This window comes from Meriones unguiculatus, chromosome 10 (genome assembly GCF_030254825.1).
Source record: "Meriones unguiculatus strain TT.TT164.6M chromosome 10, Bangor_MerUng_6.1, whole genome shotgun sequence".
Taxonomy (NCBI): Eukaryota; Metazoa; Chordata; class Mammalia; order Rodentia; family Muridae; genus Meriones; species Meriones unguiculatus.
The window spans coordinates 98,181,136-98,251,461 of NC_083358.1; the positions used below are offsets into that span (position 1 = coordinate 98,181,136).

The window sequence follows — 70,326 nt, forward strand, 5'->3', positions numbered from 1 at the left end:
GATAGAGATGGCTCAGCCACCAAGACCACTTGCAGCTCTGGCAGAGGACCTGAGTTTGATTCTCAGCATCTACATTACAGTAAACAATGGCCTGTAACTCCAGGTGGACAGGATCTAGGGGATCTCTGTGAGTTTAAGGACAGACTGATCTATATAGTAAGTTCCAGAACAGCCAGGGCTACACAGAGAGACGAATTAAGTTAATTAAAAAATATTCACAGTTCAGAATGGGATAAAGACATTTAAAACACACAGGCGTGCACACACACACACACACACACACACACACACACACACAACTATTCGCAGTCACACAGGGTCCAAACACTTTGGGGAGTGATGACTAACGTTTAGAGAGAAAAGCTGGCCTGTATACATTCACACCACCAGTAAATGGCTGGACCAAGACAAAAACTTAGTGTTTGGACCCTGGCCAGGATAGGGGTGAGGAACGGCATTCAGAAATATTATGGATGTTAGGAACAGTCCAGTGAGCAGCTGGAGCAGTTTCATCTTGTTGAAAGGTGAATATTATGGTGAAAAGAGATAAAGCTGAAAAGAAAGTCCAGTCAGGTAGTACAAAATCTGGGTCTGGGTTTTGGGACAAAATCCCCTCTGGATCTGGGCTTGATATTGTGGTCAGCAGGGAGCCCTTGAGATGGTTGCTCTTGGGGAGGTAAGTGCAGATCTGGGTTTCCAGGAGGATGGGTGGTAGAGGGGTTAGACCAAAGGGGTGGTCCTGTTGGGGAAATTGAAGAGACAGCACCAGTGAAGTTGGAAAGTGAAGAGGCTGTGGAGTTCACTTGATGGGATCAGTGACTAAAGAATGCAGGGAAATTCAGAAATCTAGGAAATCCACAGGTTCAGCTACCAGTGTCTGCCTCTAATTGTGAAGAGCAGACTTGGCACTGGGCAAACATAGTTTGCACTTACCTGAGAGCTTTGAACACTCTCTGGGCAGCTGGGAATCAGGATGCAAGGCTGAGAACTAAGAGCCACAGTTACAGGTATACTTGAGAGCCTTCCACAGGAATGGAGCAACGTGCAGGGAGAGGCTCCGGGCCTGGATGTCCGCAGAGATCTGTCTTCAGAAGGTGTGGTTCTCATTGGGCAACTCTGGCTCTGGGCTTTGTTCTTGGACACAGAGCTCCATCCTGTTTCTCAAGACTCCCAGCAATTCAATGAGCTTCTTTATGGCCTCATTAATTTTTTTTTCCACTTAAACCAGCCAGGCTGTATTCTGTTCTTTACAATTATGAGCCATGAGAATGAGCTTCGGAGGGTAGATGAAAAAAGGTGCCAGGGGGACAGGGGTTTCTTAGAGGTGCTAGAAAGGTACCAACATAGGCTGATGTCCAAGGGGCTGCTGGCCAAGTGTCTGGGAACACAGGCTTGAGATATTAGCACTTCGTCGGCTGTGAGGTGCATTGGGATGAGTTTGCAACCTCAGGGAAGTCATTTCAGGGGTGAGAAGAAGCAGAGATGTCAGGGGAAAACGAGAGAACCGACAGGAAACATGGGAGGTGAGAGGCGGTGCCTGTGCTGACAGACACAAACCCACACAGTAAGGGAGGGGTCATTAAAGAAAGATGGCACCTTAGGCATTACCAAGGTGAAGGGTGATAGAGGCAGCCTCCCCCAGTGATGGGAACAAGAGAGGGACTGGCCTAGGTCTGGGAGAGAAGGGGAGGGGAAGCCTGTTCTTTCTAGAAGCCCACTGAGCAGAGATAACAGGAAGAGGTGCCGGGGGCAGGGGAGAAGCCTGGCTGCACCCATGGCCTCAGAGCAGGAGCGATATGGTCTGGTTGTGAGGTGTGGGTTGGGGATGGATAACCAGGAGGCAGTCCAGGTTGCCATTTGTAGGTAAATGATGTACTCTGATAATATTGTGATTCTGTCTCCTCGTTACATATTTCCAGTTGTAGAACAGAAAAGCCTTGAGGTTATTTGAAACTCAGGTGGGTTATGGGCTGAAAGTTACGTGGGTGACACAGGATTCAAGCTCTAAACACTAAACACCACTTAGTCCTCAGTTTTTAAAATCTAAAGAATTCTAAAGACAAGGTGGTATGGGATCATGGGTTGTACAAAGACTGGGGAGCTCTGGGACTAGGGGTGGAAACTACCTAACCCAGATCAGAAGCCATATTTCCATGACCTCTCCCTGTGGATAGAGCACCTACCATAGTCTGAATGTTTGTATTTCCTCAAAATCTTACATAGAAACCAAATCCTCAATGGGCTAGGGTAGAGACGTGGATCCTTCAGGTAGTGGTTTAGTTAGGAGGATGGAGCCTTCAGAAACGGGCTTAGCGTCCTTACAGAGATGCTAGAGAACTTACAGCAAGTAAGGAGGGGCTATCTGTGATGAAACTTGGGCCTTCAACTAGACGCTGAATTAGCCAAGTGTCCTGATTTTGAACTCCCTAGGCTCCATGTCTGCAAACAGTATGCTTTTGTGGTCTATAAATTAGCCAGTCTGAGGTGTTTTGTTATAGCTGTCGAACATATTAAGACCCCTACCAACTCTCAGTCCCTATTCTGTCTGGTCCCTTCTAGACAGCTTTTCTTCTTGTTCTAACTGCTTTCTCCTACTCTTCTGTCACTTCTTTCCTTCTTGACAGTTTCTTCCTGACTGTAGTTCCAGGTTCCCTCTGATGGCTAGCCTGAGTTCATGACCCCACATACAGCAAGCCAAATCCCTTTTCCTTCTCTTCAAGTTCACACTGTTTACCTCAGAAGCTCTTGCTATTTTGTATCATGCATCAACACTTATGGCCTGCTCTGGTTTAACAGTTTTAGGCACATAAAGTAATATTAGAAAGGAACGCAATATGTTGAAATTCAGCTATCAGAAATATCTGTTAAAACATTTATAACATGGCAGTGCATAAACTTTATTAATATGTCAAGAGCCCAACTTAGAAATGATCTGACAGGCACCAAAATTTCCATGTACTGATGAACAGAAGGGATATTTTGAGCTGTTTGTAGCAATAATAATGAAATTAAAATAACTGATTTTCTTGGTGATGGAGTAATGAGTTCTATGAATGATTTTGTAATTTTTAGCCTGCAGTTAAAGTAAAAAAAAAAAAAAAAAAAAAACAAAAAAAACAGAATTCAGTTAGAAGTTAGTGAAAATAAAGACAATTTTTTGCTCTCTTTGCCCAAGTTCACAGATGGTTCTGCATTTCTTAGGGGACAGCAGCCCCAGGTTAGAAACTCCTGAATTGGAAGTACAAGTTCCCTTTTTTCTATTGTTAATTTCTTAATCTTTTTTTTTTCTAAAAATATATCACTGTCATCTCACTATAAGGAACCAGTAACAGGCAATACATTGTAAGATGTGTTATGTAAGACAGGGCACAGTTTAGTCTGAAGAAGCAAGGTCCCTAAATGGGGATTCCTTGTGTTTGTGAACCAGTGACCATGACCTCAAGACCATCTCAGGAGCATGAACCGGATCAGCATTTACGCTTGCCAGTCCTGCCTCGAGACACACACCAGATGCACCACACACACACACATTCTTCATCCTTCCCTCTTCCTCCTTGTCCCCCTTCTTCACTTCCTTCCTTCCTCCCCCTCTCTCTGTGATCTGCACATGTACATAGGACTTTTTGATGCAAATCCTCCACTCCATTTCGTCTGCTGCCCACAAGCCCCTACCACGTCTGCAGATGTGTAGAAATTTGTTGATCGTTTGTCCAACACACCTTTTCTACCAGCTTTCTTCTCTCATAAGGGAACCCCTAATTTTAGCACTTTCCATCATCCCCCCTCCAACTTGCCTCTCAATTCGCTTCACCTTCATCACCATCCTCTTGCCTTTGAACCCTAGAGGTGCCGAAGTTCCTTCTCTCAACTTTTCACTTTGCGTATGTCAGTCACAAGGCAGCCCTAGCTGTGCCAAGAGGGTTACTTTTGGTGCATCTGATCCCATGCCCAGAAGTGCCGGGTCCTGACACAGGGGCTGGTCACAGTGAGTGCTTGTTTAATTGAGTTTCTGAAGAAAGAAGCAATGTCACGCCTTCCTAAAGCTCCCAGGGTCTCTTCTGCAAGCCCCACCAAGCCACCAGCTGTCTCTCACGCCCCACTCATTAAGCTGGTTCTTCTTTAAGGACTAACGTCTAAGAAGAAAGCGCTTCCAGTCAATGGCACTGCTTTATAAGATTTCCTTGTTACAGTTTCCTCATGGTCATTGTGTGTTCTGGGAAGAAACTAGGGGAGGTGGTGAGAACAGGAGGCCCTCAGAAAACTGGGCCTCTGAGGCTTAGCAAGATTCCCGAGGTCATGACGTCAGCGAGCAATCCAGTTTAAGAGTCAGCATGTCTGCCTGTGGGCTTCCAGCCATGGTGTCCAGTCCGCTGGGATCTTTCTCTCACTATTCATGGATGCCTGCCGACATTTATGTGTGAGAAGCCTATTTCTACAAGATGCTTTGAGAAAATGTCATCGTGGGTGAATCTGAGAGACACCATTGTGTTTTCCACTTGACTTTTCCTATGCCAACGTGAAAGATCCTGGAAAATTGTGAAGAAAAAAAAAACAAACAAAAAACCATGAGGTAGGTATCCTCAGTGTTCGCAAAATCTCTGAGCATAGAAGACAATTGTCCATGTAATACCCACAGATTGAGCACTTCTCTGAAATTCTTGAGACCTGAAGTGTCCCAGCTTTGACGGTTTTCTCCACACATCTGAATATTTGCATATACACGATGAACAGGGCATATGTCTGAACTTGAACTCTGTCTGTTTAATGAACACCTTACCCACAGCCTAAAGACAATTTTATAGTATTTTAAGCAATTTTGTGCCTGCAGCAAGGCACCACTGTATAGAATTTTGCACACGTCACAGTCACATCCTGTCAGAAAGTTTTCCATTTTCGAGATCTAGATGTTAGAGGTTTGGGTTAGAGGTGTTCATTCTGTGTTAACATACTAGAAAGCACACCTTGGAAAAACACTAGCTTAGATTGTTGTGGAGAGACGATGGGTGGTCCAACGGGGACCCATCAGTATGTCTCTCTGGAATGGAGAAGGCAGGGGCTTCCCTCCAGCAAGAAGGGCCACACTCAGAGTCACTCTTTCATAAGGCTCCATTTGAGCCCACTGTGTGTGTTGGCCTACAAATAAAGCCACTCTCGTACTCACCCTCCCCCGCCCCCCACTGCAGGAAGTCCACCAGCTTTTTTCAGCAGCAGCCCACCCAAGGTCACTTCTCTATGGGTTCTGCCAGGGTGGAACCTGAGTGCTTTCTTTTCTTCTGGTCCTGGTCCTGGTAAATGGTCCAGGGGCATTAACTGCTTGTATTAATTATAGTTTCTGTTGCCGACAAAGGCTTTAGTTTGCCTCACAGTTTGGGTGTACAGCCCGCCATGAGAGGAAGATCAAGGCAGTAGGAACTCAGTGGCCGGTAGCCTCGCACCTGTAGTCAGGAAGTATAGGGAGGCGAACGCCGGTGCTCAGCTCACTTTCTCATTAGTCTGTAGCTCGTGGAAAGGTGCTCACAGCTGTGGTGGATCTTTCCTCTTCAATTGCCTTTTTCTGGAAATACCCTGATAGACATACCTAGAGGTGTGTTTCCGTAGAGATTCTGAAGCCAATTCATCAGACCTCGGAGACTAACCAGCACACAGGGGTTTATCCAGGGCCTGTTAGAGAGCAGTCCCGCCTGTGTGTCTGTGAGACGCATCAACACCGCAGATGCACATCTCACTGTCTCCACCTTGGGAATTGTAACCTTTCAGAGTTCAGCAACAGACACCGCCTCGCCCTCTGCCTTCTCAACCTTCTCAACCACCTCTGTGCTCAATCTGGCGTACATGCCCACATAATACTTGATGGCTTGAGAGTGAGAGAGCAAACGTTCCTGTACACTGCAAAGTTTAGCGTGGGCGAGCAAAGAAAAATCAATGTTGTAAATCTCTTGATTCGTTACTGAAGCCACCCCCAAGCGTGGAAGGGTGATGCAGAGACAGCAATGGATATCAAGTGAATTGCTCGCAACTGTTTGAAGTGTGGTGCTCTTGGAAGACTTAGAGCGACTGTCAAAGTCCCGGATGTGTCCATTTGTATCAGTTCTGACTGCGGGTGTGATGCTGTTAGAAATTCAGGTCTCATCTTCGCCTCTGAGCTCATCTGAATAATGCTGGTGATGGGAGGGGAGAGAGAGAGAGAGACAGAGAGAGAGAGAGAGAGGTGAGGCATCCAGAGGCTGCCCTGGATCCGACTGTATAAATGTGAGGGAGGCAGGGGCAGGAAAGCCTGGCTGTCCCCGCTTGTCCCGTGCAAGGCAGTACGGAAGGAGGTGCGGGGCACCTGAGTGAACAGGGTCTGTCTTCACCCCAAGTGGTCATGAGAGGCGCCGTGCAAGTCTTGCTCATGCTCCTCCTCGCAACTGTGTCTGACTGTGCGGTGATCACAGGGGTAAGTTTCTAGCATTCTCCGTAGGCTTGGGTTGGGGGGCCAAGATCAAGATCAGGGGTCTGCACCGGGTGTGAAGTGAGAACCATGAAGGCTCTGTTGATCCAATTCACCTAAACCAAAGGGATTTGGGAGGCAGCCATTGCCTGGCAATGGAGCTGCATGTGATCTTCATGTGGATTAGACCCCACTCTGATAGACATGGGAGATAGTCACGGCCTCAAAGTGGGCTTGCCTGCGACCTTCAGATGGGTCAACCATCACTTTGATAGACAGAGTTGTCTTTTAAGAAGTTATGTGTAAATATAGCATTGTTTTGAATACGTTAGGAGGACACTGGGATTTTGACATTGAGTCTTTAGTAAAACAGAGATTCTTTGGTGTGTGCCGCAGGAAGTTCATTTGCAGGGCAGATTAGCGCCCGCCTCCAGCCCTCATTTGTCCTGGGTACACCTCTGGTCCTACTTGTTTGTGTTAACTCACAGAGCATGCTGGTGCGGCTCAGGGCAGCGAGCACACAGAGATCCACCTCAGCACAACTCTTGTCTTTAGGAAGAATGCCCCCTTTCACTCTTCAGTGGGTTTCCAGGGGGAGATGGGTGGCACCAACATTGGCACAATGCACCCCAAACACGATAGCCTTGAAGCAGAGGCTCAGCCCAGGGGCACTGAGCACGCCACTCAGAGCAGGGTGTCCTTACAGACGTCCCACGATACCTTGTGCCCTGTCATGCAGGCATATGCTGCATCATGTACAGGACCATCCTTATCACAAACCAAGACACAGTGCTTCTCCTGAGGGCTGATGTCAGGAGGAAAAAGAATTAACATTGATTTCGGCATCCTCCGAGCTTTTATGTGGGAGGTAGGTGTGGATGATGCCGGTTAGTTCCTGGAACCGGATACACTGCAATGTTCGCAGAGAGGGCAACCTCACTGTCATTTTCAAAGGAAAGAGACTCCACTCAAAATCACACCCAGGGCAAGCGAATGCTTTGAGGAAAGAGTGGCAGCTAGCCAGTGTGACTGCTGAGAGCCGTTTGTCCTGAAGACCGGGGTGTCAGGAGACAAGATAGGATTGCCCCACACAGCGAGAGATGGGGGTACGGGGAGGACCCAATGAGCTGCTTGGTGACACAGCTCCAACATCTATCTCAGAGTGGCAACAGGGGGATAGGACATCCCTTAACGAAGAGCACAGTGACAGAAGAAAGTCGGGTCGGAGGAAGTGGCTGAATGGCAAGGTGATCAGTCAGAACGCAGTGTTGAGGGAGAGGAAGCCAGTCACGCCCAGCTGCCCTCCATTGCCCATGGCCCCTGTGAAGCCCCTCTTCTGACTCTCAGAATGACACCAGGTCCTGACTTCTCCACATTCTTTGGCTCCTTAGAGAGTGACAGCCCATGTTGTAGGGCCCAGTGCCCCAGAGTGCCATACCTGCCACTGTCAGGGGAGGAGAGTCCAAGTGGTGCCTGCTTCCCTCACCTCAGTTCTCAGGGGCCTGGCTTGGGCTAGAGAGTAGCTGCTGGTGACTGCCTCCTGTACCTTCTCTGGTTGGACGAGAGGATTTGGTATCTGTTTCCCTCCCCATCTGGAAAAGTTTGGAGCTTCCAGGTCCTGCCACATTCCACGCTGGCAGCCTGGAGGTATTCCATGGCCTGCTACTAGAGAAAAAGAAATCAAAAGTCAGCTTCAAACTTGAGGTCTGAAGCCACTTGTCCTCTGTGCGGTGGCCAGGTTGACTGTTTCTCATTAGGGCCTACCTGCTTTCTTGACCCTGGCTTTGGTGTAAAGAGGGCTTAGTTTGACCTTTCTGTCATTATTTGGTAACTCAGGTCCAATCAGCCAAACCTAGAAGGTTTCATCCATGCCAGGGATCCAGGGCAGCCATCAGAGAAGCACTGGGGGAGATAACTGTCCACCAGGCCCCTGTGGGTTACAGGTGGTGGTGGGGGGACATGCTTAAAGGGAGCTGTCAAAGGACAAAGAAAGCTCAGCAGTGAACATCCAGGGCCTTAGACCACCAAGGACCTTCCCTCCCTCACCAGAGAGCTCTAATGTGTTCAACTATATCAGTGTGGACTGGTATTAGAAATGCTATGCCTTCTAACATAGGGCTCTTAGGGAACAGGGTCTGCTTTCCACTTGAGCTAGGTTGGCTCCCCAGACTGAGGTCTGGTACTCTGCTGGGCCCCAAGCATCCTGCCGAAGAGACAGATAGTGATATTAGAACCAGGCCTAGGCATCCCGTTACTCCAAGGCGCTTAGTCACTTAGAGCTTCCTTTCCTTTGTTCTTTTGGGTGGCACTAACGGGCTGGCCCCTCTCCCTGCTGTAGGCCTGTGAGCGAGATGTTCAGTGTGGAGCTGGTACCTGCTGTGCCATCAGCCTGTGGCTGCGGGGGCTGCGGTTGTGCACCCCGCTGGGACGGGAAGGAGAAGAGTGCCACCCAGGAAGCCACAAGGTACTGTGTCGGCATTGGATGGGCACATGTGTGAATGGGCATGGGCTCAGCAGACAGGGTCCAGCTTTTGAGGATGGTATGGGGGAGGTTAATTCTGCTTCCTCTACACTGGAGCCAGCCTCTGACTGAAGGAAGGCTGGCAGGCAGCCATGGAGGTGCTGCTCCAGGCAGCAGCCTTACGGAGGTCTGCAGATACTGTTTGGACACTGGTTCGGCTGCTTACATTGTCCACCTGCACTCTTTCAGGCAGGCTGGAGGAACGCAGTCATAATTCTATCTTTAAAGCATCCCTGGGTTTTTGCTAGCAAACCGAGGAGCAACAGGTCACATGACTCGCTCAAGGCCCAGTCCACAAGACAGCTGGGACTAAAAGTGAGCTTTCTGAGGTCAATCGTAGTTCTGGCTCACTGGTGTGGGGCACAGTGTCCTTGGTTTGGGTGGAATGGTGATGCCCATCACATAAGATGCTAGTCCTTCAGGCTGGCCACTCTCAGCTCTTTATCTGCTGTGTTTGATGGGACTGCACGGACACACTGAAGGGAGTTAGTTATCCTTGAAGCAACAGATTCAGCTTTCGAAAGGTTCCCAAACAGTCTTTGCTCTTAGGAACGGACTCTCATGAAGCACCCTAATTGGCTTCCCACACAGGGCTGTGGCTAGAGCAAAGTACACTCTCTAAGAGGGACTTCCTCTTCTGTGTCATAAGCAGCTAGCTCTGGGCCTCTTTCTAGCCCCTGAGGGTACAGAGCAGCCGAGAGGGCCTTGGCTTTGGTAGGGTCAGGTGATGCAACCTGTAGCCTTTGAAGGATGGGGCCACTAAGGGGCTGGGACCTTATTGAACAGGGCCTACAGCCATATCCACTTCCTCCTTAGCTGTCTTTCAAGCTCTTGGTGGCTTGTCTGTACAAGTGCAACTGGGGTCAGAGAATCTTCCAGCAGCCTCTCTCCCAATACCCCTCAAGGCCATTGATTTGTTCTTAACCATCTCGGGCTCAGGAAACGGAAAGCTGAAATACTCTCCGTCCTCATTGCCTTGGGATGAGAAATGGATCAGAATGATTCACTCTCCCAAAAGGGACATCAGCATTAATAAAAAACAAATTCTGAGCGATTCTTCCACGCCCTTTGTCCACAATAAGTTTTCAATAGCTGTATAGTCCCAGTCTCTTTTACAGCCATATGGTAGGTGCTATTGACCCATTTTACAGGTGAGAGAGTCAAAGCACAGAAAAGGTAAATATGGTGATCAGTTCTGTCACAGATCTGGCAAACAGCAGATTCTAGTCTGGGATTTGAACCCAGGTGGTCTGGGGCTGGACCTGTTCAATTCCTAGCTCCTCCGCGCATTAGCTGTTCGGTGTGGGCGTTGCCATGCAGTCACTCTATGGCTTGGAGTGGTTGCCTGTGGTCACCATTTTTGTTGGTTGGGGGGGACATTTGCAGGTCTTCCCTGTGGCTGATGAACTACCCTCCTGTCTCTCTCTCTAGATCCCCTTCTCTAAGAAACGCCAGTACCACACCTGTCCCTGCTCAGCCAGCCTGCTGTGCTCCAGGTTCCCGGACGGCAGGTACCGCTGCTCTCGGGACCTGAAGAACGTCAACCTTTAGTTTGTCTGGACACAGGAGCCCGCCTGGGCGACTGCTCCTGCACCGCATCTGTGTGATTTAGTTTCCTGCAACCTCTCCATGCCCCATGCTGCCCAGGCATGCGCAGATGGGCACGCCTTCCACTGCAGAACAGCCCACCACCCCACCACGGTGCACAGACGAGGCTGCGGCTTTGAGAAGCAGGCCAGCCTGGCCTTCTCTGCTCGGACTGCCTGAGTTGGTGTCCCCAGTGGTCTGCCCCTTCCCGCATGTGCCCTTTCTGAGCACTGGCCCTGTGTGCATCACTGCGTCACAGGTCCTGTCAGGCAGAGGATCAACTTTCCTTTCATCATTCTCTTATTGACTGGCTCCTTATTTTAGAGCCATAGGTCCAAAGTCAGCTCTCGTCAGGGCACCATTCTAAAGCAAGGGGGGGGTTCAGGGTCTCTTTTGAGTTGGGGGTGAGAGGCAGCTCAGAGGGCGTGTGTGTGTGTGTGTGTGTGTGTGTGTGTGTACGTGTGCCTGTGGTCTGCTGGAAAGGGCTGGAAATGGGCAGAAACTCTATGGAGGAGATTTAGCATGGGCCCACTGCAACTCTCAAAGTTGAAATTTCAGTCCCTTTGGGTTTATGTCAGATCTTTGACCCAGCAGGCGGTGTGTACCGAATGATGGGTAACTTGCATCAGTGAGGGAGCTGGCGAGGCCCAGAGCCTGACCCCAGGCCCAGGAACTTTGTCTACACACAGGTTGCTGGTTCAGCTGACTCTTCCCACCTCAGTTCTTATTCCAGAGACAGGGTGTCCAACAACTCTGTGACAAATGTTGCCGTCTAAAAAATTCAGAGCAGTCAAGCTGCAACAATGTCTCCTTTGAACTACAGTTTTGTCTTGGGCCACATTTGTAAAGCAAACAATGAAAAGCCTGCAAAATGTGAAGGGTTGGTGTGTCCCGCCACTCTAGTTCTCAGGAGCCTCAAGGACAGTTCACTGAGGTTTCCAAGTCCCCGGGTTCCTGTCCTCTACCGCTCCGGAGCCCTCTTCTCAGTCCTTAATCCAGGACCTGCCAGCTTGGGCCTTGGCCAGCACAGGGACCTTTCTGTGCTTTCGTCCCTTTAGACAGACACTGTCACCTGCTCTGCTGGCATGCACAGCCCTTCCCAGCATGCAGACCACAAGCTTTTCCTCTCAGGCTCCAGGTCCAGGTCCTGGATGTAAAGCCATGGGTCCATGTCCACGGGCCCATGAGCCTCCTTTTCTCACCCATCTCCAGGTTCCACCGACTGCCCTTGGGTCCTGACCTCCTGACTGTGTCCCTCTCAGTTCACAAAGCAACACTGAGTACCGTGGACTCGATGCCCCAGAGACAAGACACTAGGGTGCCCAGTGGTGCCCTCCAGCACACTGTCATGTTACCTGTCCACCCCAGCCTCAAGACAGGCCACCTGCAGACCCATAGGGTGAGCCAACAATTTAAAGTGCCTGCACGCATTTTTATTTTTAATGTCATAATTTTGAGGAATGTGAAACGAGTCTTTGCCTCAGACTCTGCTGCTGCAGAAGATGGAAAGACAAACGGTGGAGAGGTCAGGAGGCTTAAAAAAATGAATTCATGAGTAATCTTTATTTTCAGGAATATACTCTTCAGAAAAATGATTAAAAAAACTACCTATACAAGAATATATTCTGTAAGAATATGTTCTGGAAGACTAAGTTCAGGTGAAACGGACACATACCCTTTCAAGAACCATCCACATCTTTAGTGAAGGTTCTTAGGCAACCCCCAAAATTATTTTGTCCTCAACTGTTGGTGTCGGGCGCCCTCTCGTGGCAAAAGTGGAAGTAGCAAGGAATATGAAGGCACAAAGAGGACTGTGTGCTTCTAGAAGGTAGAAGTGGGAGTTCTTTGGACAAATACTGGTTTATACTCCATTGGAGATCCAGAACAGTGCTTGTAAAGAAGCCTGCCTCAGGAAGGACCACAAGAACAATGCTTTATTAACACTCGGACCCTGCCCCACCTTAGAAGTGGCCTTGGGAGCCGCTGTCCCCTTCCTGTTGAGTTTAGGCTAGGTGCTGCAATTTCCCTGCTCACAGATTCTCTAGAATGAGATGCCGGTAAGTTCTCCCTCCCCCTGACTGTGAAGGCCCAGGATGTAGCAGGCCCTGCAGAGCCGCTTTTGATGCTTCATCACTTGTACTCCTCGTCTCTGTTGCTTACTTGAGCTACTGTCTCCATCATCTCCACAAGTCTCTAGGTAGCCAGGGCCTAGAGATCCCCTCACGCTCCCAGACACAGAATGGCAAAAGCCAGATCAGAGACTGTGCTGCCAGAGCCTCCTCTGTCTGTTGTTCAGTTTTGAATTCCCCTCAGTGGGGCATCCTGAGAAAGGTCCAGGCAAACACGGGTTCGCTACTGTTCTATCCTATTATTACCCGGTGATAAAAGGGGTTCCTGAAGGCAATGACTGGAGGTGAGACCTAAGGAGGAGCAAGAGAAACTAAAACTGAAGAGAAAGACCACAGAGGAAGAAAGGCTGCAGGGCAGGACACAGATTCAGAGCCAAGCTTGTAGAGTGAACCATATCATTGACCCAAGTCAGCTCTCAGACCAGTGGAACCTTCAACATCGAGGCTTTGTTTGGAGTCTATATCTATATGTATATAATCAGCTGGGTGGTGATGACACACGCCATTAATCCCAGCACTGAGGAGGCAGAGGCAGAGGAATCCTGTCTCAACACCCCCCCATTACTCCCACTACCTCCCCAAAAAATCAGCCCCTGCCATGTAGGTAGACACTCACACTTTGAGTATCTTCGGGGATGGTTTCCCTGACCAGGGATTGGCAATGAAAGCAAAGAACTGCCTGGTACAAATAGCTCTTTTCCATTCCAGATGGGTACAATATGCTACCCAAACATGGGATATTACTCATCCGTAAAAAGAAATAAGGTACAGATATGCTTCATAGCATGAGTGGCCCTCGAAATCATTAGACAATGGAAGCTAGTCATAAAAGTCCACATTTTTGCAATTCATTTTATGTGTCCACAACAGGAAAACCCACTGAAACAGAAAGCAGGTCACAGTTGGCTAGGATTGGAGTGCGGTGAAGGCAGAAAAAAATGGGGAGTCATTGTTAAGGGATTCAGGTTTCTTTAGGGGCAACAAGAATTCTAAAATTAAATCGTGGAGATTGCTGTATAATATATCAGTATCTTCAACATTATGGAAGTGTACAGTTTATGAGGGTAAAGGATGTGCTTTACCACAATAAAGCTATCTTTACAAACTTTAAAATACACAAAGTCGAAAAGAGAAAGGAGGTTAGGAAAAGCATCCTCTGGCTTTAGAATCCGGAAGAAAGGACCAGGTGTGGTGTGATGAGAAGACCCTCTGGGTCTCGGGTGGGGAAGGTGGGCATTGTATATTGCAGAATGGCTTGACTTCCCTGCAAACGGGAACAGTCATTTTCTAACGGCTGTTTGACACTCATTCTGTGGTGGAGAGGAGAGTGAGTACCTCATTAACTAGAACTGCATGGAACCCAAACTACATGTAGTTACCCCTCCCAACCCTGGGGCTTCTTCACGGGAATCCCTCCACCTGCGGATCAAATGTATTAAAAAGTCATCTGCACTGAACACACACTGAACTTTTTCTTGCTATTCTCTGAACAATACATACAACCGTGTGGCATTGTGTGGTGTTGGTAACTGGGGGAGGGGGTAAGCGTGTGGGAGCGTGTGCAGAGGTACATGGTAATCCCATGCCATTTTCTATAAGGATATTGGGCGTCCTCAGATTTTGGTATCCATTGGGGTCCAAGGGATGTTGTTAACTTTTCTCCTACATATTTGGAATACGTTGTTTTCTGCCTCAGACAAGCACTTCTTGAATGAATGTTTTGATGATGCCATAGGCTATGTGGGGTCCGTAGTTCCTGCATGGCAGGCCAGGGTAGTGTGCCAGTCTGTTGTGACTGTGGTGTCTTTAAATGAACACAGGAACTGTTTTTCCCTACCCTGGAGGGCACTGTCCTGCTCACCTTGGTGGGAGCAGAAAGTCTGATATACAGTTAACGAGCACCAAGTCCTCACTGTATTTCTGGGATGTTTGTACCCCGGCTAGAATGACATCATGCATGGTGAGTCCTGGGCAGGATCAAGGCTGTGATAGACGAAGCTCTCACACTGCTCCCCAGCTGGGGCTCTTTAGCCCCTGAGCCCGAAGCCACCAGACCATGGAAGCAAACACATTTCAGATGGATAAGAGTGAGGTGAGCGCCTCTGTATGACTTTCCATTTAACATCTGTAAAGAAAGGGCCACGTGTCCCCATTCCACACAGGGAGCACTGCTCTGACCTTCCTTATCTCTCCTCCATGTCTGGGGAGAGTAGCATTGTGCTTAGGTCTTGGGAAGATCATGTGGCCCAGGTCACACGAGGCATGTGACTCAATATCCATCTCCCTGAAAGTTCTTTCTCTCTCCCTCTCCTCAGCTCATCTGGTAGCCCCAGCTATCCTGGAACTCATTACGTAGTCCAGACGGGCCTCATTCCTCCTGCCTCTACCTTCCAAATGCTGGAATTATGGCTGTGACCATTCTAGCTGGCTGCCTGTGCAGAAAGAGACACTGATGGGTACGGAGCTGTGAGCATGCTTGCAGAACCCCTGACATTCTGTCACAGAAGCAAAGTCCAGAGGCTAAACAGACACACTCCTGCAGCTGCCATCTCCCTCCCTCATTGGGCCGATTGGTGTCGTTCGGCAGGCCGCTGCAGTCTGCGTGTCCGATTCCTGAAAAGGGGCAGGCAGCCCAGGGCTTAGCTCAACAGCCGGCACAAGCTACTTCCCAGCTTGAGACCTTGGTCAGTTTACTGAACCTTTTGTGCCTCAGTTTCCCACTTTATTAATGGGAGCAGCAGCAGCAACAGCGGCAGCCCCTGCCTCTTGGGTTGCAGTGTAAATTAGGTGTGAGTGTACGGGAAATGCTCAGGCTATCACCCGCCATGTGGAGGCAACATGGGGGTGGTCAGATCCTTATTTTTCTTCTTTATGAAGACAACATGAAGAGTCAGTCTTAAGTGGCTTTTGGGCCACGCCCCTCACTACACCACCAGAGCTTGGAGGTCCCTCCTTAGTGGGGGAAACCAAACATCTGGGAAGGACAGAAAGCTTTTTGGATGCATTTCAAAGGCTCCACGTCTAAACATAGCAGCAAGAAGCCTCTGCGCGTCCGGACGGTGTTCATTCCTTGCCAAGCTCAAGTTCGTGCACAGGATCCTAGGGGCAGAGCCTGCTAACAGCTGCGGTTAGAAAGAGAGATACACTCGCCGTATCTTCCGGTGCCGCGAGCTCCCAATAAACTGAGAGGCAGTGCTTGTAAGCAAAGCCCAATGTTTGCTGTCTGGGACCTTAGCACAGAGCTGTCCACGGAGTGGCTCCGATCCCGCCCTTACTTTTTCCAGACTGTGGGCTGAGCCACTCTATCATGAGTACACATTCCTTGGAGCAGCAGTTTTCAGCTAGGGCACGTTTCCAGCTAGGGCAAGTGGTACAGGGTGGATTCTGGGGTTTCCAGCAGGGTTTAATTGCATTAACTAGGCCCCTGATAAGCTCTCTAGCTGTGATTCCCATATGGTAGCTTTGTACCTTTTACCTTCTTAGATGCCATACCTCAGCGTGTCAGTCAACCCAAGCAGCGGAGGAAATTAATTCAACAAATACCAAAAGACCCGGCACTGCTTTGCAGAGAGGCAAGGCAGCTACCATTAGCTAAAGCTTCAGCCCATGAACAGTGTGGACTTTGTATTAGAACGAGGATCAGCATAGCTGGCAGCCTAGCTCAGTTAGTAATGCCTGCGCCGTGCAAGCAGGAGGACATGGTTTTGGTTCCCACGTTAAAACAACAACAACAACACAATAACTGGCTGTGATAGTGACTGCTTATGGCCTCGGTGCTGGGGAAGCCGAGGTAGGCTGACCATTGGGGCCAGCTAGCTGGTCAGCCAGCCTAGCTGAATCAGCGAGCTCCAGGGAATAGTGAGAGACCCTGTTTCAAAACACAAGTGGAAGGCTGGCAAGATGGGTCAGTGAGTAGGGGTGTTTGTGTATATGTCCGACAGCTTGAGTTTACACCTCGGATACCACAAGGTGTAGAAGAGAATCAAATCCTAAGAGTTATCCTTGGACTTCTATAAGCACCATAGTACACACACACACACACACACACACACAGAGAGAGAGAGAGAGAGAGAGAGAGAGAGAGAGAGAGAGAGAGAGAGAGAAATTTGAAAATAAACAAGGCAGAAAGGAACTGAGAAACATACCAAAAGTTTGACCCCATCTCTACATGTATACACACCGGCACATACGTGCATGCACACATGTGCACCCCTGTATGAGCACACACATGCTCATATGCATACACAACAAAAAGTACCAGGAAAGAAAAGGAGGCAGAAAGAACAGAGCATGTGCCTTCGTCCTCCTTGATGTTTGAGACAGAAAGCTTGAACTCACGTAGCCCAGGCTGGCCTCAAAGTCACCACGTGCCCCAGACTGTCCTTAAGCTCACTGTGTAGCCAAGGATGACCTTGAACTTTGGACTCTTCTGCCTCCTCATCCTAGTGCTGGAGTTACAGGTGTGCAACATCAGATCTGAATTTCTTTTTTTTTTTTTCCTTACTGTTTTTGACTTTGCCCCCAATGTACCCATGTGGTACTCTGCTTCTCGCTGCATCCTGCTCCAGGCTGTGCACTGCTCCATGGAGTCAGTCGGCTCAGGGTGAAGACTCTAAGAGAGGCTGTTTCTAATTCCCCCAGCGCAGCAAGTATCAGCTTCAAAGCGCTTACGCCAGTGGTCAGCTAGGACACCGAGAGGGAACCAAGCATTGCTGGAACGCCGCTGGTGATTAACACTTGATATTTTTAAACACATACGCATCCCAGGAAAAACTCCTTAATTAGTGCAGCTGGATGGTGAGCAGTGTTTTCACTGACACAGGGCCACTGAACATCCTTACGTAAGAGTCTAACAGAAGACAATAGATGTAGTCTGATGTCAGATTCTCTGGTGTTTGATGGCCCAGCCATCTCTGCAGAGCTGCATTTCAGGCTGGGCCTGTCTTCCACAGCCTCCCCTTCCCCCATCCTTTCTTCTACCCGAGAAACCTTTCTGCTGTAGAGGTCCAAAAGCACTTCTTCAGTCTAGGTTTTTCTAAGGCAAGGGGCCCATTGCTAGGTGGTTACTAGGACGAGGGCTTGCCCTACCTATCTTTCTTTTGTCTGCATACTGCAAAAGTTAATACCCACCCTTATTTCAAAGATAGATGCTTACTCCCCAAATCCACATTTCTGATGTTTGCTGGGAAATGGCAAGCCATGGGTAACTGTTTTGAGGTGCCCTCATGGAGCTAACTGATGACCCATCTCTATGCCTCCATGTAGCTGAATCCGCCATTACCTGGTGTCTGCCATACAATGGCCGTGCCAGTGTTAGGATCTCGCCTGCAGATATTTTTGTCTGCATGATGTCTGCTTGTGCTGCACTTTAAAAATTAATCTACTTTTAAAAAGAAGGAGATTGAACTCATTAGATTTTTTTTGATATTTATTTTTAACTTGGAATACAAAATCTTATGGGTTAACACGACGTTATCTACAGTAAAAACAAAAGGAAGAAATCTGGCAGATTTTTCTCATATCAGTCACCACTCTCGTTCACATCACCCACCTGGTCCCAGTGAGCATCTGAGCTACGTCCTCATGCCACCTAGTGTCCCAAGGCCAGACTTTCTCACGTGCTGTACTTCATTCATTACATATGTTGAACCAATCTTGCATCCCTGGAATGAAACCAGCTTGATCAGAGTGAATGTTCTTCTGTATGTGCTCTTGAGTACAGATTGCAAGTGTTTTGTTGAGGACTTTTGTTTGTTAGCACTTATGATATTTTTGTCTTTGAATCTCACGTGACCCTGTCTACAGGGTCTACAGAAGAAGAAAGAGAGGCATGGAGGAGTAAGGAAATTTGCCCCAAATCATACCACCTGTAGCTGACCCTGGATTCAAGGCCATAATGGCCCCACATGCTTTTTTTCCAGAAGCCACACGTTCCCTGCCACCTTGCAATGTGGAGAGAGGGATTCCTTTGAGTTTCCTTCATTAGACCCACTGTGCTCACCAGACTGTGGGCTCCTGTGGGTTGAGGTGACAGCAGCTCTGTCTGGTTGTGTCTAGTGAGGACACACAGGAGATGTTCAAGAAATTGAGCTCAGTTGGCCTCGTCAGTGCCTGGATCTGAGGGGAGAACAAGACCTGCACTGAGGAAGAGGTGCCTTTGGGTCCCGAGGAGTTTCAGCCACTTTTGTGAGTCTCCAGACACGAGCTGTCTAGACCAAGGTCATTTGTCCTTGTGCGGTGCCAGGTAGCGAGTGTTCTACTCTTATCATGGTCTCTCTTAAGAGCATTTTGTAGATTGTGGCTTGCACCTGCAGATAACCTCTCTTAGCACCGCGTCCTGTGGGGCAGTGTTCCAGCATGCACTTGAGTGCTCTCAGATGGTTGCCAACTGTGTGAACAAGTGAAAAGCAAATAGCACTAAGGGATCTTTGCTTCTTGGCTTTGTGGTCACCTTACAGTGGGAGAGGCGGTTGCACCTAACACTTGTGGTCATTGTCCTTGAGAGGTTGCCACTGGGGACGTGGAGTCGTAATCAACTCTCCCTCCATCCTTTCTGAAGGTGCTAAACTCATAGGGCCTTAGTGCTGGATGTTGCAGATGGAGCCCACTGTACAACTGCCTCATGGGGGTGGCTGGAGGTTAAGAAGGAAGAGCTAGAAGCAGAGTTGGTCTTGCAGCGGAGAGTGGAGGTGTATGTCCAGGACGCCTGAGACCATGCTAGGCTCTTCTTACAGGCCTCTCTCTGAGCTTCCGTCTCCTCATCTGTGGCACGTCATGCAGGCATCACTAGCTACTTTCTGAAGCTCATCAGAGGGCAGTGGCAAGGCCACTCATTCACTTGCCTGCTTACTCAAACATTCCACGAGCACCTCTCGTCATCCGTGCTGGAGTATGGGGGGAATACAGCTCGGATGCAGGGCCTTCAGCTGGTATTGAGTCTCCAGGCCCTGGCCCATCAGAGCAATACCCTCAGAGAAGAAAACAAGAAAGAAAATTCACTGTTCAGTATTGACTTCACCCCTTGCTTCTCTGGCTTTGGACATAGAAGGTGCCAAACGCCAGCTGCATGTCCTTGTAGCTACCTCCCAGGAGCATGAGAAGCAGCAGCATCCTGGCCTTCTGGGGACGTATCTATTGGCTTTGTGACGGGATGTGAATGAAGGAGGACATTGCTACAGCAGGGGTCAGGCCTGACTCCTGTCTGCACTTCTGTTCAAATACTCAGGCCTCCTTTGCTTGATCTCTTAGGGACTTCCAACAGCCCCCACAAGCCAACCGTGTGACATTTCTGCTGACACCTCTTTCAGAAAGGCTGATGCATCCAGATCTACCACCCTGGCCTTTCAGCTGCTGTGTCCTGCCTTCTCCCCACTTTCCACCCTCTCCAGGCCTTTCTCTCCATGTGGATGTTTGTCCTGTTAATAGCAGGCAACGGTCACCATGTTCTCTTGTAAGTCACGGTCCTGAACCTCTTGCCTTCCAACTTTCCTGACTTATCCTAGCTTCATCTTGACTTCCCAGTCCATAGGCCTGGGATATAATTGTCTCTACCAATATTATGGGTACAGGCTTTAGCCTCTTTTCTGTCTTAAGTCTCTCTCAGGCCTGAAGGCATGAATACCTGGCTTCAGGGGTCTGGGTTCCAATACGACACTCAGCATAACTGCGTGTGTTTCTCATTCTACCCCTGAGTAGGCCTCCCACATGGAGTCTCAGCCTACCCTGCTCCTTAAACTGTCACTTCTACATTTCCTGTATCTCTTCATGTAGGGCGTGCCTCTGCCTTCCCTCTCTGTCTCCCCTCCCCAGTTCTTCCAACTGTCCTGGTGAGCAGGTATTTGCCACTCCCTTTCTCAGCATCCTTTTCACATGAACCCAGTGTCTTTAGGCACTCTTTCAGACATTGCTGTCTATGGGAACTTGGAGTATGGTTGCTTTGGGCTTTAACATTGAGGTTTTTTTCTACATTATACAAACATTCTTGGTCTCAGAATCCACTTTGAGATTAGACCAAGCCATTTCTGGGAAGTTGGCCTGGGAGATGAAAATCAGGAACGCCTTGGACATCCAGTGAAGTCTGGCCTAGGGAGGGAGTGGAAGGAGGGGAGGTCTGTGGCCTGGTGGGAACGTGCTGCTCATAGAGCAGAAGGCGGAAACATGAATCAGGTTCCTGGTAGCAGCCCCACCTGTGTTAGCTCAGAGGCCCCCTTCTAGAGGGGAATTTGGTGTAAGGGGGCCTATGTTGACTTTTCCCAGCTTAAAGGGCTGCAATACCCTTCAACTTTGAAGCCTTTGTGGTGATAGACTTTGTAGCTCTTATCAGTGTGGGTCTTAGGTAGTGTGGGTGCTATCTCACTATGTTTGTGAAGTAGCCTGAAGTTGGGGGGTGCCTCTGAAACCTGGGCATCCAGCCAGAAGGAGCCCCACTCTATAAAATCTGCAAGGATGGACACTGGTTAGAGCAACCATTGCCTGTGTTCCAAAATGAGGCGCTTCGTGCTGTTGCTTGCTGTCTTTGCCATCTCTCAGAGCCACATGACCACCAGGTGAATGCTGGGCCCTGGGGAGGGCAGCTCATGGGGCTTCCGTGGGCTGGTGGGCTGCTGCTCTTTCAGACCTCGGCTTCCTTGGGTAGACTCTAGAAGCACTGCTCTCACTCTGTGTGATCCCGAGGAGAGGGAGCCCGACAGGAAGCCTGGGGAGAGGAAAGCATGGTGTCTGGAAAAAAACAAAAACAAAAACAAACTATCCAGCATTTGGCTCCCAGCTCTATCACCCTTTGGTCAGTGCCTTATTTTCTTTATCTGCTATGAAGTTAGAGTTATCCTAGTGTGTCCATCTTTTAGGGCTGTTATGAAACCGCATGGGTTAATATTTGTAAAATGCTTCAAATAGTGCTGACATACCTCAGGAGCTATATATGCACTCATTAAAATAGATATCTTGGTGTAAGAGCTACTTTAAGGAGGTCTGTAGATTCTCCTCCAAAAATAACTAGGATATCACCTAAGCTGCCATGGATTTAGGTGATTTGCATTCTACAGGTGAGACCGTTGTTCAGGGAAAGTCCCTGTGCTACGCAGCACCACGTGGCTGGTAATGGAGGGGCCGGGGCTCAGCCTGGATGCTTGCTGCCTGCACCCTCACACCAGGTGCTCATACATGTGTTCTGTTAAGGCTTGAACACAGAAAACACTGAATATCTTCCTGGATTGGATCCTCGAAAAGAGGTTGAGTGTCTTTGTCCAGTGAGGTCTCTCTGGGGGGATGCGTACCCTGACAATGAATTCTTCCCAAGTCCAAGCTATGCTGGCAGCTCTATAGAGCTCTACAAGAGACAGAGCTGGAGCTTAGGACCCTGGGATGAAATCCACACAGGGCGCCCTCCTGGCTCTGTGTGAGGCAGTGGCTGCCTTCTGGTTGTAGCTGGCTTCTGTCTGGAAGAAATGGCTCCTGAAGCAGCTACATGGCACCTACACTTCTGCAATGTCAAGATGTCTTTCAACCAGCTGTTAGAGTGAACAACATGGTTGTTAGCCATTTTAGGGGCTGCAGGATGCAAAAAGTTCTACTTGAATCTACAGGGGGAGAAAATGGTCAAAAACAGAATTTAAAAAAGTGTTGCAAAAGAATGATTAACCGTACTGCGTAAGAAAAAAAAACTGAAAATAAAGGCACTTGGACCCCCCAAAAGGAAGATTAGAGAGCTCTGGAAGCCTCTCTGTGGGAATGAAGAGGACTTGGGGAGCCTCCTGGTGGAAGCTCAGGGGGCTGTGGTGGTTTTTGGGTTGCCAAGGAGCATGGCAGAGTCAGGTCTAGAACCCTTTCTTTTGCAGTTTCCTCTTGATCATTTTCTTCCAGTTGACTTGCTTTCAGTATCCCCAAACCCAACTGGGCAAAGAGGATCAATTTGGTGTCCTGCTCATGCTCAGGAAGTCATTGAAGAATTTCCAGCCACTTTCGTGAAAACACTGTTCAGAGAGAAGAGAAAGGGGGTTGGCAAAGGGTGGCATCACTGCTGGACGCAGGTGCCACTGTGTGGGAGACACCATTATCTCTGCACAGAGAGGTCCTTCTGTGTCCTCTTCACTGTGTGTCCTCTGTGCTCTGGACAGTGTTTGGCACATAGCAAGGCCAGGGAGAGAATTTGGTGACTGAGTAAGCAACGGTGTGCCTAGTATCTCTCAAACCACAAGTAACAAAACATATTACTTAATAAGTCAAAAACAAACGTAGAGAGTCTCTACCGCACTGAAGGAGAACAGTAACAAGAAGTCTTAGGGCATTGTATTGAATGAAGCTAGACAGTTACCTGTAAGTCAACATAGAATCTATTTCACTTTGGGTTCTAATTGTTAAAATTGGAAGATCACTGGCGTTACCTGCAAAATGTTGGCCAGAGGCTGGGCTGGGCGCAACAGCATGGGGATCGTTCATGGACCCAGTGTCCTTGACTGTGACTTCCCTCCACCTCCGCAGGATCCCTCTGCACAAGGGGAAGTCTCTGAGGAACAACCTGAAGGAGCGTGGACTGCTGGAGGACTTTCTGAGGAGATACCAGTATGAGTTCACCTCGAAGGACTCCAATTTTGGAGTTGTGGCCAGTGAGCCCCTGACCAACTACCTAGATGTGAGTCTCTGCAGGCCTTCTCAGGGCGAAATCTCATGTCCCCAGGCTCCAGCCTTGCCAGAGACTTCTCTCTTTCAAGAACTGTGGGGCTGTGGGGCAAGGAGGCCACCTCCCTGCCATTTGTAGCTCTATTATGGGCCAACAAAGCCAGCAAAGGCAGCCTTTGGTCTTCAGGGTTCCAAAAGCCTTGCTGCATAGATCTGAGTTGAGCTGACCTTTGTCACAGCCTGCTTTCTGGGATCAGGGGAAGCATGTCTTAGAGTTGGAGACAGCAGGTACCCAGTCTTTAGCTGCTGAGGCATGGATTCTATTTTTCTCCTCTTCCCATGCAGGCAAGAATACCGTTGTGCCCTTTTCCTTTCTGGAGCCCCTCATCCCCATCACTCTTGGCAGTAACCACCAGTGGTTCTGTGCCTATGCTTTTATTTCTATATCTAGGTCACAGTCCTACCCCAGACTTGGGGCAGGTGGGGCAGAAGCTTGCATGGGCTTCTGGGACTCTGCCCTCAGCAGATGGCCCTGCTCCGAGGCTAGCTTCTCCCTGCCTTGGCAAGGTCAGCTGGGCTCTGTCTCTGGGCAGGACTTTAGTCCTGGCTCATGATGTGCTTCTGAGCTGATTCCAGTACTGTTGCAGGGTTTGGGGCGGAGGCGCAGAAGGAGCTGAAGATAAGAGTCCTCTCCCGTATCGTGGGCACCGCCTTCTCTTTTCTCCATCTTGGTACTCCCCTTCCCTGGTCTCTGAGTAGAAAACACAGGACGGACAGGCATCTGTGCCTGGCATCACCTCCTTCCCAGTGTTCCCCACTCCTGACCACAACTCTCACCCAGAGCTGTCTGCCCTTAGAGTGAATACTTTGGAACGATCTACGTTGGGACGCCACCCCAGGAGTTCACGGTGGTGTTTGACACAGGCTCCTCGGAACTCTGGGTGCCCTCTGTCTACTGCAGCAGCACAGTCTGCCGTGAGTGACTGTCCACCCTGCCCACCCTTCTTGTCTCTTCCTTTCCTGTCCTCCAGATGAGGAAATGAAGGTCCAGAGAAGAGAAGGTTCTTGGCTAAATTGACTCAGATAACAGAAAATTGGGTTTGGAAATCACACACCTGGGATTTCTTCTGTTTCATGTTTGGAATTGCAGACAGGGCCTCGAGGGCGGGGGAGGGCTTTGTTGAGGGCAAGAAGACACCAAGGATCCACTAACCCTGGTCTTTGTTGCAGAAGCCCACCACCGCTTTGACCCATCCAAGTCCTTCACCTTCCAGAACCTGAGTCAGCCCTTGTTTGTCCAGTATGGCACCGGCAGAGTGGAGGGCTTCCTGGGCTATGACACTGTCACAGTAAGTGAGGTGGCGATGGCCTGGACTCTCCCCTAAGATACCCCAGTTCCAGTGAGTTGTATTTGGTGGGAATGAGTCTTTCAGAGGATGCCCACTGAAAGACTCAGTAGGTGAGGATTCTGAGAGGGGGTTCCCATCGATAACCATCTCTGTGGTGTTTCCTTCCTTCCTCCATTGCTTGCTGTGTCTGTCTCAGAGCCCGGCTTGAGTGCTTCCCCAAGCTCCTGCTGTTCATTTCCCCATCTTGGCCAGACTTCTGGCTTGTGTCACTCACAGCTTACTCCGCTCTACGCACCCTCTGTGTGTGGTCAGGTCACCGCCAGCAACCTGCCCCTTGGCATGTTCGCTTCTCTGTAGAGTGTTACTCTATTAATGAGGTTTCTCCTCCAGCCTAGAAAAATCACACACTGCCTATGGCCTAACCCTGATTTATTTTTCTTCTGAGGGCTCATTGTCACCCTATATGTCCTATATCAGCTTTAAAAATGTCACTGTTGTTCTCTGCTGCTGGATAAAAGTTTCCCCAGGGCAGGCACTTTCTTTTATCCATTGCTACATCCTCAAAGCCTTCCACACGGCACATCAGAGATCCTCAATAATAGTTTTTTGTTTTTTTTTTTATCTGAAAGAAAGAGAACCGAGTTATTTCTTAGTACTTAGCCATTGTTCATTTACTCACACTGTGAATGCTCACTCTAAGAAAGTTCCAGTGGGGGGCAAGAAGAGAGTGGACCTGCTTGCCTCATGCTGCCTCATGCTTTCTAGCAAAAGGCGCTCAGGTGGGCCTGTGAGAACATGGCCTGCACACAAAAGACGAGTCGGATGGCTCTGAACAGCGCTGAGTAGGGGTATGAAGAAAGTAGTACTGGAATGTAAGGAAGAGGATGACTGGGAACCAGAGGACGGAGATTTGGAGGACATGGTGGCCTGTGGCAAGCTGGAACCCAGCGATATACTTCCGGAAGCCAGGATCTGGGGTCAGCACTGCAGGGGAGCGAGTGTAAAAAGCTTGGGATGGGGAGGAACTGGAGACCAGCATGGGTGGGCTAGGGTTATGAGGTAAAGGTGAGCTAATGGGTTAGGGGTATGAGGCAAAATGTGAGCGGCAGGACTAGAAGGGATGATTCCCTTTTGCCTCTACTGAGATGCATGAAGCCATTGTAGCTGGTTGTGGCAGGCTTGATTTTAAAGCTCACACTGGCTGCAGTGTGTAGAGGTTGATTAAGTTTATGGGACTTGATTTTAAAGCTCACACTGGCTGCAGTGTGTGGAGGTTGATTAAGTTTATGGGACAAAGCAGAGGCAGGAGACCCGCTTTTGCCCTCTGTGTGGCCCAGAGCAGACTGGTGGACACATCTACCCTGTGGGGAAATGGGCAGATGAAGAGCAGCCTTCTTTGGCATAGTACCAATAACGGTTCCATAAACAGACATCTAGTGTACGCTCAGTGGGTGCTCAGTTACTTAGCTTAGGCACTGACTTGAGATTCAGGCATTACTATCCTCTCTATCAGATAAGGGACTGAGGCCTGGAGAGGAACTTGTTTAAGCTCAGGTGACAGAATGGGGACCCACAGAGCACCTGCTTTGTGCATGGCGAGTCCTTCCATGGGAGGACCAAAGGGAGAGGACCACGGAGGGGAAGGTGCAGCTGTTTCTGCAGGCAGCATGGAGACAATTATTATCCCACTTCCTTTGGGCTTGTCCTCCACATGAGACCCGTGCACCCATGAGACCACATGAGACCACATGCACCCAACACTGTTTCTTCTTCCCGTTCTCATTCTCATCGGAGCTGCTCTTCAAAACCATGCAGAAAATATGGAGGGACCAGCCCACTCCAATCTCTCTCTCTCTCTCTCTCTCTCTCTCTCTCTCTCTCTCTCTCTCTGGTTTTTCATGACAGGGTTTCTCTGTGTGGTCTTGGCTGTCCTAGACTCCCTTTTTAGACCAGGCCATCCTTGAACTCACAGAGATCTGCTTGACTCTGCCTCCCTGAGTGCTGGGATTACAGGCATGTGCTACCTGCCTGGCCCATTCCAATCTCTTAAGCTAAACAATAATTCTGCATTATCTATAAAAGGGAAGACAGGCCAGTGACATTGACCTGTGATCCCAGACTGTCTGCCCCTGTCCCTGGGCTTTTCTGTCTTTGGCTGCAGAAGCTCCCTGGTGGAAATCATTATGACTTTTTTTTTTTTTTGTTTTAAATTTCATCTTTGCAGGTCTCCAATATTGTAGTTTCCCACCAGACCGTGGGCCTGAGTACCCAGGAGCCAGGTGACATCTTTACCTACTCTCCATTCGATGGCATCCTGGGTCTGGCCTACCCTTCTCTTGCCTCCAAGTACTCAGTACCCATATTTGACAACATGATGAATAGGCACCTCGTTGCCCAAGACCTGTTCTCTGTTTACATGAGCAGGTAGGAGATGTACCCACCAATGGTCTGACTTTGATATCTGGTAAGGATGGCTGGCTCAGGTAAATGTCTGCCCCTTGGAGACATTACCTGTCAAGATAGCCACCAACATCTAAACCATCTCCATCCTGTTCCTAGGTACCTCCGACCTTCTGGCCCAAGACCCTACTGGTCATTTATGTAGCTAAACTTAACTGGGCCAAAGATGAGAAGACTTCCATTCTGCCCCTGCCTCCCCCAAAGCAAAGCCTTGCGGGGATGTGTTAGAGGGCTTGCTAAGCATATGCTAGGCCCCAGGTTCAATCCCTGGTGCTGCAAATAATAACAATAAAAGCAAAGCTTGTCCCATCTCGAGATGAGGGCCTTTAACTTGTTTTTGCAAAGAGATAGGATCTCAGGAATCGTTAATCAATGTCTTTGAGATCCTCAACCCGGTAGAGTCCAGGCTTCTCCTTCTACTAGGAAGAGAAAGAGAGGGGATGCTTATTCAGGAATTAGTGTCTGAGCCAGGCCTGGAGTCCAGGGAACCTGCTGCAGTGTACTGTTTTACCTTCCTGCTCCTTGTGATGACTGATCTTCTCTCAGTCCAGGGTATAGGGGGTATGAGGAGAGGAGGCTGGACAGCTGAGGAGAGGGAACCCCAGGCAAAGAGTAAGCTGCTACATTTCATTCATGCATGCATTTAGTTATTCATTCATTGATTTACTCCACGCATATCTGCTGCCACAGTGAGGCCTTTCTTGGTTTCAGGGATGACCAGGGGAGCATGCTCACACTCGGGGCCATTGATCAATCCTACTTCGTAGGCTCCCTGCACTGGGTGCCTGTGACCGTGCAAGGATACTGGCAGTTCACAGTGGACAGGTAGGTGAGAGGAAGCTTGCATGGACCACTGCTGGAGGCTCACTCTTGCTGTGTGGATGTAGGGGCTCGGGTGTCAGACCACAGGGCCTAGGAGAACTGCACCCAGACCTGAGGTTGCTGGTTGGTCCTGCTAGCTCGCTGCGAGGCCAGCATCCTCTGCAAATGGTTATACTGCACATCCACCCTGCTCTGACTGCCTCCTGCTCAGAGGCACTGGGCTGAGTGGCTCTATGGCTACCTCATTAGTTCCCATTAAACCTGGAGGAGGTGGGTGCCAGTATGGTCCTCGGTGTGTTGGTTATAGACTTTTGATTGGAGCCTCCTGTCCAGCCCTTGAGGAAGTTAATTCAGGGATGTACCCTTTTTTTTTCTTTTTTTTTTAATGAGAAGCCCAAGTATACAAATGTTGGGAGACTTACCTGGGACACGTATCGAATAAAGGGCAGAGAAAACTTGAAGGTGGATGTTTAGGCAACTGGTTAGTCCTCAGTGCCCCCGTGGAGTGGCATCCAAATGGATTGATTGTTTTGTTGCTATCTGGACCCTTGCAATTGGAGCTGTTCTCAATTTAGTCATTAACTGAAGGGAAATAGTTTAGTCTTTTCTCTGTTCTTGGGAAGTCTTGGGGGTCCCAAGAAGAGGCTCAAAAGAAGCGTCTGGACCTCTCTCCTTCCCTGAGGATCCTGACAGGGGTTGGGAAAACCCAGGGAAATGGGAGTGGATACAGGTTGGTACCCTGAAGCCCTCTGTTTAATATTCTGTTTAATATTCCAGGATCACAATCAATGGTGAAGTGGTGGCTTGTCAAGGCGGCTGCCCTGCCGTTCTGGACACAGGCACTGCCCTGCTGGCAGGGCCTGCTAGAGACATCCTCAATATCCAGCAGGTCATTGGAGCTGTGCAGGGCCAGTATGACCAGGTAAGGTCAGGCCCTCCCCTTACTTCCAGAAATTCTCTGAATCAAGAGTGCCTTTCTACACAGAAGAAATGTCAAAGGAGAATGTTGGGTGAGCCCATCTTTTAAAAGTGGCCAGTGTGTCCCTTCCGGCTTTGGTCCGTCCTCGCTGTGGGAGCTTCATACTTTGCACAGTGGCTATCATCGGGTTCCTCGACCTCGGAGGGGCTCACTAACCTTCACTTCACCTTCTCATTCTACTCTGCCCACCTCAGCCACTAGCCTAACCCCTCTCCCTTTTTCCTGAGATACTTACGTGCTCTGACTAGTCCTGTAAGGAAGACAGGGAGGCAAGCCTCTTTTTGTTCCATGCGGGCGTCTGTCCCTGTGTTGCTGAAAGCTGATACCTCCAGTGGGACTGTGTTTTAAGACCCAGCCTCATCTGGAGAGCTTCCTGTTTCCCTTTGATAAGAGTCACACACTATGGAGGAAGAAGTTCTACACCATCACCATATCTCTTCATAAATGACATCTCTTTCCCTTCTCATAGTTTGAAATTGACTGCTGGAGGCTGGGCATCATGCCCACAATTGTCTTTGAGATCCATGGCAGGGAGTTCCCACTGTCACCCTCGGCCTATACCAACCAGGTATGAGCTTCCAGAGAGCGATGCTCTGAGTCCACCAATCACCCTTTCCCCTGCGGCTTTGGCAAGTCAGTGAAGTTGGTGAAGATGAATGGCATGGGCCAGACAGGCTACAAGGCCTTTTGAATGGGTCATGGTATTTATCACTGAGCCTATTTCTGTGGCCACTATAGCTTATTGATGTACAAAATGGATACAGGAAGGACAGCACACCAAGGGTTTGGAGAAGGGATATAGATTGGACCCCAAACTACCCACAGGGACCTGTCTACTGTTCAAGCTTCCAAGCCCTGGTGGCTTAGAATTCTGTCTAGGGTTTCCTCAGCTCATTTTGGCTGTTGTGGGACTGCTGGTCTCAACGCGGCCTGATCTTGAGTAACCCAAACTAATGATGATTAGGGTATTGGATGTTGAGAGTGTGACAGTAATTGGTTGGAAATGTGTCCCCAGTACATGGGGACAAGACTCAGAGCCATGGGGCCTTACCAAATCACCTCAGATTAAGTCAATTTAATTTTCTTTTGATTGATTGATTTATTTTATTTTTTTAAATTTGTGTTTAATCCCAGCACTTGAGAGGATTTCTGTGAGTTTGAGGCCATCCTGGTCTACATAGTGAGCTCCAGGACATCCAGGACTACATAGAGAGACAGTGTCTTGAAACACAAAACAAATTTTTTATTTCTCTTTTCTTTTATGTGTCTGAGTATTTTGCCAGCATGTGTGCATATGTGGTATGTTTGAGCCTTGTGCTCTTGGAGGTCAAAGTAGGACATCAGATCCCTTGGAACTGAAGTGACTAGGGTTGTGAGCTGCCATGTAGGTGCTGGACACTGAAACCAGGTCCTCTGAAAAAAGAAACAACTTCCTTTTAACTTTTGAGCCCTCTCTCCAGTTTATTATTTTTAAATTTAATTATGGTGTGTGTGTGTGTGTGTGTGTGTGTGTGTGTGTGTGTGTGTGTGTAGGGAGCGGAGTAAATGCAGTTGCTCGTAGAGGCCGGAAGGCAGAAGAGCCCTTGGAGCTGAACTAATAGGCGGTTTTGAGCCGCCCAATGTAGGTGCTGGGAACTCAGGTCCTCTGCAAGAAGCAAGTTCTGGTAATTGCTGAGCCATCTCTTCAGTCCCTACTTTCTTCATCTGTTGAGCATGATGAATCTTAGTCTCTCTGCTTCTCTAGGAAGGTGATTTCAAGGGTGAAGTGATCCAATAAAGAGTAAGTGAGTGATGAGGTAGGAAAGTCTTGCCATTGAGTCCAACTTCATCTCAGTCTTGCCTTTTCTAGGTCGTGGGCTCCTGTTCCAGCGGCTTCAAGCCTGGCTCCCAGCAGATGTGGATCTTGGGGGATGTTTTCATTCGGGAATTCTACAGTGTTTTTGACAGGGCCAACAATCGTATTGGGCTGGCCAAGGCTATTTGATTATGTAACTACACCAGACCATGTCCCCTCCCCCCCTACTCTATCAAGGGGAACATTCCCAATAAACACTGCATTTCATCAAAGACTCTTTTCTCTCTTCTTCTTTTTTTTTTTTTTTTCAATAGCATTGGAGCTCAGCAATATGGGGTTGGGCTGTGCCTTCCAAGTGGGCAGAGCTGTGGCCACATGAGTTGGGGGGGGTTTGAGGACATGGTTGGTAGGTAAAAACTTTCATGAAGGGGATGGCTATTTTGAGCCGAGAAAGAGGAGACTATGTATGTGTTACCCACCTGTCTTTTCACTCTAGTGATATCTAAAAAGGGGTATCTGAGGGCTGAGTAGAGGACACTCAGCCCATGGAGAGGATGTCTCCAGGTTGACAAAGAGTAAGGGGGCTTCACTGTGATGCAGACATGGATGGGAGATGCAAAATGTCTTGGAAGTGTCCAGGGTCATAAGTTTCTGTTTATCTTGGTTGGTTGGACAGTGTCCTTTCTTAGGACCACAACAGACCGTCAGTGCTCAGGGCATATTCATGTTGGTCTCAGGCTCGTTGTTGAGGCCAGAAACCAGCAGTCAAGTTCCCAATGAGGACTGGGGTGTTAAGGGGAATGCCTCCACCCTCAGCTTTGCACATTCTCCCTGAAAAGGCCACTCCTGAAAACCAAACATCACAGAGGAGAATAAGGGATTGGAGATAGAGTTGCTGTTTTTTTTTTTTTTTTTTTTTCCTTTTCTTCCTTCAGTCACCTTGGGGAACAGGCAGACAAGCTTCAGGGGAGATGTCCAGAGCCTGGAGTCAGTGTGGACTTCTTAGAAAGCATTCTTCTGGGGCCTGCACACATGTGCTTCTTTCTAGCCCCTTTTCTCTTTTCCCGCGCATATGTGTGCACGTATGTGTGTAGGAGCGCATATGGAAGTCAGAGCACAACCTCCAGCATCATCCACAGGAACACTGTCCACTTCTTTTGAGACAGGATTTCTCATTGGCCTGGAGCTCACCGACTAGGCTAGCCTGGCTGACCAAGGAGCCCCAGGGATTCTCCCGTCTTTGCCTCCAGTGCTGAGGTTACAAGTGTGCACCATTATGCCTAACATCTTTACATGGGTTCTGGGGTCTAGATTCAGGTCCTGATGTTTGCAAAGCAAGTGTTTTATTGACTGAGCCATCTCCTCAGCCCTGGTACTGCCTTCATTTCACTGGCTTTTCTCTAGGACAATGTGAGTGTTTAGACTCCTGTTATCTCAACTAGAGTCAGCCTTTTATGCTCATAGTGATGTCATGTAGCGATAGTGAAGGATTAGACTTGGTCTTGCTTGTGGACTCAATTCCTTCCCTCCATCCTGGAAGACCAGGAAGGGGGGAGCCATCCCACCTTGTCTTGACCCCTAGACTGTCTTGCAAATGGGGAGGTGCTCTAAGGTAGGCAGTGTCTCAGGGCTGGAGGCTCCTGGCTTGGCAGTGATACTTCAGAGGAGATTAAACAGGGAGTGGGGATGTTCTTGACTGTCCCAATGGGAGTGATGGTGGGATATTATTACTGACCGGCCCATCTGGAGGCATCTCTCGGGATCTTTCTCAGAAGTGACCAAATATGAAAAGGTGAGGAACCATGGCAGTGGAGACTCAACTCATTCTCCCTTGATACCCAAGAGGGTCTGTAGAGGGGCAAGACTGGCCTATAACAGGAAAGGTACATAACTGGCCTATGGGGATGAGGTGGAGGAATGACGCCAGCTATATCGCTGGGGAGCTGAGGGTCTGGGATGGCATGCACCAGAGGCCATAAGAGACTATAAAGGGTTTCAGGACGGGGGGGTGGTGCTTGCAGTGGCCAGGCCCCGGTCTCTGGGCCTCAGGAGGCCAGGAAAGCAAGATCATTTCTAAGAAGAAGGAAGATCTGGCTTCTGTAATCCTCAGTTTTCATAGTCCAATACCATCTATTTGTGAAGAGTAAGACAGAATTGGGTCACTTTCATTATTTTCAGTCTTTATATAGAATTTTTTTTTTAAAGCAAAAGTGTTATTGGATAAGCTTACCAAAATCCTGTTATGTGTTTTAAAGGTTTACATTTAACAATTGCATTTTAAACACTCAAGCCTCATTTGGGGACCATGAAGAAAGTCTAAATGTGGTTGACTGTCATAAATCAAGGCTTAGATCAAGCAGCCTCACCCACAGTGCTGGCCCTGGCGGCGTTTCCTGTTATGAACTGTTGGAGAGCACACAGTAAGCCTGGCGTTGCATCGCCATACTGGGTTCTCCGGTTATGGCCTGTACAGCAAGCTATGGCCTTGCTTCTGCCGCTGACTCAGGTCAGGGCTCTACCTTGTAATGCTCTCCACACTAGCACCCTTGTGGATGCATTTCAATCATCTGCCAGATCTCACATCAAACTGCCTGTCCTCAGCCTGTTCCTGACAGGCTGGTGCTTAGTCTTGATCATGTTGTGAGGACAGTGGGTGAGGGGAGGCCTAGCTGCCTTTAGAGAATTACTGTTTACAAAGGGGTCTCCTGGGTGCTGGGCTTGGGCCCAACTTTTCAGGGGCTCTGCCAGGGATGAATGAAGGAACCACCAGCACATCTATCTGTGGTGTTACTGGGGCCTGCTGGGGAAGATGCTCTACAGAGCTGGACCGGCACACAAATACTTCCCATCATCTGTGTCTGGGGGTGAACCAGGTAGAGGGGAGAGCAGCAGAGGCCCCTGGCTGGCTACTGTGATAGCCTCACCCAGCACCCAGTGGCAGGGCTTTGGGCCACCTTCTGTGCTTCTCCTTTTCTTTCACCTTCAGATCAACTTAAATTATTATCTTCTCTAGAAGGATACCCCACTTCTCTACTTCCCAATCTGTCACTTAGCAGTGCTGCTTAAAACAGCACACGTGGGTCACTTATACACCTGGAGAGGCTTCAGGGCAGTGGGGAGTCTGTCTGTCCTCTGAATCCTCAGCTATATGGTGGGGCAGAGTTCCTGGCTCAGCCTGTCCCAGTGGGCAGCTGTGCCTTTGTGATATGAATGAGCACACCTCTGACAGGATGGCATAAATACTGAGTGTGAGAAACATGAGTGTACTCACAGATACATAGACACACATGCACACACACACACAAACACAGACACACACACAGACACACTCACACATGCACATATACACCGCACACATACAGACATACAAAGACACATATACATACAAACACACACAGATACGCATAGACGCAGACACACAGGCACGTACACAGACACGTACACATACAGACAGACAGTAACACACACACACACACACACACACACACCCTGTCCTGAGTTGATAAGCAAAAACCTGAGACCTATACCCAATTCCAGCCCCTCTACCTTCCCATCACTCACCTCCTTGCCAGTTCTCATGCTGATAAGAGGAGGGGGGAGCTGCTTGAAAAGGAAGTCTTTGATATGGAAATGTTGTGACAGAATGATGGATCGTTTTCCTGGAGCTCTGTGGTTTGTTTCTTCCTAGAGGCAGAAGGGAGAATAGAACAAACAGGAATGGCAGAGGCTGCCCCATGGCAGAATCCAGAATGGTACAACGCAAAAAGTAAGGACTCAGGAAAGGTGAGGGCAGTTGAGGGACGAAGCCAGGCTGCTGTCAGGTGGCTCTGGTCATCCCAGAGGGCCACAGCATGCATCAATTGTAGGGAGGGCAGTACTGATGCCAAGAGGCCATCTGGGCTGTCCATCTGCCTGTGCCATTATACCGCTCGCCTCTGCCTTCTCTGCTGTCCCCTAGACATGCTGTGTTCTTTGCTTTCTCTACGTCAGATGCTCCTCATCCCTCACATCAGCTTAAGTGTCACCTCCTCTGTGAAGGTTCCTATTATACCTAAACCGTCTTTTCCTAAGCCTCAGGAATAATCGCTGGCTGAGTCCTACCCTTAAGTTGTTGCTTGTAGTTTTAGAATTCGACACACTGCTCTAGGCGCTGTGTCCATCAGCGAGCACACAGAAAGACCCTCCCACGGGCTGGAGAGATGGCTCTGCTCTTCCAGAGGCCCTGAGTTCAATTCCCAGCAGCCACATGGAGGCTCACAGCCATCTATACTGGGATCTGATGCCCTCTTCTGGCGTGCAGGTGTACATGCAGGTAGAGCACTCATCTACATAAAATAAATAGATCTTAAAAAAAAAAAAAAAAGAAAGACCCTTTCATATTGTGAAGTTTGTGTTGTGTAGATGCATCCGTGAGGGTCTGGGAGCAAAGCTCCCTGTCTAGCACTTGCCTGGAACGCACAAGGACCTGGGTTCAATTCTCAGTGCTGCAAATGAGACAAAACAAAACACCCCCAAACAAAAAGTGCATGTGATTAGCACTGCTGCGGGGTTGAGTGGAGGCTTTGAATAAGACTGAGAATACTGAGCTTTAAAGTGAGGCCAGAAGGGTAGATCCAATGAGAATGCAACTGTTGGACAAAATTGTGAAAGGAGAGCAAGGCACTAAAAAGGGAGAGAAGTTACCAGCGAGTTGATAGCACTCAAACCAGGAACAAAAGGCTAAGCAAGCGAGGTGTCCATTAGCATAGCAAAGCACCCCCCCTTGTTCCAGCATCTCTCAGTCCCTACTTGTTACAGGGTGTGGCTGGTATACCCTGCCCCCAACGGCTGGGCTGCCCTTCACCCAGCTGCCCTTCTCCATATAAGCCAACCATTTTCCCTCCTCATCTCTTGGTTTGGCTCTCCCTTTTCCTCACACGGCTCAGGGTCATGTCCACTCAGGACTCTCAGATATCCCTGCCTCTGGCTATGCTGTCCCCTAGACATCTTATGTTCTTTGCATGCTGAGCTGAGCTATGCATGTGATAATGTGTGTCCTGTGTGCATCTAAGGGAGTCAGGGGCAGCAATGGCCTCCCTTTTATCTACAGTAAACTTTCTCCTTCACCACACCTAGGAATAGTCATCTCTTTTCCTTTTTTTTGTTTCTTTTTTTCATTCATGGGTAACCATGAACACGCTATTTTTTTGTTTGTTTGTTTATGTTGTTTAGCTTTCTAATGAAAGGTGAGTCATTTTTAACTCTTTATAGCAGTTAATGTTGTCAAAGAGTAATTGTTTGGTGGATGAATGCTGAGTGAATACACAGTCCTTAACTTTCCAGCCCAAGAGTAAGCGCTGGTCCTGGAGCGCCCTCTAGTGACCATATCTCAAATGCCAGCCTAGAGCATCTACCTGCCCACCTCAGGTAACTTCCGGAACAGTGGCCAAAAAGACAATAGACATTTTGGTTCTGTTGCTCTCCTTGTGGAGCTCCTGTCTCCTCCAGGTCTTACTATCTCCCCCTTCTTTCATAAGATTTCCTGCACTCTGCCCAAAGTTTGGTTATGAGTCTCAGCATCTGCTTTGATACACTGCTGGGTAGGGTCTTTCAGAGGCCCTTTGTGGTAGGCTCCTGTCCTGTTTCCTTTTTGATCCTTCTTCCAGTGTCCATCCTGTTTGTCTTTCTGAGTGAGGATTGATCATCTTACCCAGGGTCCTCCTTCTTGCTTAGCTTCTTTAGGTGTACAGATTTTTGTAGGTTTATCTTATATGTCTAGTATCCACTTATAAGTGAGTATATACCGTGTGTCTTTCTGCTTCTGAGATACCTCACTCAGGATGATCTTTTCTATATACCACCAACAGTACAAAAATATCTGGGCACAGGGGTCCTTTTTGAGACTGATACTCCAACCAAGAACCCCTGCTCTGATGTAGCCCATGGCAGCTCAGTATCCAAGTGAGTTCTCTAGTAATGGGAACAGGGACTGTCTGTGACATGAACTCAGTGGCTGGCTTTCTGATCACCTCCACCTGAGGTAGGAGCAGTCTTACCAGGCCACAGAGGAGGACAATGCAGCCAGTCCTGATGAGACCTGATAAGGTAGGGTCAGATGGAAGAGGAGGAGAACCTCCACTATCAGTGGACTTGGAGAGGGGCAGGGAGGAGATGAGGGAGGGAGGGTGGGATTGGCAGGGAATGAAAGGGGGCTTCATCTGGGATACAAAGTGAATAAACTGTAATTAATATAAAAAAGAAAAGAAAAAGAAAAAGACAATAGACTTGATTGCTTCCCTCCTACCAGCGGTTTCTTCAGGAGAAGCATAGGGAAGGAGGTCCTTGTCTTCCACCCCTAACTCGGGTATCTCTGGCTAGCCTTTCTTTCTGCTTTTGTTTTCTAAAATTCTGCCTCTCTGGTCTTTCTGGATTGCTGTAATTCTGGGATTGAGTGCAGAGCTGAGCTTATCCAGCTGAGAATGTGTCTACCGTGGGTGTCTTAAGGGGTTCAGGGAGCAGCACTGGTATTCCAGGTCAGCAGAGAAGCCTGCCCTGCCCCTCCATAGCAGTTACAGTGCTAGTATCCCACCCACTAGACCCTGTGGGAATTTGGGGCTGGTGCCAGGGCTGGGCCTGAGTGAGATGGGCAAACCTGTCTTCCTCTTTTTTATTTACTTATTTTTTGGTAGAGCTGTATTTTCCTTTTAAAGATTATGGTGGCCTTGGCTGTCTCCTCTGCTACAGTAGATGTAGTTTTCAATAGCCAAGGCTGAAGCTTCACTCCTGGAGTCCAAGCTCAGGCCCCTGAGAACCTCCTGGAATCCAAGCTCAGACCCCCAAGAACCTCCTTCTCTCCAAGGGCTCTGTTTAGCATGGAGACTAGAACAACTGTGACGCTGGAGCTTTATTCTTAAGTCCCATGATGGGCAACAAGGGGTCTCTTCAGATAATCCTGTATGTGCCTGACAGTATTCTGGGTCAGCTGAACATCCTGAAGCTTTGAACTAGTGCTTAGGAAGCTCTGAAGGTAGGGTCTCCCCTGGAGCCACCAACCCCAGCCGTAGTCTCCATACCAGATCACCGGGGCACAAGTCTGGGTATATGTGTCCTATGTATGAGGGAAATAAGCAAAGAACAGAGGATCCCTAAGGGCTTTCTTTAGTCCACAGGACTCCTGGGATGTCCTGGGCACAGTCAGCCAAGAAGGGGTGGGATGGGAATCTGGACTCTTCAGGAACTGCTTTTAGCTGAGGAGTCAGGGGAACTGGAGACAAGATTCCATATGGACATGCCCACCACTGCACGGCAGCCTGGCTGTAGATCTGGACAAGCCTTGGAAGATTCCCTTGGCTCCAGGAAGGACAATAAGAGCTTCTGCAGCCTGTGAGGCAATCCCTGCTGAGTCTAGTGGGTGTTTGCACATATGTCTCCTGGGCCTCTTTTTTTTGTCAACTCCTGCATCCTAGAAGAGATGATTGCCTGGAGTGGCATCCTACAAAAGATGTTCTTCCTCCTCCTCGTGTTTATCAGCCTGCACCAGCAGCCACCCACTAGGTCTAACCCATGAGAGCTTCTAAGAGCAGTCACTCGATGGATGGGATCCCAGCCTCCCTGGGCTCATGGGCAGAGGTTCTCAGGGAGGACATCTTCCAGCCAGAGGTCCCTGACCTAGGACGGTGAAAACAAGGGCTAGAGAAGACTGTCATCTTCCTCACACAGCTGGGTTGGCCTGAGGTCTGGGGGATTGTATATCCTGTTGTTTAAATACCATTCTGCTTCATATTTTCCTTCCCGGGTGTGCCTAGCACCAGGTGTTACAGCTCACAGTGGCAAACGAAATGCCATTCTTCATCCACACAGAGATTTGTAGAGTGTGTCAGTCAATGTTCTGTTACTAGGACAAAGTAGAAAACCGATTTACAAAGGGAAAGACTTATTTGGGGGAAGGGCATCAGCGGCTTCTGGCTCTGGTTGGAGAATGTGTTGTTCTGCAGGGAGAGAATGTATTATACACAGTAGGGAGTTTGAGGCAGAGCAAAGCCTTTCATGTCATAGAAGTCAGGAAACCAAGACAGAATGACGGGAAGGAGTTAGTGTCCTAACATCCCCTTCGTGGACACCCCCCCAAGACATAATCCCTCTCACTAGGCACCTTCTAAACACCCCACCAGCTCCTATTAGCCCCATAGGTATAGGAGAAGTCCTTAAACACATGTCCTTTGGGGGATGTGCCAGACCTCAACTCTAGCACTGGAAGTTGGAAGTTTTCTCCTGATGACGTTTATTGGGAGGATCATATTTTGGGTTTACATTTTTAATATTCTGTCCCATTGTCCCCTCTGTTGGTTGCAGTGTCCTAGAAAAAGCTGGCAATTCTGAAATCAGATTCCATCTGCCAGACTGTTATTTATGCCAACAAGCAGCATAGAAATCTCTGTCAGGCCCCATGTCCTAGTTGTTAGTCCAGAAGCTGTGTTTCCATCCATGTGTGTGCTTCAGAGCCTGGCTGTGGAACAGGACTTTGAATGTCAAGAAGAGGAGCAGCTGTGGCCTGGGCTTTGAGAACTCCAAATGTGTGTGCTCTCTTCTCCTGGAATCCAGTTCATGCCCTGGTTAGGGTGGGGCCTGTCTGGCTTCCCTGTCTGCCATTCCAAATGCCACACCTGGACTTCTCAAGCCTCTGCACAGCATGTAAAGGACCCCAGGTGATATGATGTGACCTCTGTCACCCGAACAGGGATAGCGGGAGGACCTAAGAGCTGTGATGTGATGGGGGCAGGTAGAAAGGGGGCGGCTATGGGCTGCTTTCTATTCCTTAAACCCATATACTATACTGTAGCCTCCAGTAACTGGATTTGAAGGTGATGCCCTTAAAGCTAAATGGGGTTATTTGGGAAGCAAAGGAAGAGACATTAGACATATGTGTGCACAGGAGAAAGAGGACACAGCTGAAAGCTAGGAGGAGAGGCCCCATAGGGAATCAGCCATGCGCTTTGGTCTCAGACTTGTAGCCTCCAGAAGTGTTATCCGAGCTTCCCAGTCAGTGATATTCTGTTATGGTGGCCAGAGCAGACCCAGTCATGGCCTGCTGCAGGTGACTCCCTTCAAGGGGTTATCAGACTGCCGTTCAACCCTGTCCAGAGGGCAAGGAGGAAATGCTCCTAGGACATGTCCTTGAAGATTTCAGCAGCTGGGATTGTCACTATAGGGTGACTTATGGTTAACCCCCCCAATGTGGGGCTGAGGCTTTGCTAGTCCTCTAGGCCATAGCCCAGAATGGCAGGTGTGTGTGTGTGTGTGTGTGTATGTGTGTGTGTGTGTAGACAGGCCACGGTTGCTTTTCTGGATGAATAAGACCTGACCTTCCAGGTACAAAACTTTCAGGGGTTCACCCCTTGGACATCAGAGGCTGGACCTCATAGGAAGGTCACCTTCTTGTGGGGAGTTTCTGTCTAGTGACTGTTGTTAACACACATGGTCCCTTGAACATTTCTGCTCCATCATGAATGCATGGACTCATACCCCTTGGACCCTGCTTCTGTACTCACATATCCTGGCTGTGACTTCCTGCATCTTGTAAGCACCATTGTGATAACGTGGAACCCATCGAGATGCTCCAGGCAGACCTCCGCATCTCCAGATCCTCTGCATTAATCACATCTGCCAAATATCTTTTGTTATGTAAGATTACACATGTAGGGGTTTGGAGAAAATGGAATGTGGACATTTGTTAGGACCAATAAAATGATGATGTGCATAGATTTTATATGAAAGAGGTTTATTGGATACAGATGAGGAGAGAGAGAGAAGGAGAGAGCAAGACATGATAGGAGGAAGGGAGGGGTGCCCTGACAGAGAAAGGGGAGAGGGCAAGAGAGTAACAGAGCCAGAGGGCAGGAGAGAGACAGAGTGGCAGGTTGTTTCTTTTATGGAGCAACTTAACCACGCCTGCCAGGTGTGGCTGCCTGGTAGGTGACACATGATGACAACATAGATTGCTAGGCAACCCAGAAGCAGGCTGCCTAAATACTAACAGACCTCTTTGGGGTGGTCTTTCTTAGTCTTGCTGCCTTTTGCCATGAAGCTCCCTTCTTGGGATCCAAACTGTGCCAGGGGGAGGTTCTGGTAGAGACAGAGGCTCCCCGTCTATCTGTCTGTGACCTCCTCCTTAGATGCAGTGACAGAACCACTTCCTTCAGATCATTCTCTGGGCACAAGGACATTCATACCTTCTCTATGGTTGCTAAAGACTAAATTCATTGGAATTCTACCTGGACTCTCCAACATCAATCTCTCCCAAACTAGGAAATTCCAGAGGGTGGGGCCTGAGACCAAACCACTGAACCCTGCTCCTCATAAATCACACCTTGCCCACCCTGTTTCTCTATTCTCAGTAAGAGCTACATCTACAAGGAAAAGGAGGAGAGTTGGATTTTAGAGCTAAAGATGTGGACCAGACACCATCATAAATAGGCAGGGGAAGGAAGGAACCACATCAAAATTCTGGAAGCCACAGCATTCCCTTCATGTTGCAGGACTGTCACCCGAGCCCGATGTGAGGCTGGTTTCTATGTGGGAAAAGATCTGGTCACCAAAGACAAAAGTCTCAGTGGGTGCACTACATTGACATTAAGCTTTAGACAACAAACAAACAAACAAACAAATTCTGGGCTCACTCTAGGTAGGCATAGTGTGGGATTTCTTTCGCTTAGAGGTGGTTCTGTTTAGTTGCAGACATAAACAGCATGACCATTAAAGTTCATAAATTTGAGAATGTTAGACTGGGTTCAACTCATTAGGCTATTTGACCTTGACCTTTCTGGGCCTCCATTTCCTTGATTATAAAATTGAATCACACAAGAACTGTGGCGATGGGAGTCATAATGATTCAGCCAGGCAGTGAACGTGAAAGTGTTTTGTATAAAGGAGTATAAAGTATAAAGGAGTATAAAGTGTTTTGCATAGGAGCCTGGTTATTAATGTAGGAATATGAATAGGCCAGAAGCTCTCAACCCCTAGGAGGCTGGGGACCAGCAGGACAGCCTGCACTTCCTTATAGCCTGCACCTTGATGGTAGAAACCTGGGCTGGGTACCTAGAGGTTATTTCAGTGTGGTAGATTGAGTATTTTCACACGATGGGAATCCCAGCTCTTTGTTTTAGTCTCTCTCAGACTCAGCACCACTTGGGCAAATGAAAATAGTCTGTAGAATGCCAAACTCTGAGGAGGATGCTTAATTTTTATTCAAAAGGGCAAATAGAATAGACACCAGAAGAGGCTGAAGAGAAGGAACAGGATGGGAGCCTTCCATAGATGTCCTCTGAAAGACTCCACCCAGCAGCGGATTGAAGCAGATACTGAGCCTCATAACCAAACTTTGGGCAGAGTGCAGGGAGTCTTATGGAAGAGTGGGAGGATAGAAGGACCTGAAGGGGACAGGAGCTCCACAAGAAGATCAAAAGAGTCAACATATCTGGGCCCAGAGGGGCCTGCAGAGACTGGTACACCAACCAAAGACCATGCATGGAGAGGACCTAGATGTCTGCTTAGATGGAGCCAATAGACAGCTCAGTCTCCATGTGGGTTTCCCAGTAAGGGGAGCAGGGGCTGTCTCTGTCAGGGACTCTGTTGCCTGCTCTTTGATCACTTCCCCCTGGCTCATCGGTCTAGACAGGCCACGGAGGAAGGGAATGCAGGCAGTTCTGATTAGACTTGATAGGCTAGGGTCAGATGGTAGGGGAAGGGGCTCTCTATCTCTGTGGACTATGGGAGGTGAGTAGGGGGGAGAGGAAGGGCAGGTGGGACTAGGAGGAGATGGGAGAGGGGGTCTACAATCGGGGTATGAAGTGAGTAGATTATAAAAATAAAATAATAAAAAGAGGAAGCTCAACAGAGCATCACTTCTGAAGTAGGGTTGCAAAGACTCTGGGATCCTCTTCTGTCATTTCATGCTCACTTTAAGGAGGGAAGAGGTCTGTGGGAACTGTGGTGTGGCAGGGTCCCTGTGGCAAAGGTCTGAGGCTTACCTCTGGCCAACAGCCAAGGAGGAACTGGCTTCTTCAGTCTGTGATCTTGGAAGTCCTCCGAGCCCGGCAAGCCTTAGGTGACAGAAACACAGGACAAATGCCTGGACCCAGGTAATATTTGAGAGATGTTACTGTAGTGTTAAGGTGGTGGACATTGGAGTAATGTCTTACAACAAAGGATGAAGATGTTACTTTTAAAGAAACACACTCTCATTTTAGCACCTCTTTCCTTTGCTCTTGAATTTCGCGAAGATATGTTGAACATCTATTATACATCAGACTGGTATATAATGTGCTATACTATACTATTATTGATGTAATAACATTAAAGGACACGGGTAAGTGACCCTGTGGTTTTGTCCTAGGCACATGTTCTAGGTTGATCTCCCCTTATCTGCTATGGAGTGATCATATCCCCATCTACCTCTGCTCTGCTTTGAAAGCACCTTATATGGTTTGCTAAAGACAATCACACATTCTACTGTTTAATTCCCACTGCAGCTGCAGGAGCTTGGCTGTGGGTTTAATACAACTGTTAGCAAACGGGCAAGCTGAGGCTCAAGGAGACTGTAGTTAGGCCCATGAAGCCTCTGGTGGCAAGTGATACATGAGATTGTCCCACAATATCAGCAGTTCACCTTTCCTCCAGGTGAATTGCTGTGGAGGCCTAGGGTCCCCAGACAGGGAGTGAGGTCCTGGTTGTGCCGCCTGTAACTCTGTGTCCAGCCAGGCTACCTGCTCCTTCTGGACCTTGAATTCAAAGCAGCCCGGGGATCAAAAGCAGGAGTAATCCATTTAAATTTTAAGCAAGGCGCAGATGATCAAAAAGGGGATTTCTTCCACAGAGGGTGGCCGGCTCACTTTCTGGTTCCAGATAAGTCCTTTCTGAGATTTGTCAAATACATGTTCCCCTTGCTCTTCAGCCACAGGGGCTAAGGGAGGGTACAGGCACTGGAGAGTGTGACTGTATTTGTGCGTGCGTGTTTGCAAGAGAGAAAGAGAGAGAAAGACAGACTTAATCTTCTCTATTCCTCTTCCCTCTTTCTCCTACCTTTCCAAGCTTGTGCTTATGTGCTATGTCTGGAAGTAGCCCAGGTAAGGATGAGCTTCCTGTCTTCTTCTTCAAACTGGCTTCTTTCACACATTATAATCTTATTCCACTAAAACAGGTTTTTGACATTTATTTATTTTTCTGAGTATCTTGCCTGTGTTATATGTTGTGCACCACATGAGGAGGCCAATGATCTCCTGGAACCGAAGTTACAGAAGGCTGTGAGCTGCCATGTGGGTGCTGGGAACAGAACCTGGGTCCTCTGCAGGAGCAGCTGCTTCATGTAAACTGCTGAGCTGTTTCTCCAGCCTCTTATATGTTAAACTTGCAGTTCAGAGGCCCGTTCTCCTGACACATCTGCCTGCCCTCTATGTGCTGGGACTACAGGCCCGTGACACCACACCTGGCACCATAGGTCCCTTTCTGAGAGCGTGAGGTAGGAACTGGGAAATTAAGGAATCAAGATGCGACTCGAACAGCTGAATGAAAGTAGTTTCATTTCTACAGATCACTAGTGGGAGCTGTTCTTAGAAACCAGCTGATCTCCTAGAACTGAGCAGTGAGCAAAGGCCCCTCCCTCTGGGAGACACTCCCAGTATCCCTCAGCCATTGTCCCTTCCCTTTCCCCCCACCAACTCATCTGCCTCCTCTATGCTTATTCTTCAAACTTGAGAAGCATCAGGAACTCTAATCCCCAATACTTCAGCATTTGACCTTATTTGAGGTCAGCAGGGTGGGGCCTGATTCAATATGACCTGTGTCCTTCTACAAAGGGGGAGATTTGGAACCAGAGAGACATGGAGAGGGAATGTGAAGACACAGAGGGAGAAGACAGCTGTCCACAGCCCCAGGCACCAACTCTGCTGGTACCTCAGCCCTGTACTTGGTACCTCAGAATTGTTAGACAAAAGCTTTTGTTATTAAGCCACCAAGCTGTGGCCTTGCCAAAACAACCTTTGCATACTGATACAGAGCCTCCTCAGAAGGTGCAGGCCACATAGCCAGTCCCAGAAAACCCATATATATATTTTAGGAGAGTGGAGGAGTTCTTTCTCTGTTCTCTCCCAGTTTTTTTTTTTTTTTAGAGCAAATGCTAGCTTCTGGTAAAGTGTACTTGGCAAGACCCTCTCAGTGGTGGACCACAATGACCTTAGAGAAGGCTGCCAGGAGGAGACACAGAAGATTCTCTGAACTCTTTAGAATCGGTTACATCAGCACTAAGGCAGGTTAAGTACCCAAACCTCCCTGAGCAGTGTGCAGAGGTGATGTGAGGTCCACCTGGATAACAATGTCTGTGGGATCCATGTTTCGTATCCACACCACTGATGACTGCTGTGCTGGGCTATTCTGAGAAGACACTGAGCATCACAGGGGACCTGGGGGGTGGCCACTCCTGCTTCACGGAATATCTGTAACTGTCCTAAGCCTCTCGGGTGATGGAAGACCGGTGGCCATGCTCTGACTTGCTGCTAGGACTGCCTGACCCTGAGTTCAAGTACATGGTTACCAAGTGACAGGAGGGAGCACGCTTACATTTTTAACCCTTCCTGAGAACCCATGCCTCACAGATGCCTGACAGATGCCTCACAGATCCCAGTTTATCAGGTCCCTCAGGGCTGGCCGTAGCGATGCCTGCTTACGGATCCCAACAGGCACTCTTCCATGTTTCCTGCGTCAGCTCCTGCCCCCAGGTTCCTGCCCTGCCTGAGTTCTTGTCCTGACCTTCTTTAATGAGGAACGTTGATATGGAAGTAGAAGCCAAATAAACCCATTCCTTTTCAGCTTGGCCATGGTGTTTCACTGTAGCAATAAAAATCCTAACTTAGACACCATACCAGAGTATCTATAAATTATAAAAAGAAAATATTTATTTGGTGTTATAGTTTTGGAATTTTCAGCCCATTGTCCTTAGGCCCTTTTGTGGTACATCATGGGGGAAACTGTGGCAGAGGAAGCCCCTTCACCTCAGGGCCAGTTGTGGGTACAAAAAGATGAAAGGGACTGGCATCTCATTGTCCCCTTTGAGGCTACATTCCCAAATGGCCTAAATTGGCCCCAAATATCTCAACTTCTAGAATTTTAGCCACCTTCCAAAAACCCCAAGCCGGGGACCAAGCCTGTGAGAGACAGGCCTGATGCAAACGTAACAACATCTTATTTAATTTCCTTAGAATGAATCATAACACAGCTGACATGATTAAACCATGAAGGGTTTGAGCACCTTGGTCATAGCCGTGCACCAAAGCTGGGATTCAGTTTAGATCCAGAATATGAAGTATCAAAAATGGGACTCCTTCACATAACGCCTCACGAGAACTCATGCGGGGCTTCTTGCTTGGGTTTCTCTAGCAGATGTAATGTACCAATTTTTATTAAAATAAAAAAATCACCACCATTAAAATATTTCAACTTGAAGAGTTCCCATTTAGAGAGACTGCAGAGCAGGTCAGAGCTGCACTCTGCAACCCATTGGAATGCCCCTTTCCTCCCTAAGAAACCATTTTCCTTTCCTTTCCTTCCTCCTTTCCTCCACATCTCCAACTCCAAAGAGAAGGCTGCACACTTTTCTCTTTCTACTTACTTAAACCTAAAAGAGGGATCCACTCTCCTTACCACATGCTTTCAGGTGCCTTAGCAAGAAATCTTTTCTTAGTTTGCTTCCCAGGTCCTTGTCTCTCTTCACATCTGTCTGTCTCTGTCTCTGTCTTCCTGTATCTCTGAAAACAATGCCCCAGTGCAAAGTCAAGCCTCTTGACTTTAGTTCTCAGGACATCAAGGACTATCTTTTTTTTTTTTTTGCCTTTCTTGCTCCATCTGGAACTTCCTTGACTTGCATTTTTGTTCAACATTGAACCAACTTTCCTCCCAGGCTTCAGAGTCTTTTCCAGTTAGCTGTGGCTATGTGTCATTCAGTGAGCAGAAAAGAACCTCTGCAGTTACACTCCTCATGTCTAGGGATGACTCACAAAAGGTCAGTGTTTGATGGGCAGGAGGTAGGGTGGGGTAAAGGTGGGGTGGGGTGCATTGGTTTCCTATGAACTCCCAGGGGATTTAGAAGGGTAAACTTCATGGAGAGGCCTCTTATAGGGAGTTCCTGGATCTTCTGTAACTAATAATCTACTTTTGTCAAGGGCAGAGATGACCCTTTTGGGCTGTCTCTGTAAGCCCAGAGACAGACTGGGTATCTGGCTATAGCAGGAACCTGAAGAATATTTGAGGAAAACAGCAGACTCATGTCTAGACCCTAACAAAACTAGTCATTGGCGTCCTGTGGAGAATCAGTTATCTTCTGCTTGGATTTAGAGAAAAAAATTGGAGAATTCAGGGCCTTATTACAATTGCTCTCCTTCTAGCTCTAACTTTTGGGTTTTGGGCTCTGTGTGTTGCATTCTTGGGGACTTTCTGTATCATGATTCATTTTATGTCTTTTCCTGAGAAAATTATGTCTGAGTCTTTTTAAGAAAAATCCTAAAATTAACTTTATGTGGCCACTATTTGGAAGTCCTCCGTAGGCTTATTAAGCAAAGATTATTAAGCAAAGATAAACACATAGCTAGATGAAGCCACTACTCCGGGAATCTCCTGGGGGCGGGTATTTCCCCCAGAGCAAACTCAAACAGCATCATTGGTACAGGGTAAACACAGACAGTGACAAACTCTGATTGACCAGGAGAATAGCTTACAGATTCAAGGTCTCTTTTTATGATAGGCCTAGAGCTCTCTGAAAATGTAGTTTAAAGTTATAGTGCATACCTCTGGAGGAATAGAATTCAGTAAATAAATAGTGAATAAAAAAACTTTTCCTACTTTATAGCATGAATGATGAAACATATAGTAAAAGAAGTTAGCATTAGTATTTGCTACTCATAAAAATACCAGCTCAGGTATTTTCTGTTTGTCTGTAGTGCTTTCAGATTACAAACACTGCCAACCCCAAAGCAGGCTGTCATATATAAACTGTGTTTGCTTTGGAGAAGACATTCTATTTAGAGTCTTTAAATTGGAGTTTTAGGGTTATAATAATAATAAAATTTGTTCTGTTTGTATTTTCTAATTGTACGGGAACTTGTAACGCTGGACATGTAATGAAAAATCAAACACATACAATCTACTACTTGGGTAATCATTAGTCTGTGTTCTGTGAATCTTGTGTAAATAAAGAAGTGCCTGGTGGCTAGAAGTCAGAGCCACAGAAACTGCCTGATTGCTAGATAGTCAGAGCTGCTAAATTCCCCTGACCATCGCCTGACTCACTACTACTCTCCTCTGTAGGCTGCCCTGTCAGCAAAGACCCATCCGTGCAAGCGAAGGCAGGCCAGGCAAGCCGGTTCAAACTACCCAGGTTTGGATAGGGAGAAACAGATAGGTCCCTGGGACTCATTGGCTAGCTAGTTCAGCCTACTTGGTAAGGATTTTCAGGTCACTCACTGAGAGGCTGCCTGGAAAAAATAAAAAGTCAGCACCCGAGGAATGACATTTGAGGTTGTCTTCTGACCTCCACACACGTGTGACATACATATTCACATGCATGCCACATACATTTGCACGGACACACACATGAACACATGCACACCATCGTCACCACCACCACCCAAGCACAACAATTTATTTGGGAGGCATGGTGGGTTCTTTTGGGGAGGGGGCTCTGACTTGGTCCTTTTATGCTTCATTTCTTGATCATCTATCATGTACTCAATGCTGGGCTGGGGTTATAACACTGAAAAGATGCAGCTGTAACCCCTGGAGGGTTCACATGTTACAGGTGGACGTTTATCCTAGGCTCTACCTACCATCCACGGAATAGTTATTTATCTGTCCTTTAAGGGTTAAGCCACTGTTTACTTACTTCTGTTTTGCAAAGCACCCTTGACAGCTAGCTGAGAGCCTCAGAGAGCACCCTGTTTAAATCTCACGATAAATCTTTATGGGAGTAGTGTTTTTATTACTTCTGTGTAGTCATATTTATATTGCGTGCATGTGGGAGCCACGGGGACTGGAGAGGAGAGCTTAGCCATCACCCCTCTGGTTCTGAGAAATACAAGATCACCCAGAATTCCTTCATAAGGAGAATCATGCCTTCTCTCCCCAGGCCTCTGACTGACGCTTCAGCAATGGGAGTAAAATAGCATTCATTATCCCGTGACATTTCCAAGGAAGCCTTTACCTCCGCTTCCCCTGAGATTCCATAACAAAAGTTTGTCTGATCTTCCTCTCCCCATCGCTGGGCTCTTTGCCACCCTCAGCTCCTTTTCATCTCAGTGTTTGAGGGCAAACGTTCTTCTGACAGCAGTCCCCAGGGAGACTAGGCTGCCTTTTTTTCTTTTCCCTTCAAAGGGCCCTTGAGCACTCCACTCTGCCGGGTGGATGGGGTATGTTTCATCTTTCAGTAGGCTCTAATCAACTGCTGAGCAGAGAAGGGCACCTTGTGGGTTTCCTTTCTGTCCCCACCCTCTGGATCCTATAGGGAGGGAGAGGGTGGGGCTCTGGCATATAGCCTGGGTGAACTCCCTGTTCCTGGGGGAAGGCTGCTCTGTTCTTTTGAGCCTGCTGAGGTGGGCAGAGGTTGCTCCAGCAGCGCAAGTAGACAGGGATGAGGGAGAGGGACCACCAGGTTGCTGCTCCAGCGTCTCTTGAAAGAAAGCCCTTGAAAGACATGGAAGGGCCCTCAGAGAGGCCTTCAACTATCTTTTGGGTTTCCTCCTTCTTACCCTCCTGAGCCCTGCCTGTTTGTTAGCACATCCTGGGGCTGACTGGGGTTGGGTGGTGCGGGAAGCTTTTTCTAAGCCAAAGATGCCTCTTTGGCATCTTTTTTGGTAGGTTTCTCCCCATCACTTAGAGAGCCACAGATTCCATGATAGTCAGTCATTGGCTATACCAGGGCACATGATACAACATGAGCTTCCTGGTAGATGCATTTCCTCCCTCAGTCCAGCAAAATGACTTCTGCAGGCAGCCGTCAACTCTCAGGAGAATTTTACACACCTACGCTGTGGTGCCTCCAACCCAGACAGCAACTCTGCAGTCTGGCCAGGGGCCCCAGAGGGAGCCTAGAGTTGTGGTGACCTGGAGGGCAGCCTCTATTCTTTGTGCTTCTCTCTTCCCTGGGTGGCCTTAGTTAGGCTTCTGTTGCTATGATAACCATCATGATGACCAAAAGCAACTTGGGGATGAAGGGTTTATTTGGCTTATTACAAGTCACAGTCCATCATCAGGAGCCAAGGGAGGGACCTGAGGCGGGAATCTGGAGGCAGGAACTGAAGCAGAAGCTGTGGAGGAGCAATGCTTACTGACTTGCTCCCTGTCGCTTACTCAGCCTGCTTTCTTACACTGTCCAGAACCACTTAGCCAGAGTGGTACCAACCCCAGCGGGCTGGGTCCTCTCACATTAATCAGTGATTGGGAAAGGCTGGGTGAGGTGTTACATGCCTGCAATCCCAGCAGTCAAGGAGGCAGAGACAGGTGGATTGCTATGAGTCTGAGACCGGCCAGGTCTACAAATCAAGTCCAGGAGAGAAACCATGGAAACCATGTCTCAAAAAAAAAAAAAAAAAAAAAAAAAAAAAGAAAAAGAAAAAGAAAAATCCCTACAGACTTGCCTACAGGTTAATCTGATGGAGGAATCTTTTTTTTTTTTATATTAAGATTTCCTCTTCCGGGATACATCTAAGTTTGCGTCAAGATGACAGAAAACAGCACATGGCCATCATCTAACATCCAAGTGGAAGCTAGAGATTTAAAAATAGAAAAAATGAGCTGCATAAATACAGCACCTGCATTCAATAATTATCAAGAATTTGGTGCCCTTGTTTGATGTATTTTCATGTGTGTGTGGTATATACATGTGAGTGTGCAGGTGCTCGTGAGAGAACCAGACCTGACACCCCCAAAGGTCACCAAGAACTAGGCCTAAACAAGATCACCCAGAAGTCACCAGGAACTAGTGATCCCACCCCAAGGTCACCAGGAAGTAGACCATAGGTCACCAATTCCAGAAATAAGGTCATAGCATTCTCTACCCAAGGAACAGTCTGAGGATAACCATAAGAATGGGAAGGTATCTTATCTCAGGGTGGGGCATCTGTGCTGAGCAGCCCATTGGCCTAATATTCTTGAGGTCTATAGATAGCTCACTCAGTGTTCTGTTAATTAGCCAATCACTTTGTAACAAGCTTGCCCTTGCTCATCCAATGGTGTAACTGTTAAACTGGAAATTCCTGGTGCTTCCTCAAACCCCAATAAATACCCTATTGTGAAGCTGTTTGGGGTTCTCCTCTCTGATCCAGTGCATTGGTGATGGTGGAGAGACCGAGCTTCAGTCTGAATAAAGCTCTTTGCTTTTGCACACATGATCTGGCTCCTGGTGGTCTTTGGGGACCTTAAGATATGGGCATAACACTTGTGGCCATATACATGCAAAGGCCAGAGTAAGATGCTAAATGTCTTCCTGTCTTGCTCTCCATCTTGTTTTGAGGCAGGGTCTCTCACTGAAGGAGATTATTCTGTTTGGCTAGGCTGTCTGGCCTGAAAGCTCTCAGGATACACTATAGGGCAGCTCAGCTGGTCACTTTAGGGTAATTGGGAAAGAGGGCTTGATGGGACAATCAATTAATTCAGCAAATATTAAGTGCCTACCGTATGCTAAAAAACAGGTGCTTTGAATGTAACTGGATTAAAACAAAACTCACATCTTTCAACATTAACATTTTAAATGAGGAATCAGCTAATAAACAAAATTATGTACACACACACACATACACAGATACTCATACACATGTTTTGGTTAAGTGGGGATGAAGCTGTGAACTGAGGATTGCTAATCTCCCTGCCCTACAGAGAATGTTCATTTCAGGGCACACAGAGGCCATCCAGCAGAACATGGGAGGAGGAAACGAGAGCTCTGGGGTGGACTTTGAGTTCCCAGATACAACCACCCCACCCTTGGCCTTCCTCTGGGCAGTTCTCAGTCGCGGGAGCCATGCAATCTGAACAAAACTGGTTCAGTCTGGGCTGAGTTTCTGTCAGTTGCAACTGAAAGCATCCTGTCTAATGGTCTCGTGCACGAGCTTGTGCACCCTCATTGAGGACATGAGTAAGGCAGAGCAGGCCATCAGGGCCAGCTTCCGAGAAGCCTGTAATGAGCTCAGCTCTGTGTGAGCAACTGTCTTGGGAGGCCACACTGGGTCTGTATCAGGCATTTGTGATCCAGTCTTGTAACACAATCCCCCCTTACCCCAAATTCCTGGACCAATGGATACAAGTGTGGACCAGGAGAGGCTGGGACATCAGAGGTGACTCCGACAAGCCTGTCCAATGTACCAGCACCTCAGGGAGCAAGTTACACAGGACTATGCCACAACACCTTTGGTTTGCTTGGGAGGAGGGGCACTGAGGTTTACAACACAGGTGTCAGTCTTCTGACCGAGAAGGCGTGAGAGAGGATAGTTTGGTTACTGTACACACCTGCCAGTTTGGTGTCCTTCACTCAGATGCCTCTGAAACAGAAAAAAAAATATTACCTAACTTTACGAAGATTTGATTTCTCACCAGCTAAGTAGAAATAATATCTACTTTGTAGCCATTAAGAAGAAGTGAAAACCAACCACATAAAGCAGCTAAAACAGGGCAGCTGCTTGTTTGTTGTATTATCTCAACCCTGGCTATGTCCTACACCAGGTAATTTGATTGTTTTATGTTTATGTGTGTACATTCGTGCATGTGTGTTCGTTTTTGCCTGTGGAGGCCAGAGGATCATGTCTTCTGTCACTCCTCTTGTATTTCTACTTCTTTTTTTCTTTTTGGAGAGAGGGTCTGTCGTTGTCCTGGAACATGCTGAGTAGGCTACTCTGCCTGCTGGAGAACCCTGGGAACACGCCTGCCTCTGCCCTCTGAGCACTGACATTACCAGTGCATGCCACCACACTGGAATTTTTGAAAACATGGGCTGTGGGTATTGAACTCATGTCTTTGGGCTTATAAGACACTTTATTGACTTGCACATTTCCCTGGCCCGTGAACCAATTTTTACGCTGTTCCTAGACTCCGGTTCTTTCTGCTGAGGGCTGTGAGCTGACTAGGACTATAAAGGCAAGTTAATTTGGTAACTGTTAATTAGTTCCAAAGGAAAGATTTATAGAGTAGTAACTCATTAATTTATGCTGGGCTCTCCCTACATCTTGGTGAGAGAAGTGTAATTCAATTCATTTTTCATATTTAGAAGTAAGCTCGAAGAGACGGGGTGTAAGAACCTGAGACAGGAGCTCACAGATGAGCCTGGTGGCTCAGGCCTGTGATCTCAGCTGCAAGGAAGCTAGGTTAAGACCTACCCAGGCTGCAAAAGTGAGTGAAAAGCCAGCTTGGACAACTTATTAGGCCCTGTTTCAAAATTAAATGAAAAAAAAAATAGCTGGGACTGTAACTATGTGACAAAAATCCTTGTCTCTCATGTGTGAGGTCCTGAGTTCATTCTGGAGTACTTGGAGGTGCTGGAGGGTGGGGAAGGGGAGAAAGAAAAAAGAAAAAAGAGAAAACAAATAGCAAGTTCTTTGCCTGTGGAAGACAGGGTAGAATGCTCCTGGCCACTGAGTGAGGGAGGATTAAAAAGGGCACTTTTCTGACCTGCTCCCTCTGGGATGGTAGGGTAGAGTGAGGAGAAACCTTCACTGTGAGGCAGTTTTCCTTTCTAAAAATTATTGTTATTTTTATTTTATGTGTACAAACATTTTCCTGAATGTATGTCTATGTATCATGTGCACGCTTCCTAGCTGCAGAGGCCAGAAGAGAGAGTCAGAGTCCTTGAAATTAGAGTTACAGAGGGTTGTGAGCCCCCGTGTAGATGCTGGGAATTAAGCCCAGATACTTTGGTAGAGCAGCTAGTGCTCTTAACTGCTAAAGCAGTCTCTCAGTCAATCCCCAATTAAATTTAAATTTCTATTTTCCATTTAAGGAAACTAGTCCACTGAGGACAAAGTTATTTTTTACATAATTAGTAAGAATTTGGACAGGTCTTTGATTTCAAGTCTAGAGGACTTTCCACTCAGAAACCTCTAAATGTTCAAAATGTTTTTAATTACATGTACGTATGTGTGTGAGCTAGGTGTCCAAAGAGGCCTGAGGAGGGCATAGGATCTCCTAGAACTGGAGTTACAGGGGGTTGTGAGCCACAAAACCTGGGGGCTGGGAACTGAACTCTGGTCCTCTGTCAGAGCAGTCAGCTCTTAACCACTGAGCCATCTCTCCAGTCCCTCTTTTTTGACTATCATATCATCTATCTATCTATCTATCTATCTATCTATCTATCTATCTATCTATCTATCCACCTACCTACCTATCCATCTATCTCCCACTGCGTCAAATTTGGGCTGTCCATATATGAATGGGACCTGTTGGAGCACAGTCGACTTACCAAGGCCCACTCCCCCAAAGAAAACTGACTCCCTTCTCTAACAACCACCAACCATCTTCAGCTAGAGTGGGGGGCTCATGAGGTTCTCCTCATTGTATCCTGGAAGATTGATTGACAAGATCCTGGGCAGCCAAGCACAGCTGCTTTGAGTTCATGAGTGCAGTGCAGCGGTCCTGTCATGTCTAGGAGACTGTTTCACCTTAGCCTTCCTTGACTTGCAGTATTTCTGCCCCACCTTGGAGATGGTCCCTGAGTCTGTGGGATGGATGGGTGATACAGATATCTCATTCAGGGATGAGCGTGACACAGAGCTTAGTCTCTTCACTTTGTCCAGTTGTGATTCCTGTGTTAAGTGTAATTCAATGCACAAAGAAGCTTTTGAAGACTCTGGGTTTCGAACTTGCCAGCCTCCATGCTGGAACTACGCTACAAGTTCTCTTGGAATTCCAGCTCACCCGCTCAACCTGCAGGTTACCAACCCTCCCTAGAGCCTTGAAAGGTGTCCGCCACACATGCAGGGCTTACTGCATACATAATGTTACAGGTGTGTGTGTGACAGAGAGAAAGAAAGCTTATATATGCAACTATTTATATGCAGATCTTCGAACCCACTGTCCCAGCCACCTTTGGTTCTATTTTTCTGAAGAACTCCGACATACGTGGAGGAGTGTGTACTGTGGGTTTTTCAGTGACTTAGGGCCCAGGGGCATTGGACTTGCACTGATTTACCTTTGTTATGTAGTTTGGGAGAGAGGGAGGCACAAGCTTTGTCTACTTGAGGAGGTGGGTTGGGAGGGACAGCATAGAGGCTTCCTTCCCTGTCTTCATTCTTAGGATCTCCAGTGTCTGAGCTGATGCCTGGAGGTGGGCCAGGTAAAAACATCAAAAAGTGTTTCTCATGTAAAAGGGCTGAGGACTAAGGGGCCCAGGCATGTATACTTCCATGAGCTGGGAAGAGGTGTTGGGACAAGTGAGGCTTGAAAGTCAGCTTCAAACTCCTTTCACTCTTTCCCCAACCTAGTCAGACCCTCTTCATGAAGAGAAAGAAAGCAAGACTCAAAGGAAGGACAGTGACTGCCCTTGTTCCTGTGTGACTTTAGGGTATGTTCATTTGTTCATCAGTAATATGGGAGTGTAACCAGAGTTACCACAGCCAGAGCCTGTGATCTGACAGCCACAGTGAGAAGGGTTCCACCATCGGTCCTTAATAAGCCAAGTTAAAGAGCCAAATTAGCAGTGTGTGATGGAAAGTTCCCGGGGGAAACCGCACCTTACACTGAACCTTCTGCAAAGCTGATGGACAGATTAGGCCTTTGGTGGTTGTGGAGAGGTTGCCATGCCAGTCTTTGGGTCTTAGCATGAGGGTTAGGCTTAAGTAGAGGGCCAGAGGTATGAATGGCTAAACAGTCTCAGTCAAGGTGTGGTCCTGATGATTCCTGACCTATCACTCTTTCTGCTCCAGTCTTTCCTGCAAGATGGTTCAACAAGTGGTAAATGTCTTTTTGGAGACCAGTTCCCCCTCTGGCTGGTGCCAGGATTCAATGTTTTCCTTCTTCTGGCGTGAGACTCCTGTAGTGAGAGTCCAGTCCCTTGAAGTACTTTGAATAGCCAGAGGGAGGGGCAAGATTCTAAACAGGTGTTTAAAATATGCTTGCTCCTACCAGAGACACTGGCAATGGGAGGAGTAATCACACATGCTGTACAGGTTATAGTGGGAGGCAATGATACAGTGCCAGGGAACGGACTTAGCCTATGCAGTACCAAACAGATTTTAGTACTGGGCAATTCATTTATGTTCATTGCTACAGCTCTGGCTTTTTATATTACTTTTTTGGATTTAATTTAATTTTTATTTTTTACTTGTATATGTGGTGTGTGTACATATGGGCATCCATGTTCACATGTGTGTGGACACGCATTTGTGTGGAGGTAAATGAGAAGGCCTGAAGTCAGGTGTATTCTTCAACACTCTTAATCTTATGCTTTGAGGCAAGGTCTCTCATTGAAACTGAAGTTTGACAATTGGGCTAATCTAACCTAGCCAGTTTGTTTCTGGGATTTCTTGTCTCAGCCTCCTTAATGATGGGATCACTAGGCCATACCTACCTAGCCTTTATGTGGGTGCTGGGGATTCAAACTCAGGTCCTCACACTTACAAGCTCTTTAGCCACCACCTCAGCCCAGTTCTGGTCTTTTAATCTGCACCACTTTAAGGAAGACCAAACCCCATACTTCTTAATCTTTCTTATGTTAAAGGTAGATCGGTGCTTTGGTAGGCCTGGCTGGGGCTTGGCATCTGCACTTTCATTACCTACAGGTAATGCCCATAGGTCTAGTTCAGGGACTGGACTGCTACTTTTACAGGAAAGAAGAGGAAATCTTGTAGTGGGTTCAGAAGAAACTGTCCAGGAAATAGAACAGTTATGGATTTATTAAGATAGCTCACTATCAGAGATGGCCTCTTGGCCACATAACATAATTTTTATCTTGGGAAAACAGTGAGAAGAAGGAGAGAGAAAGCGGTTCAGATATGCCAGAAGCCCTGGACTGGTCACTTTCTGGACTTCTCTGTGGAACAGCTGCCATTGGTCTTGTTAAGAGAGTCAGTACTTCCCATTCTGGAGCCTGTGTTGTTGAGAATTTTGTCAAGTTCTCCTGGGATGTTTTGCTTCTCCTCATTCTCAGTCTCACGGTGATAGAAGTAGTTGAAATTGGAGACAATGACAGGTACAGGGAGGGCAATGGTGAGGACGCCAGCAATGGCGCACAGAGTACCTACAATCTTCCCTCCTGGGGTGGTTGGGCACATGTCACCATAGCCTACAGTTGTCATGGTGACCACAGCCCACCAGAAGCCATCAGGAATGCTAGAGAAATGGGACTCTGGCTCATCCACTTCAGCAAAGTAGACAGCACTAGAAAAGAGAATGACTCCAATGAAGAGAAAGAAGATGAGAAGCCCCAGCTCCCTCATGGAAGCTTTCAGCGTCTGCCCTAGGATCTGCAGCCCCTTAGAGTGCCGAGAAAGCTTGAAGATACGGAAGACCCTCACCAGGCGAATGATCCTCAGGATGGCCAGTGACATGTTCTGCTGGGCACTTGGCTCTGTTTCCTGGACCAGTTCTGTTATGAGGGTTGCAAAGTAGGGGATGATGGAGATGATGTCGATGATGTTCATGATGTTCTTGAAGAAGTCAGTCTTGCTGGGGCAGACCACAAACCGGAGCACCAGCTCAAAAGTGAACCACACAATGCAGGTGGACTCCACCATGAAGAAAGGGTCAGTGAACATGGTCTGAGGGAGGCCTGTTTTGTTTGCATTGATGCTGGGGTCTCTGACCACCTTCAGCTCCCTGTCCTCTCGGAACTCTGGGAGTGTCTCCAGGCAGAAGATGGTGATGGAGATGACTACAACCAAAACCGACACCACAGCCACACCACGAGCTGCACTGGAGCTCTCAGGGTACTCGAAGAGAAGCCAGAATTGCCGGTGGAAGTCATTGGTGGGCAGCAGTGTTTCAGGGTCCTTAATGAAGCCTTCATCCTCTCGGAACTGGTCCATAGCTTCACTGCCCAGTTCATAGAAGGAGATCTCGTCAGCGAAAACATCAATAGGCACATTGGCTGGCCGCCGTATTTTCCCCCCAGACTGGTAATAATATAAGATCCCATCAAAACTAGGTCTGTTTCTATCAAAGAAATACTCATTTCTCATGGAGTCAAAAAATTGCATCCTTTTCTCCCGGTCTCCCAGGAGTGTCTCCGGGAATTGATTGAGAGTTCTGAGCTGAGTCTCAAACCTCAGCCCAGCAATATTGATGATCACTCTTTGGTTTCCTTCATTCAAGACCACTGGCTCGGGCCCTGGGGGATCTGCATACTCTCCTGGGATCTTGGAGAAGGCAGTTTCATGGTTGGTACTGTCATTAATGAGGACTCTCCAGTTGGAAAAGGGACTGCTCCCAGGCCGGCCCTTTGAGCTGGTTGGGTCAAAGTCTGTGGCATAGCCTGGCTCTTCATGGATTTCATCTGAGTTATCAAAATTGACCAGGGCAACCTCCATTTCTTTCCAGCCACACACATCCATTCTAGGGAGTCAGAAAAGCAGCATGAAGACCCTCAGGCTTTCCAGGCCTGCTGGAAGCTGTGGAGAAGAAAGAATTTCATTATAATTGAAGTCAGAGTAGGATACAGTTGACTCCTGACTATTGAGGTAAGGTATACCAGTGGATTAAACAATGATTTAGCATTAGCTTGAGGAGGAATGTTTTGGTGTTTTCAGAAACATTCATTCCTTGATGTCATTTTGCAAATCTGAGTTTGTACACACAAACTACTAGTATACATACATACATACATACATATATGTACATATATATATATATATATATATATATATATATGGAATGATCCTAGTGATGAGGGGACAAACTGTCTCCAAACTGGAAAGGTCTATATACATTGTATGTATGCATAAAAGAAGTCACCATAAAGAGAAAGTTAACGTTCCTTGAAAATAAAAAGTATAGTTTTGTGTTCATATGAAGTCTGTCATTATATCCAGCATGTTTCCATACCACTCTTTTTTAAAAAATATTTATTCATTTATTATTATTTATACGGTATTCTGCCTGCATGTGGACCTGCATGCCAGAAGAGGGCAACAGATCACATTATAGATGGTTATGAGCCACCATGTGGTTGCTGGGTATTGAACTCAGGACCCTTTGGAGAACATCCAGCGCTCTTAACCTCTGAGCCATCTCTTCATCCCCCAGTGCCACTCTTAACTCTCCTCTTTTACATCTAACAGAGAGAGTTTCTTAAAAATCCTTTTGTTTATGTCTTTGAAACCAAGCCAGATTCTCTTTTTTGTCAACTCCATTATTACCTCTTGGACCAAGTGGTGAGGTCTGGGATTCTGTTCAGGAAGAATAAGAGAGTGGAGACAAGGTGGCCAATCTATATTGTCTTCTTAAAACATTACGCTGTTTGTGCCTTGGGCCCATCATCTGGAAGGAGAGCTTTGAGGGTATAGTTAATGTGATACATATGTGAGATGCTTGGCAGAAAGATGTTTATCTCTGTTGCTGTGTTTGGCAACTTTTCCACATCATAGGGAAATTAGAAGTCACTAGGCAGTGGAAGTTTTTGGCTCTAAATTAAGGAGAATACTTTTCAATGGAAATAAATTATAAATTATAAATTGTAACTCTTTCTCTAGCCTTTCCTCCCCTACCTTGTTTGTAGGGAGCATTTGGGATAGAGTTAGGATAAAAGCATGCATGCTTGGAAATGTATGAACATAGCTGAACATTCTCTCTTCAGGTTCCTGCCAGCTTCAGTTTCTGTTGAAGAACACTGTAGCCAGGCAGGCTAGAGGTAGGTGACCTCTCTTGAGATGGCATCTGTAGTGACCATGACCTTGGGATAGTCACATTACAGGGGTCAGGGAACCTGTGCTGTGCACAGTGCTGTAGTTTCTTCAAAGCGATTTTATATTCCCTTATCTCACTGGATGGCAAGAGTACAAGGTTAGAAGTCAGCTCTGTAGTATCATAGGGGCAAGTGACTTCACACAGCTCTGTAACTAATGCTTCAGAGTCCTGTGAGCTCTGGTGTGGTCTCTTAGCCCAGAGCTATCTCTACTGCACCACAGGGGGCTGAGGTGCTGGGAGCCAGGCTTATAGGATTTTAGGATCTCAGTGCTCTTTTGGTACTCCCCCCTTCAGTCCATGTACGTGAGAATTAGGTGATTAGGTCAGAATGCTGAGTGCTTGTCCTGCCTGTTAGGAATATGAGGCCTTTGCAAGGCTTCTTCATTTCACCGAGCTATTCCTTCTATATAGACTGCAGAAGATATATCCACATGGGCACCTTGCATGAGGCTTGGTGAGGGGCAGGGCGGTTGGAAGACAGGATGAACCTGCGTGTAAGATTTTTGAGAACAGATCCAGTTGACAGCAGCCCAAATCCTGGGTCTATAATGTGGCCCCAAAGTGGTAGATGGGTGGGTGAACGGGGCCTGTCTTGGAGCTCTGTTCCACTACTTAGGGGTTGTATATTTTTGAGTAAACTACTGGATTTTGTGACTCTTAGTTTTCTGATTTGTGAAATGGGCAAGAAGAATCATAATTTCCATCTCAAAGACTATGCTGAGGGGCTGGAGTGGTGGCCTAGTGGGTAAAAGAGCTTGCTGGGCAAGTAGGAGGAGACAGTTTTGGATCCCTATTAACCATGTAAAAACTGGTGTGGTCATACTCTCATCTAATTTCAGTTCTGTGGTGAGGGGGGGGGGCAGATGCTTGCTGGGACTTTCTGGCTAGCCAGCCCAGCTGAAAAAACCAGAGAGGCCCCACATTCAGTAGAGATCCTATCTCAAGGGAACAGGGCAGAGACAGATAAAGTAGGGTACTAGATATTCTCCTCTTCTCTCTGATAGGTCATGTGTATTTGGATTCACACGTGCAAACTCCTATCCCAAAAGAAAAGGTAAAACATATCTTTAAATGTAGGTAACTACCTTCCACCCTCACTTCTTCCCTTCCTCATCAGTATAGCCAAGTCATGGGGAGAAATATGGTTCATGTGAGGAAATGCAGAAGGAATCTCAGCTCCACACCCTTTCCATCTGCTCTGCCTGACCCATCTCTAAGCTGTTTTGCCTCTAGTCCACTTTCCCCCTTTTTTTTTTGTCATCTTTCCTGCTTATGTAGAGACAGTCTATAACCTGCCTTGTCCATGGAGCCTACACTGGCCAGTCCAGTTTTATGTGCTTCCTTTATCCTGGCCTGCGGCACTCTTTGGCTTTCCGTGTGGAGTGACAATACCCACAGGGTCAGCCTCAGCACTTAAAGTCTCTTAGAAGGCTTCCGAGGTCCAGGATGTGTCATACAAATGATTTCTTTCTGTTTTCTGCATGTTCTCCAAGGACAGGATTTACTGTGACTCACTATCTACGCCAGGCCAGTGTCCGGTCTGAAGTGGAAGACAGGAGGATGGCTGAGGGGTGAAGGGACTGCATCAGCTCAAGCAATGCAACCACACTGACTGGTTACCTGGTATGTGTTCTCTACTAAGTGGGGAAAAAAAAGGCAGGAAAGAGTAATTGCAAGTTCCCGAGGGCAGCAGCCATGTCTGATTTTACGGGACTCAGCCTACCCAAATGCTCAGCTCATGTCTGGTGACCGAATGACGGAGTGGCAGGCATGAGTGACAGGCGACAGCCTGGGCTCTGAGCCAGGACACCTGTATTGTCTATACTTCTTCGGGATCACTAACTGCTTGCGGTATCTCATCAAGCCTCCAGGTTGTCATCTATAATAAGAAAATAGGTTGAGTCAAAGGAGCCAGATAAGAACATATAGAATAACTTCATGAATAAAAAAAAAAAAATCCTCAAAAATGCCAGTCTACAACAACAACAGAAAACAGATCAACAGTGGCCTGGAGGGGAGGGAGGAAGGGAAGAGGGGGGGGGAATCACAAAGTGGGCTTTAGTGATAGCCAGTGTATTCACATCAGAAAGCAACAGGCTGCATGCCTTAAATCCAGTGAGCATCACAGTATGTCACTGAATCCTTGAGGAGAAAAGGAAAGCAAGCAAACAAAATCAAAGTTCATGCTTTGGTGCCGTTCTCCAGATCTCGGTAAGGACCAAAGGAAATGACACAGGGGTGCTTTGAAGGCTGCACAGGCTGAATGTGTAAATGTCCTCCCTCCCATTTCTCCTACATCCCTCTCTCTCAAATTCATGACCTCTTCTGTAATCATTATTACATAGATATAATCTGTATATCTATATAATCTATGAAGTCCATTTAGTGCTGCTTGTATGTGCATGTGTTTGGGGCTCTTTACTCGATACTAAATACTCTGTTAAGGGGCTTATCCCTGGAGAAAACTGATTCTTCCTCTCTCAGAAGCCATTGTTTGGCTGCCTGTAGCTCTTCATCGGGGTGGGGGAGGGGAGAGGGGAGCTTGTGAAAATTTCCCCATCCATCAGAGCATGCTGACTGGTGTGATATTTAGGCAGATCTTCTTTAGGCTATCAAGCTGTTAAAATTCTGTCAACTTTGTAGAAGACACTTCTCGCTAGTTGGCTAGGATCTGCAAATATTTATTAGCAAAAGGGAATGCAACCTGTGACCTGGGGCTGGCTGTGTTTTCTGGACCCATGGAGGAGTGCTGCTCCTCAGAAGAGCAGGTAGGGATAAGGTTACCCTAGCTGAGAAATGTTTGAAATGTTGATGCAGCCTCCGGACATAGAAGGTTGCCCCTACTCCCTGCTTTGTGTCATTTTTATATGGTGTGGGAAAATCCATTGCTTTGGAGTGAAATCATTTTGTTTCAATGATCAGCCATAGGAACTAAGATTGGATGTATTTTTTTTTGCCTGGATTCACAGCCTGGGGTATCATTCTTTGGATGGGGAAAGGGCCCCCAGGGAGGGCAGAGCTGAGGCTATTTGGAGCAGTTTCCACTGTTATACTTGCTAGTGAGAGATTCCCTATGACATTTAATAGTAGTGTTGGCTCTTGTTTGCCGGACCCTCCAAGGCCTCTGTAAAATTGCTCTGCGGCCAAGCAGAACTCTTACCCATGTCCAAAGGGATCACGACATCCAACTCCTCTCACAGCCTGCATTCCGTGTGCAGATGGACCTCCTCACCCATGGCACATTTACTGTGCTTCTGCCTTCTAGGCCACTTCTGACCTTGCCTGAAGGAAAAGCTTTCCTGGAGGGTGCCAGGTGGAGACACTTCTGTCTTCTTGAGCGCTCTCTAGAAGTTTGCCTATACTTTTTGGGGCACAGGACTATTGGTTCATGTTCTCTCTCCAGAGCATGGCCATGTATGTCTCCTACAGCAGGGGAGGTCTAGCGCCTTCGCTGTCCTAGGCTATCTCAAACATGCCATCATACTGCTCTTTTCCAGAGTCAGACAGACTTGCTCTATGGCTTGAGGCAATCATCTAGATCCTGAGAGCTCCTTCTTATCCATTTCCACCGCCTTTTCAGAGATCCTAGCATTCTCAGTTTTTCCTTACTCTATAACATGTCTGGACTCTTAGTTCATGCATAGATGTTGACGAGTCTTTGTGGTGTGGTAGGCTCTGTCAAGACCAAGCCTGGAACTTCCTGCATGCTCTCCCCACAGGCTTCTCTTAGAACAGTCATGCAGATGTCTGTGGCTGGTGCTGGGGCGACAGGTCTTAACTGTGCAAGGTCACTGAGCTGTACTAAGCAGAAGGGATCTCAAGCCCATTCCTCGGCCTTTCCACACAGGTTGTCTTTGGTTGCCTAGCAACCCAACACCTCCTCCACAGTCAGGTAAGGTAGCAGCTGTCAGGGAGTCTGATAATGACTTGCAAGAAGTCATCTGCAGAGACAACTGTGTATACTGAGCCTCAGGGCCCCATGTTTCCTGAGGAAGCACATGGGCGTCTGTCATTGGCAAGGTCAGATGCTGCAGGGCTGTCAGTTGGTGGAGGGGACTAGGGGGCCCCCAGGTAGGGCCAACATGGAGTGGATTTTCTCTGTCTTTTGGGGTTCTGAGTGGAGGATTGTGGAAAAGGAGGTGAAAGACTGACTCCAGCGCTGCTCCTGGTGGACAGGAGAGGGCGCTGTTGACTTGCTGGATGCAATTCCTGGCCTTTGCGCCTTTCATCTTTGATTTCCCTCTTTGACCTATGGCCAGCTAGCTGCAGGTCTTGGTGATCCTCTCCAGGCTGGCTCTCAAGACTATCCCTTTTTCTCTTCAGCAAAACACTGTCAAATCGGGTGGCTGTGGGTACTGGTTCTAGCAGCTGAGAAAAGCGGTTGTTCTCAACTTTGGTGTGGCTCCTGTTCCTGCGTGTCCATCTGCTGCCTATGTGACTAAGAACAAGTTGGTAGGTCCCCTTGTTCTGACTTAAGATTCCTCAAACTAGCCCGGTGTGGTGACGCATGCCTGTAATCCTAGCACTCAGGGAGGCGGAGGCAGGCAGATCTCTGTGAGTTTGAGGCTAGCCTGGTTTACGAAGCTAGTCTAGGAAAGCCAAGGCTACACAAAGAAACCCTGTCTCAAAAAAAAAAAAAATTCCTCAGCCTTATGGAGGCTTCTTTGCTCTCTGCCTCATGGGTTGGTGGAGTGGTCTTTATGTTACACAGAAGCACCTTCCATGTGATGTAGGTGCTCTGTAAATGCTGATAGTGTCAGCAACTTAGGGGTCAGGGGTCAGGGCCACATTGGTCCTTTCTCCTTTCCCTCTTTTGGTATCATTCTCTACACTTGTTGGTGTAGTAGCAAGACCCTTTCAGAGGCTGCCTGTGACCACATATGATGATCAGTGAGGGGAAGGCCAGCAGAGGAGGACTTCTGTGGCTTGATCTTTAGGCCCCTGTGCTCTGATATGACTGTCTCCTCCTGTCTTGCCCCATCAGGTGAGGTGATCACTCTAGGCACCTAAACTCAGATTAACAATATGTATCAAGTGTATAAAGGGTTTGAACCTGTCAGTATCTGCTGTCATAGGCAGGAATCTTTATCTCCATTTAACATAGAGAGACACTGAGGTCCAGAAAGTTGTGTGTTAAAAAGCCGTGTCTCACACATCGGTGTTTTAGCTTCATACTCAGCATTCTCCCTGTTATCCTCTAATTCCACAGGAACAGACCCACTGGCATGGGTGACGCCCAGGTGAGTTCATTCAAGTTGTCTGGAAAGTGTGACACGCGCACGGGGACATGGAAGCAGAACAACATATGCCCACACATATACACATGTGTGCCTTCTTGTAAAGTGCTCATAGACACATGTACACTACACACATAATGACTCAAGACCTCTGATCAAATATGCAGACACACAGGGGCAGACTCCTATAGCACCACCCACGATGCACAGATGTTTCTATTCCAGTGGTGCCTGACCCCTTTCTCCAATCTACCTCTTTTTGCCTTTTTGGAATAGGAGAACATTTTATTGCTTGCAGCAATTGAAGAAGACAAGGAGGATTGGAGGGGGCTCAGATGGCTGGTCACGTGGCTCTCTTCCTTGTTGGAGTGGCGATGGGCACAGCGTGGGTAGTGTGTATGTGTGTCTCTCTCTCTGAGGACTGCTCAAGGACAAAGCTATCTTCCTAAAGGGATGGAAAGATGCAAGCAAGAGCTTTCATTTAAACCCCGAGTAGCAGCAACAATGCTGAAAAGAATGAGCCCAGAATAATTCATTCTGGCAGCAATGTGAGGCTTTCAATCCAGCTGCTATTAACTGTGGGGACTGAAACCTACTGATCTTGGGGAAAATAATTTTATTCTGAAAGTCAGCTGGGAAAAAAAAGTCTCCTGGGCTTTTTCCCCTGGACCTCTTGGTTTTGTGCATTAAGGGCCCATATTTCCTCCCAGGAGGAAAGGTGCCTCTGCCTCTGTGGTGACAGAAGCAGGTAAGGTGGGGGTTATGTTCCTGTAAAACTCCTGCCTACTTCCTCTCCCACCAAATCTGGAGTTGTTTCTAGTTATTCCCAAAGAATGCAAGAAAGAATATTATGAGGAAAAATTTTAACACTGGGGACATGACTGACTATTTATCCCTCTACTCCTGCTAACCTTGCCATCGGCCACTGATGTCACAAGGCCCGTTTGTCAGTTGGAAAGGCAGCATGGGTATGGACTCGAGGGATATGAGCCCCGGTTTGGCCTCGGCCTCTCACTAGCTGTGTAATACTAGGGAAGTCACTTTATCTTCTTACATTCTTATTCTTTGCTGTTAAAACAGGCGGAGGAGTCTGCCTGCCCACTTGGGACACCCCGATCTGTGCTGACCAACGTGTAGGTGAGAGCACAGTTACAGCAGACTTGCAGTCTTGCTCGGATCCGTCCCTGTTTGAAGGGCCTGGAGGAATTGAGGCACAAGAAGCCAGCAGCTTCCCCCACCCTTCAACTCTTATGCCCCAGGTAGCTTTGTACAACTTCTAACGATTTTTTTTTTTTACACTCCTGCTTTCATCTGACAGACATAACAGGTAGACCTGACGTGGGAAGACTGCTGTTTTTATCCCCCTTTAGAGATGAGGGCACTGCCCACCTAGAGTGGTTAGGATGGCAGACGGCAAGGTGAGAGTAAGAAGGACGGTCCTGTGTTTGACCGTAAGCCTAACACTTGCCAGTTCTGCCAGGCAGCCTACACAAAGGCTTAGGACGGGTACTTTCATCTTCCCAGATCTGACGACGTGTTGCAACTCATCATGGATAAATTCACCTAAGATCACCCCCCCACCCCTTCCTTCCTTTATCCTCCTATGAGGCAGTTTACTTAGCATTGTAGTCACAAGCATGGGTAGAAGTCAGCCAGCAAACTCCAGTTCTGTGAACAGCTGGTCTTGTGGCCCTCTACAGGCCACTTCATCTCTGTGTTTCTTCCTCTCTATGATGGGGAGGCTACTAACACGTGAACTCCTAGGAAAACCCCAGACACATGACAAACGCTACGTAAAAGTTGGTTCTGATACGCCTTGGAGATTGGGTCTGGCTGCCTTGTCCTGTTTATTTATAGAACTCGTATCACTGTGGTCATGATCATGATCATCATTTGACACAGTTTCTTGCTACGTCGCCTAGGTTGGACTAAACCTTGAAATCCTCCTGCCCCTACTTCCTGAGTTATGAGGTTATAGGTGTGTCCATTCTCCCAGTTGCTGCCTTGGTTTTGAGAGTACTGCTAGGGATGTCCTTTGCTCCCATAATGGTCTGATCTCACTCCAACCTCCCCTTCCCCCAGGGTATACCCTAGTCTCTCACTGCTCTGGTAAAGGGCTTGTCCCCAGCCATCTTACTTTGTCACTTCCACAGCCTTTGAGATCTTCCTTCATGATGTTCGCTGTCTGCCTGATCCCTCCCTGCTCCCTCTCTTACCCCGACCTGTTCAGATATTGCTTCTCATGTAGAAGTCTTTTACGCGCTCCTCAATCCTTTCTGTCCCTCCGATGCAGCTACCATGGTATTCCTCCTCACAGCCAGAATGGGTCCAGGCATCCCAGCTAGAAGGTCTCATGGGGAATCCCAACATACCTAGTCTAGCATGTGCTCTTCATATGCCTCTGTCTTCTATGTTGTGGTGGGGCCAATTCTAGATGTGTGGACACATGTGACATCTATGAAGGGAGAGGGGAGCAAAGAGCTTGGCTCTCGTTTCATCTGACAGCAGTTACGCCCCATACATTCTTTTTTGCTTCTCTTTCCCTGTGTAGGTGGCTTAGGGCTAGACCAGCAAGTCCTGTGTCCTCAGGTTGACACAGGATACAACATGCCAAAGGCTATCGTTTCTTTTTTGTAAGTACTTCCAAAATTTTCCACAGCTGTGTTTCAAAGTTGTTTCCCCCCCATATCCTCTCTTCTTCTTCTTCTTCTTCTTCTCCTTCTTCTTCTTCTTCTTCTTCTTCTTCTTCTTCTTCTTCTTCTTCTTCTTCTTCGACAAACTTTTTCTATGTAGACTTTTTTCTATGTAGACTTTTTTCTTCTTCTTCGACAAACTTTTTCTATGTGAACTCCAGTATGGCCTGGAGTTCACGATGTCCTTGCTTCACCTTTCTTGTGTTAGAATTGGAATTACACATGTATGCCACTACAGCTGGCTGTTTTCAGGATTTCTTAAGCTATGTGACCTTCATAGTTACTCCATCTCTTTTCTTTTAAATCCCCTAATCAGTAAAGCAGGCACAGCGACAATGTTTACAGAGAGATCTGGGAGAAGTATTCATATCCTTGTCTCACCCCAGGCCCTAGAACAATATGTTATATTGAACAAAGAAAATATTTGTTGAATAATTCATTGTTTGGGACACAAACGAACCATTTAGGGAACAAAGCACTTGTAGTAAAATTGTAGACATCTGCCTATGACAGTGGGGTGGGCTTATGGGAGTGGGGTGGGAGGAGGGGGATGCCATGTAGCTGACAGAACACTCCAAAGCTAGTGCTTTCCCGCTAAAGTTCTGCCGCTAGCTTCTCCCAGTCTGCTCTTCTGCTGACTTGCATGTAGAGCACTAACCAGGGAGCTATGGAGGGTACTCTGTGGGGGGGGTGTGGTTCCTTAAGTCCCAGTAGGACTCAGAATTTCTGGAGTGGGTGAGAATTTCACCCACTGAGAATTTCACAGTGGGTGAGAATATGGTGAACAGCTATGCTTTTTTTTTTCCTTGAAGAAAGTTGAAACCCAGACTGAAGCTGGTGTTCTTGGAATGCCTCAAGCTAAACAGCTGGGAAAGTGGACCATAAGAAGATTGCAGCTTCCTAAGAGCATGCTGGGAAGTGAGCCAGCTTGGATGGCTGACACTTGTTGCCATGCATGCAATTGAATTTTCCCAGAATGCCTCAAGACCTCTAGGGGAATGCTTCTTGGAGCCTGGTATAGGAGATAAGACCCAATTAAAGAGACAGAAGGGGGGGGCAAGTGAAAACAGCAAGTGAAAATAGCACTCACCAGCAGGAGTGATGGAGAAGAAGGTGCGTGTCTCAGACCCTGTGAGCCTCCACAGCTCTGTTGTGGTCATCTGTCTATAGAAGAAAGGGATGTGCTGATCTCAGGATCCACAGGAGGACTAGCAGGAAGGATCCTGCTCAGCAGATACCTGGGATTCAGAAATCCTATCCCTGAGTGAAACAAGATCTTTCTGGTTTGCTCTGCCTGTGGAGGAGGTGCAATAGAGAATATCCAGCTCTTTTGGGTGTGCAGGGGGCAGAGGGCAGGGAACAGGGCAAAAGTTAAGCTTGGGCAAGGGCAACTGGCAGCTTTATTGCTGAAAGCACACAGGTCACTTACTGACCCGGAAGCTTAGTTAGTCACTGACTTGGGATGTTTCCTAAAGCCAGCGTGACAACATGCAGGCGATGGAGTTGAGCAGTGAGGACTGGGTCTTTCCATATGAATGCTAGCCGCCAGAAGACCTTGCCACAAGAGGGTGTAGCGAGTATCTTAAGTTGTTATTGTTGTTATTATGTGTGTTTGTATGACACGTGCATGTGAGTGCAGGTGTGTGTGTGTGTGTGTGTGTGTGTGTGAGTGTGTAATATAATAGAGTCTTTTTTTTTTTCCAATGCAGTTTATTCAGGAACCTTGAACAATCCTCGGACCCCGGGGAAAGCCAGCCCACAGCTTAAATAGCCTCTGGGTAGCCAACCCAGGCATGCCACGTGGGCAATGCAGATACGTCCACATACATGGAAGCAAGCCAGATCCTCGGCCTTAGCCAAATGTGGAATTGTTCGTGACAGAGAGCACTCACCATCGGGAAGGTGGAAGGCGGAAACCAGCTCCATCTTTAAGGCACAGCATTCCGCAGCTCTCTACAGTTCCCCCTTTTTGTTTTAGACGCATCAGGCAAGAGTAGAGGTCTGATCTCTGATATTAGAAATAAATTGGGACTTTGTACAGATGTTCATTGAGGTGTCATCCACCCAAAGAGCATCAGACCCGTCCAATACCTTTTTCTCAGAGGCGGGACCTGGGGCATCAACCCGCATGCAATCAGACATGCTTTTCTCTGGGTCGAAAGCGGCTGACCCTGAGTGCAGTGCTTAGCCTCGCATCCTGAGCGTAACATTTTAGCTTTTTATGGTAGCCAACCATGCTTGGGGAGACTGTCCTGCTTCAATGGCTGCAAAGGCCTGAATGGTCATGGCTGCATGGTCTTAATTATTTGCGTGATATCTGGGTTAGAAGAGAAAACAAGAACCAAACACAGTTTTATAAAAATAACCATAACAGGGCTCAGTTTCTGAGTCCTGAAAATTCACTCAGACCTTAGTCTACTAGGGATGGGGAAGGGTTGGGGACTGTGGCAACCTATTAACTGGTTACATTTTCATTTATTCAAACTGTCTGGATTGGCTAAAGTTCTCCAGAGCAACAGAGCAAGCAGAACATAAAGGTAACTATGAAAGGCACTTCATTACATTGACTTTCACAGTTGTAGGTTGAATGATCCCACCATGGCTGGCTCCAGGCTGGAGAGCTGGGGAAAGCTGCTCCAAGAATCTTGAAGCCGTAGGGCGGGATAGACCAATCCCAGACTCAGGGCTTGGAATCCCGCTGGAGCATCACTGGTGCAAGTCAGTCTTCAAAAGCTGAAGCACATGGAGATTGAGGGCAGCAGGTGACATCACCAAATGACATACCTACTCAAGAAGTGTCAAGTGAGCATT

At 47.8% G+C, this 70,326-nt stretch overlaps 3 protein-coding genes across 3 annotated transcripts; 2 read left to right on the forward strand and 1 right to left on the reverse strand.

The window, feature by feature from the left end:
* The first annotated feature begins 6,214 nt into the window (after positions 1–6,214).
* Prok1 (prokineticin 1) lies at positions 6,215–13,256 on the forward strand. The gene is made up of 3 exons (XM_021631644.2): positions 6,215–6,436; positions 8,769–8,894; positions 10,383–13,256. Exons 1-3 carry the CDS (start codon positions 6,365–6,367, stop codon positions 10,500–10,502), a joined length of 318 nt encoding a protein of 105 aa, XP_021487319.1. The 5' UTR covers positions 6,215–6,364; the 3' UTR covers positions 10,503–13,256.
* Positions 13,257–21,131: 7,875 nt separating this feature from the next.
* LOC110545485 (chymosin-like) lies at positions 21,132–30,955 on the forward strand. Its single transcript, XM_021631637.1, has 9 exons — positions 21,132–21,213; positions 23,147–23,297; positions 24,142–24,259; positions 24,515–24,633; positions 26,858–27,057; positions 27,805–27,918; positions 28,693–28,837; positions 29,364–29,462; positions 30,744–30,955. Exons 1-9 carry the CDS (start codon positions 21,152–21,154, stop codon positions 30,876–30,878), a joined length of 1,143 nt encoding a protein of 380 aa, XP_021487312.1. The 5' UTR covers positions 21,132–21,151; the 3' UTR covers positions 30,879–30,955.
* A 25,610-nt stretch (positions 30,956–56,565) lies between these two features.
* On the reverse strand, positions 56,566–58,269 carry Kcna10 (potassium voltage-gated channel subfamily A member 10). Its single transcript, XM_021631729.2, has one exon. The coding sequence runs from the start codon at positions 58,232–58,234 to the stop codon at positions 56,699–56,701; it is 1,536 nt and encodes a 511-aa protein (XP_021487404.1). The 5' UTR covers positions 58,235–58,269; the 3' UTR covers positions 56,566–56,698.
* Positions 58,270–70,326: the final 12,057 nt, after the last annotated feature.

Excerpts from the sequence above, each read along its gene's own strand:
- Kcna10 (XM_021631729.2), bottom strand. The coding sequence starts at position 58,234 with ATGGATGTGTGTGGCTGGAAAGAAATGGAGGTTGCCCTGGTCAATTTT.
- LOC110545485 (XM_021631637.1), top strand. The coding sequence starts at position 21,152 with ATGAGGCGCTTCGTGCTGTTGCTTGCTGTCTTTGCCATCTCTCAGAGC. Across the intron at positions 24,634-26,857 it reads TGGGCTATGACACTGTCACA|GTCTCCAATATTGTAGTTTC; the intron begins GTAAGTGAGGTG and ends TCATCTTTGCAG. Across the intron at positions 27,058-27,804 it reads TTCTCTGTTTACATGAGCAG|GGATGACCAGGGGAGCATGC; the intron begins GTAGGAGATGTA and ends TCTTGGTTTCAG.
- Prok1 (XM_021631644.2), top strand. The coding sequence starts at position 6,365 with ATGAGAGGCGCCGTGCAAGTCTTGCTCATGCTCCTCCTCGCAACTGTG. Across the intron at positions 6,437-8,768 it reads ACTGTGCGGTGATCACAGGG|GCCTGTGAGCGAGATGTTCA; the intron begins GTAAGTTTCTAG and ends TCCCTGCTGTAG. Across the intron at positions 8,895-10,382 it reads GCCACCCAGGAAGCCACAAG|ATCCCCTTCTCTAAGAAACG; the intron begins GTACTGTGTCGG and ends CTCTCTCTCTAG.